This window comes from Desmodus rotundus, chromosome 9, assembly GCF_022682495.2.
Source record: "Desmodus rotundus isolate HL8 chromosome 9, HLdesRot8A.1, whole genome shotgun sequence".
Lineage (NCBI taxonomy): Eukaryota > Metazoa > Chordata > Mammalia > Chiroptera > Phyllostomidae > Desmodus > Desmodus rotundus.
This window is the reverse complement of record NC_071395.1, coordinates 27,439,260-27,509,733: the sequence shown is the minus strand read 5'-3', so window position 1 is coordinate 27,509,733 and position 70,474 is coordinate 27,439,260. Positions and strand designations below refer to the sequence as shown.

The window sequence follows — 70,474 nt, the reverse complement described above, 5'->3', positions numbered from 1 at the left end:
AAATTCACATCCACTCAGAACCCCTCAGAATCTATTTAAAAATAGAGTCTTGCCCTGGCTGGTGTGGCTCAGTGGATTGAGTGCCGGCCTGTGAACTAAAGGGTTGCTAGTTCGATTCCCAGTCTATGGCACATGCCTGGGTTGCGGGCCAGGTCCCCTATCCCCAGTAGGGGGCATGTGAGAGGCAACCACACATTGATGTTTCTGTCCCTCTCTTTCTCTCTCCTTTCCCCTCCCTAAAAATAAATAAATAAGTCTTAAAAATGTTTCTGTCTTTAAAAAATAAATTAAATAAATCAAAATAGAGTCTTTGGAGATGTAGGGTGGGCCCTAAGTCCAATGACCATTGTCTTAATAGAGAAAAGAGAAGATTTGGATACAGAAACATTCAAAGAGGAAGTCAGTATGAAGAAGGAGGCAGAGATTTGAACTGCTACAAACCAAGAAGCTCCAGGAACCACCAGAAGCTGGAAGAAGCAAAGGACTCTTTCCTGGAACCTTCGATGGGGACATTGTCTTGGTGGCACCATGATATAGAACTTCTGGAGAACTCTGAGAATAAATTTAGGTTGTTTTAAGCCAGCACATTTGGGGTAACTTGCCACGGCAGTCCCAGGAAATGAGCACGCACACACTGAAAAGAAATCAGATGAATTTTAACTGAGGAGTCATAAAAAGTTATGAGGTTCCTTGACAACTACAAGAATTTTAAGCCTGATGACACAGCCTAGCTTTTCTGTCTTTCAAAGGTGACCACTGGGGTTATATGTGAGGTGAAACTCTTTTGCAGCTCCATGGAAAAACAAATGGCAATGCAAGTGGATGCTAAGACAGGTAGATGATTTTAAATAAACATTATTACACTGTCAATAAATAATTCATCAATATCTATGTCACAGCACAAGGTCAAAATCTGTGTAATTTTTTCAGTAAATCAAGAACAATAATAAATATTTTATACTGCGCTTGGGTTTAGCAGTAAATTCCCAGGAGTAATTATTTTATTAAATAAAGATAGAATACCTAACGCAGTCGGAATGCTGCTTCCTGATGCTTAGATGCATCAATGAGCAAAACAAAGGCTCTTATTTTCATGGAGCTTCTAGCTCAGTAGGAGATGGCAATAAACCGAATGAGTAAAGTATCTAATGCATTAGACAATAACATGTGTTAGGGGATAAAAAGAAGTGAAACAATCAGGAGAGATCAATAGTCCTCATTCTGAGGAGATGGTGTGGATTATGGTAATCAGTAGGGTAATCAGTGTAGGCAATCTTGGGAAGATAAAATCTGAGCAAATTCAGTGTAGGCATACTTGAGAAGATGAAATATGAGCAAATTCTTGAAAGCAGTGAAGAAATTACTCAAGAGTAGAGAAACATCCGAGCCACTCTGCCTAGTGAGAGCCAAGGTTCTGAGTGGAAGGCACTTGTTTTGGAGGATGAAGAAAGAATCCAGTGTAGCTGCTCTGTAGCACTGGAGAGTAGAGAAGATTTGAAGGACAATGGGAAGGCATATAATACTGGGCTTGTGGGCCATTGTAAAGATTTTGTTTTTATTTTAATAAATGTACAATCTTTGCACCTTAACTTAAAGAGGATGTGACATGATTCAATTTACTCTTGCTTAAATTATTTATAATAGTATATGTGTAACTGTGTGTGTGCATATATTTGGGAAGGGGTGGTGAATAGGTGGTAGAAAAGATTTAAAGAAGTTATTGGATTCTTCTTACATTTTAAAGGTAGATTTCCTGGTGGGTTACATGTGAGTTATAAGAAAGAAAGCAGTTAAGGATGACTTTAAGATTTTTCACCTGAGCAAAAAGATGGATGAAATTACTATCAAATTAGATAAAGATGGCTTTCTATAGATTTTGTGGATGGGAAAAGATTAGCTCAGTTCTACACCTATTGAGTTTGTAATGTTTTTAGGTCATCCAGGTCAAGTTGTCGAATAGACATCTGAAGATGTGAGTGTGGGGTTCTGGAAGGAGGTCTGATCTGTAGATGGGTATTTGGGAAATAATCACAAGTGTTTGTATTTAAGACAATTAGAATGAGTCAACACAACAAGGAGTACAGCTAGAAAAGATGACCAAAGATTGATCCCTGAATCTCCAACTTTAGAAGCTGTGGGAAAAGATGATATGGAATGACCAGTAAAAGTGAGATAGGAGAAAAATCAAGAGAGTGAGATATTCTTGACTCTAAATGAATAAAGTTAATTATACAGGAAAAGTGATTGACTCCGTTAAACACTGTTGAGAAAGAGTGAAGTGCAAGATTCTTAAAGGAGGAAGAGAAGAGTTCACGAAACTCAATAACCAAGCTGTTACTAGGATCACACATATTTTGAAAATTGTAAGGGCTAGCAAAAGAGAAGCTTTGAAGAGAATGACAGCAAGCAAGTAGGTAAAGTCATTGACAAATATAGGATGATGATGCAAGGGTCAGCAGATAATAGCAACAATGAGAAGTAATGTTTTTAGAAACAAAGAAAAAATAGTCTAAAAACAAAATTAGGAAGTGGGTAAAATTTCTTTTTTATTGAATTTATTGAGGTGACATTGGTTAATAAAGTTATATAGGTTTTAGTTGTACAATTCTATAATTCATCAACTGTATATTGTACTGTGTGTTCACCATCCCAAGTCAAGTCTTCTTTTATCACCATTTATGCCCCCTATACTCTATTCTGCCTCTCCCCACCCCCTCTTCCTTCTGGTAATCACCATACTGTGTCTATGAGTTTTTTCTTTTTCTTGCTTAATTGCTTCACCTTTTCCACTCAGCCCCATAACCCTCCCCCGCTTACAACTGTCAGTCTGCTATTTATCTATGAGTCTATTTCTATTTTGTTTCTTAGTATATTTTGTTCATTAGATTTCACATGTGAGTGAAACCACATCGTATTTGCCTCTCTCTGACTGGCTTATTTCACTTAGCAAAATGTTCTTCAGGTCCATTCATACTGTGGCAAAGGGTAAAATTTTCTTCTTTTTAATGGCCGAGCAGAATTCCATTGGTAAATGTCCATAGTTGTTTTGTCCACTCATCTACTGATAGACACTTGGGCTGCATCCAAATTTTGGCAAATGTAAATAATGCTGCAATAAACATAGGGGTGTTTATGTTCTTTCGAAATAGTGTTTTGGGTTCCTTTGGATATATTCCCAGAAGTGGGGTTGCTGGGTCAAAAAGCAGATCCAGTTTTGATTTTTTGAAGTATTTCCATACTGCTTTCCACAGTGGCTGCACCAATGTGCATTCCCACCAACAGTGCATGAAGGTTCCCTTTTCTCCACATCTTCGTCAGCACTCACTGCTTGTTGATTTATTGATGATGGCCATTCTGACAGGTGTGAGGTGATATCTCATTGTAGTTTTAATTTGCATTTCTCTGATGATTGGTGACATTGAGCATCTTTTCACATGTCTATTGACTATCTCTATGTCCTCTTTAGAGAGAAGCGAGCAGAGCTTCTAACCCTCCTCATGGTAAAAAGGTCAAGGGAAAAAAGACAGCTGTCACGGGAGAAGTCTTCTTTAAGGATCAGTATATTTAGAGGAGGTTTTCAGTAGAGAAATAATAACTAACTAATAAAGAGATATTGATTTGCTTACAGCTCTTCAGATATGAATATCTATACTAAGACTGAAAAATTACATAATAAGGATGGTCAAATATATACATATTTATACTATTCGACCTAAGGAAAGAAAGCTTTGCTTAAAATTATAATATTAAAACCAACTATTTTTCTAGATATTGGAAAATTTAGGGAGTATATGACTCAGGTTAGTGATAAAGTATTTCTGGGAGATGGAACTGTACTAATTCATTTTGACTTGGTGGATTTTTGTATTAATATTTTGCTATAAAATGTGTATTTTTATTTGAATAAAGGAAAATTTATACCTCATTCTTCCTTGGTATCTTTTCATTTGATATAACCTCTCAACTAAAGAAAACATTAGGTTTTCAAATAAATGGCTGAGTGAGAATGTTTCATGTGTTTTCAATACCTGGTTACATAATAATTGCAAAGGACAACCAAAATGACCAAGAGGTCAGTAATGAAGGAAACCAGAATATGCCACTTCAAAATATGCTTCTTTGACACAAAAATCATTCCCCTCTGATGCCATTCAGAAAGGAGTGCTCTGCCTGAGAGTAAGGGCTCCTGCAGTTTGGGGAATAACTCAGCACAAGGATCCTAGTGACTGTTCCTTCTGTTATCTCCCCAGAGCCACCAACCTCAGACTCTCTCAAGTGTCTCTAGTCCACTCTGTCCTCCCTTTCCTGGAGCCCAGGGTATATATATGGCCAAAAAAGAGATTTTGTGTTTGGCCCTAAATGGGCTCTCTGTGTCTCCAGCCATCTCTCCCCGATGGACAGAAACCCTGATGCTTTTCATAGCTGGATGTTTTGTGGGTTCCTTTCTGGCCCTGGTACTATAGGCTAGGGAACCCAGCTTGGGGTTTGGACCCCACACTTCTCAGGGGGAACAACCCAGCTGCTGAAATATCCCTCCAGAACTTCAGTTGCCACCCTTGGGAGTCCAGCCAGCCCTCTCATGCATTCTCTGCACTGCCTGCCAGTCTTGTTGTGGTGAAGTGGTTTCTTCTGTCTGTCCGTGGTCAGAAGGCCTCTCTCCAGCTAGTGTTCAGTTGGTTATTCCAGATGATTTCTCTACAATTTACTGGTAATTCCAGATTGGTCCTGGGAGGAGGTTAGTGTAGTTTCCACCAACTCCTATGCCATCTTGGATCTCAAGATTGTATAATTTTCATATTTCATTTATCATCATGTTCCACCTAAACATCTCATAATCTAGAGCATTGAGAGTAAATTCTAGAATGTACTAAATTCTCCATGCTTTGAGTGGTTTCTTCCACCTACTGACTTCTTTTTTTCTTTTCTTTTTTTTGGGGGTAGGGTAAGAAAAGAAATAACTGATGTGGGGACTATATTATGAAATCTGACTGCATGGAAGAACATATTGGTCAATGATACATAGGACAAGGATTTAATTTCCAAAATATATAAAGAGCTTATATGACTCAACATCAGGAAGACAAACAATCCAACTAAAAAATGAACAAAGGACCTGAATAGAAACTTCTCCAAGGAGAACATACAGATGGCCCATAGGCATATGAGAAATGCTCCACATCACTAGCCATCAGAGAGATGCAAATTAAAACCAGAATGACATATCACCTCACCCTTGTTAGAATGGCTGTCGTTAATAAATCAACAAACACAAGTGCTGGCAAGGATGCGGATCCAGAAAAGGGAACTCTAGTGCACTGTTGGTGGGAATGCAGACTAGTGTAGCCGCTGTGGAAAACAGTGCGGAATTTCCTCAAAAAAAATAAAAATGGTACTACCTTTTGGCCAAGAGTTTCCCCTGCTGAGAATATACCCAAAGAATCTGAAACACCAATTCAATGAACCCCCATATTCATAGCAGTGCTATTTAAAATAGCCAAGATTTGGAAACAGCCTAAGTGTCCATCAGTAGATGAGTGGATAAAAACCTGTGTAAAATCTACACAATGGAATACTATGCTGCAGAAAGAAAGAAGGGATTCGTACCTTTTGTGATAGCATAGATGGAACTGGAGTCTATTTTGCTAAGTGAAATAAGCCAGTTGGTGAAAGACAAATACCATATGATCTCACTTATAAGAGGATTCTAATGAACAAAATAAACTAATGAACAAAATAGAACCAGCGGCATCGAATCATAGAACAGACTGACAGCTGTAAGAGGGGAGGGGGAAGGAGGGGAATGACTGAAAGAGGGGAAAGGGATTAGCCAAGGAACATATATGAAGGACCTGTGGACATGGACAGTGGTGTGGGGATTGACTGTGGAAATGGGGGGCAGTGACCCCAAATGACAATTAAGCCCCTTAATTGATCCTGAATTAGTAACGTGAGTATCCCTTCCCTTGAAATTGGTGTCCTAATAGTTTCTTTAGTTCTTTTTGGGGGTCTGCCATAATCATTACCACTGAGTAAACATTATGGGCTGATGGGTGTTCTTGGGTTTTATCACAGGTACTTTATAAAGCTTCTACTTGTATAGCTAAGTTTAAATCCCAGCTCAGGAGTTTTTAAATCTCTTTAAACTACTACCCATGAGATTAAATGAAACATCAACAGCCAAACAACAACAAAGGACTACTTAATATAGCAAATGGTCATGTATCATATATCAACTAAATGAATAGTTTATTGAATGGTTGCTATGTTTATAGAATCTTCTTTGCTTATTAAAAAAAACCTACTTTGAAAAACAGAAAAATAACTCTGCAATTCTCAAACATATTAAATCTCATGATGAATAAGAGAGCTATGTATTAGTTTGGCTTTCTTCAACACAAAGCCTGAGACAAGGGCAGTGGAAATTTATCTGGGAAGTGTTCCCAGGAAGTAATGAGGGAGTAGGGAGTGTGAGACAGGAGGAAAGGAGGAAAGATCAAAATAAGGATTCATTATCGCACTCATCATTGTGAACAACTGAGGATTCCTCAACGACATTTGGAGAAAGATGCAGGTGCCTTCAGAATTATCTTCTGAAAACTTAGGATGCTGAAGCATTTACACAAGAGAACTCCCCTTTTGGTTTAGGGCTTCTGTGTCCACCACAATTTTTAACTGTTGTGTAAGAAAACTGTGAATGATGGGGCTGCAGAGTGGAGGTGAGGGGGTTGCAGTGGTTCTAAGCATTGAGGCTTGACTAAAAGAAGATAATGTAACATTCTGCAACAGATTACACATGCCCTTTTGTTGGAAACCAATATTGTGATGGTGGAAGGAATGAAGTAAATTCCTATTCATTGTCTAAATTTAGCTCAACACCAGTTCATACTAATTCTACCCTTGGTTCTACACTTCTACTCTATTTCCTAATCTTTGAAGTCACAAGAAAAGAACTAGAGACATAGATTTTAGTTTTAGTAGTCTTAATTTATTCTTGCTCTTCTGTTATGACAGGCCTGAGAAAGAAAATACACTTTTTATCTCTCAGGTTTTCAGTGTTTGTATTTCTAAAACAGATTAGATAGTTCCTGGGGTTTCTTTTAGGCTCCGAATTGGTCATGATTCATTTATTTTAAGCATGCAGTCAGCCAGTCTTGCCTTAGCATGTCCCCTTGTCAATCCATGTGTAGAGTTTTGGGCATATGGGCCTACAATGATTTTAGAGGGTTATCATAGATCATTGCCAGTGCCCATATATTCTTTTCTTTTTATAATGTTTGAGGTTCTCACCATTAGATTTGATTCTTTGGGTTAAGGTGTATTTCTAAATGGTTTGTGTAAAATATCAAGTAAATAAAATATATTTAGAGCAATACATATTATATCAGGTAGAAGTTTTAAATCTGATTGTAAAGAAAACATTCTCAATTAGAGGTAAACATTGGATTGAAAATTCATTTACAAGTGGCAAGATTCATGTATTGGCAAGATACTGACCAGAATATAACCATTCATACATTTCATAATGATTTCTATTGCAAAAATTAATGGGGATTCTATATGTTGGAGGGTTTACCATTTAAGTTACTCTCCTGGTTGAAGGAAACAAGCTTTTCTTTGATTGAATAAACATTTCCTGTGTTGCTAAAATAAACCACTGAATTGACATTACTTTGAAGATTCAAGTAGAATATTATTATTTTTTAAAACTTATATCAAATTTTTCTAATCATGTATTTACTTTGTCTAATAGGCTTGCTTCTCATTTTCTAACTTTATTCCCTAGTATGTTGACCAACAGAGGAGAAGTATTTCTTAGCCCAAAAGGTTTAAAGAGAACAGAATAAATTATTTACCTATGTTCTTTGTAAACATTAGGTAAGATGGACAACCAAGTGGAGAAAGAAGAACTATTAAATATTCTCTGCTTCCAAACACCCCACACCATGGCACTAGCAAAAATAGTTCTACCTCTCTTGCAGACAAACCCTTATCCAGTGTATAATGTTAGGGGAAAGCCCCAAAAGTCCAAATTTAGAATTGACTTGAAGAACTGACCCATAACCTTATTTAAATGTATAAGTGCTTGAATATGAGAAACTTATGTACATGGGCAAAGCAGCTGCTCCCAGTGGTGGCCGGCCAGGAAGAATCCACACCCCTCCCAGGACAGAGTTTCTTCTTCAAAAGGGTTAATAGGAAGGGTTAATGCCAATACCAAATGCCAGGTGGTTGTGTAGACCTCTGGGGAAAACAATATATCACTAAATTAGTAGAAAATTTAAAGAATACCATCAGGAAGTTATTACATTTTATGTATTTATTAACTTCTTCCTAAGGTCACGATATTTTGTTTATTGAGTGATATTTCAGTTTTGGGGGTAGTCATCCAACCGTGAGGTTGCAGAGAATTAAACAGTCCCAAAGAGTGCAATAGTCACAGAGAGTTCAACATCTCCCACATGCCTTTGCTGCTGGAGCCATACTGCATCCCAAAAGTGAGTTTCCCTACCCTCCACCCCACATGTGGGGTCCTTCTCTATTGTGCAATAACATTTTGCAAATTTTTTGGACCCTTTCTACCATAATGGTTTGGAGTCTGAGTGCAAAGCAATAATATACTCCACAGATGCCCAGTATAATGAACAAAGAGACAACGATAACATCCAATAGGGCTCCTTTTCAAGGTAGTGATAGACACTGAAAGCAAGTGGCAGAAGATTACTTTCATACTGCTAAATAGCTGAGATTCCATTAGTCATTTGGATCAGAGTAAGGGATGTATTATAATGATTGTAAGGAATATGAGTACAATAGTCAGTATGTGTAAGGGCACAGGCTCCTCCTTGAACAGTAGGAAGCATATATCTTCCATGGGAATTCATCAGCCACATCACTGTTGATGTCCCTGTGTGGTTCGTACATAGCAAACAATTGTCTAAATCCCTGCACAGTAACTTTCTGGGTTGCTCTCTTGCTGCAGGCCAGTGGCAGTGTCGATGCATGTCAAAGCATATTTGCCATTCTGAGACAGTGGCAAGGGCCCAGTACAATGCACCTTCCATCTCATGGCCAGGGCTTTTGCCCTTGCTATTTGTTCTAAATGCCAAGGTAACTGTTTTGTGTTTGAGAGAACAAGAAGTACGCTCATGGTATGTCTACATAATATGGGCACGGGTGAGGTTCATGCCCTTCAGTGTCATGATTCCTCAAAGGGTATATACTCCTTGTGCACAGTGTTTTTATGTAGCCAAGGGGTCAGCTCTTGAGCATCATTGATTTTCTCTATGTGTCAAACCTGGGCCAACTGATATGCCTTCTGAGTCCCTTGAGAGGAACTAACTCTGTGGGCCAGTACATGGTATACTGTGACCTTCAAGACTTTTGACTTTTCCCAGATCTCATTCCACATTTTAGCTTTCCAAAGTGGGTGGTGTCGAACTCCTTAGTTGTTATTTCTCCATTGTCCCGTCCACAAAGTGAGGTCTTTATAGTTAGCTCAACTGTCAGTTGCCAAAGTGACAGGGCTGTGTTTGTACATCAGTACCATCCAAGGAGATTGCAGCTCTGCCCATTGACTGCTTTGCTGACTTCCTCCATCCAGTCATATAGCGATTGTATTTGGTTGTATTATTACTGTGGTCCAAACGGATGGATTGTCCCTAGTGGACCCATCGCTGTACCATGTAGTCATGGGGATTGGTACTTCACCTTCCTTAATATGCAACTCTAACCGTGGGTATGTCCATAGGCCCCTGTCAGTGTTTTCAGGCATATCACTAACTGTATGGCTGGGCCTCAGATGGCACGTAGCTCAGCACTAAGTGGACTGGTCCAAAGAGTATACTGTTGCTGTAAATACACATATGACTTGTGCAGGGTAGCAGACGGGGCCACTCCCGACTGGGGCTTGGCAAATTCCTGGATTCATCTAACAATGGGATATTGCATCTTTCCCTTCCCTGGCAGGGTTTTCATGATAGTCTTTACATGCTATAGACCAAGGTGTACTGCCAAGAGTTGTTTTTCCACAGGACTCTACCTTTGTTCAGTCCTTTTTATAAACAGGACTTAAAACCTCGGTGTACCTTCCTCCCATCTTGCTTTTGCCATAAGCCCCACCCGAAGCCCTCTGGATAGACTTAAACATTTAATTTACAAGTGTTGGTTGCATCCACCACCCCTCATATTTGTATTTGTTTTAAATCAGTGTGCTCTTGTCTCTAATCCTAAATTGTTCTTTTCTTAACTAATTTGTACAAGGGACATAACATCTGCTCTAGTTGGGGAATAAACAGCATTTGCAATTGTTTTACTCTTTCTAGCATAAGATAATCTTGAATCTTATCTAGCAACTTGAATAACTTTTGTCTTACTTGACCAGACACTCCCAAGAATTTGACAGAAGACTCAAGCCCCTGCACCTTGTTGAGATTCACGGTCTCTGCCATCCTTCCAGATGCTCCACTAGACTCTCCGATACCTTATGTAAAATAGCAAGATCATTACCAGTTAGCAGAATATCATCAATATAATGATGTAATCCCACCTCCTCTCTGCCTTTCCATGTAGATATTTCTTTTGCTACTAAGCCATGGCAGATGGTGGAGCTATGCAGGTAGACTTGTGGTAACACCCGAAACATCCAGTGTTTTAATTCCAGCTGAAAATGAACTGATCTTGATTTGTTGGGTCTATAGGAATACCTTAGAAGGCATTAGTAAGGACTAATACAAAATGATATGGTCCTAGGGATTTACTTACTTTACTCAATAACTGGGCAATGTTAGGAACTGCAGCATGGGTTAAGGGAACTACTTTATTAAGCTCTTTAGACTCCACTGACATTCTTCATGATGCATTTGGCTATGGACTGGCCAGACAAGGCTGTTAAAAGAACTATGGGTGGGGAAAATTACATCCACTCTGTATAGCTCTTTAACCATGTGATCCATGCAAGCCCCTCACCTAAGCAATACTGTCATACTGATACTACCCACAGATGTTGCCAGAGCCTTTCAGTAGTAGCTGCCTGTGCCAGGTGAGCTTCCCTTTCCAGCTGAGGTCATCTTCCAAATGGTGATTCCCAGTGGCCAGCACTAGTGCCTCTTCCGAAGAGAACCTCCAAGCACATAAGAGGCCAGACCACAGCAGCCACTCTAGCCTTTATGTCTTTTTTTTTTCTTTTTCTACCTTCAGCCTCTTCCATAACTCTGCTACTCCAACAGGTTTTGGGCCATCCTTGTACAGGGGTCCCTAAGCCTCCAATGTCTGAGCGTTTGGTCATTTTGGGATTTCCCCCAGCAGAGCCTATTTTTCTTCCATTTTACCCCTGGCTTTTGTGAGTTCTTCAGAATCCTGCTCACAGAGGCAATTGTTGGGGGAAAGTCTCAAAAGCCTAAATTCAGGATCAATTCTGAAGAGCTAACACATAGCTTTTTTCAAAATAGGAGAAACTTATATACGTGGGCAAAGCAGCTGCTCCCAGTAGTGGCCGGCCAGGAATAATCCATACCCCTCCTAGGATAGAGTTTGTTTTTTAAAAGGATTAATAGGAAAAGTTAATATCAAGTGGCAGGTAGTTGTGTAGACCTCTGGAGAAAACAATATCTCATTAAATTAATAAACAAGTTAAAAAATAACATCAGGAAGTTATTACATTTTATACATTCATTAACCTCCTTCCTTGGGGCATGCGATTTGTCTTTAGGCAACATCCTGATTTTCTGGGTAGTCAGCCAAGTGTGAGGTTGCAGAGAGGCAAACATTCCCAGAGTTCAACAGTCACAGAGAATTCACCATCTCCCAGATGCCTTGCTTCTGGAGCCATATTGCGTCTCTAACGTGAGTTCCCTTACAGTAAGTAATTGCTGGAAGGTTCTGTAAAAACCCAAAGGGGATATGAGGGATCTAGGGTGTGGTTTTGATGATTTCCCAGTTTACCTAGAACATAGCACTTTTGTGTTGTTTACTCTTCTGTAAAACTATATTAAACATCATAATTTATTTTAGAGTCATAAAATCAGGATGTTGGAGTGGATGATGATCTTTGAAATTACAATCAATTTTAAGCACTTTTATATACTTTTTGAGTGAGGAAGTTGATATGTATGGAAGTTACATCATTTTTTTATGTCACACCATTAGTGGTAGAGCCAAGACTAGAGACAAAGTTTCTGGCTTTTAAGGACTTTGGTAGATTAGACATGAATCAATCATTTTAAAGGGTCAAATCATGAGGAATGCTGTCTCTAGGTTCTTAGTAGTGGTACACTAAGGACAGGGTGACAGGGCTTCTGCCCTGGATCAAGGTGCCTCAGTAGAACTTAGACCAATGAATAATGTTTTCCAGGAAGCATATTTTATCACTAACATTGTCTGAAACTGTGGACACATTATTATTGTTTTTAAGCTATCTAGAGACCAAGCATCCCAATGTGGATGACTCCCAGCGCCCTGTATTTGGGATGCTACAGGTGAACTGTAAACTGTCCAGTAAGTTCCAATACAATATAGCAGCCTGCTGCTGAGTATGAGATGAGATTTGGGCCAGAAGTCCTGTGAAGGTGGGATGGAAATAGGGTCTGAGCATGTACCCTGACCCTGTTCTATACTGATTTACTTTCCCCAGAGACATTCAAGTTCAGTTTTTTGCTTAGGACTTATAAGAATATTCTAATCTGAGACTAAGAATAAATATTTGTTTTTTTACAACCTCATCATCTTACATGTCTTAATACTATGCCAAATGTGTCCTGGGAGTAGAATAGTTATGTTTTTTTTTTTTAACTTGGCTTCTATTGATTTATTTAATATTTGTTATTTTGGATACAAAAACGGAACTGGTCAAGTGATTCAGTTTGGCAGACTACTCAACTATTCTGGCAAACAAATTGTCCCCAGCGTGAATCCATTCTGAAGTTTACAGAGGTTCAACTTATGAACCAATTGAAATGAGAGCCTAGCTGAAAGGACACAGCTGATTGGCAGGTTCAGGATGAGCAGGATAAATAAAAGGCAGCAGTAGAACATTTGCAAAGGTCAATGATATGCCATCCATCTAGAGCCACACCTCAGTGCTTCTCAGAGTGTTTTCACCATGAGTGGCTGCCCGTTTTTAAGAAATGGCCTTAGGTAAGTATTTATCTCTATTCAAAATATAGTTAGGCTCTTAGAAATGCCAAGTATGAACACTTAAGTTTCCAAATTTTAAGAGCATTGAAAACTGTCTCCCTCATTCCCTTGTTTAATAATCTCTTTTTAAATAATTAGCAATAAGAGAATTTTAATCACTCATATTATCAGTTACTGGGTTTTCTCAAGATCTATTTTTTCCCATCACTTATTTAATCTGCAGGCATTCTTTTGAAAAACTATCTTTAGAAGGCAGTGAAGAAGATGAATCACAAACTGGTATAAATAAAGCCAGCAAAGGAGGACTTATCTATGGGAATTATCTTCATGTAAGTGGCGGATTATCTTACAGTATTTAGCTTCCATTGTTGGGTGTTTTGTTGTCTTTTTTTTCTCAGTCACCAAATAGTTTTCAGGACCTAATAATACCTTTTTCATAGAAATTTATGCTTTTCAATTTTTGTTCAAACAATTCAAAAGCCTCATATGAAAATTAATCTCTTCAGTAAAGGCAACAAATGTAGAATCTGGGTGGAAGAATATAAATGATCAAATTAGTGTAGATAACTGGAAAGCATTGTACAACTTGTATAAGTACGACAAGGTCACTAAATCCCAAATGATTCCAGAAAAAAAATTCTCTTTTAAATCTCTTTATAAAGTAGAAATTTTTAAGGCAAATATTTTCTTGACATGATTAATAAATAAAAGAGGGATGATACAAATGAGGTATTGGAGATTATTCTGGGGTAAATTTTAGCCTGTTTGTCTTCCATATTGTTTAAGAAGTGAAATGATTAGAGCTCTTGATGCCTTCATCAATGTAGTTCTCAGGATGAGCTGATAAAGAATGTTAAGATCTTCTTAGAATAGGCTTTCTAAGAGAATAGAGGAATGGAAGTTTCAGAGTCAGCTAAGTAAGTTATCAAGCTTTTATCACACCTTTTCAAGAGATGGAAGAACTATGGCTTCTCAATGAGTATAATAGCATTTGTTATAATAGATCCTACCAAATACAAAATTCTTCAGAAAAAAATAAAAGCCACAAATTCAACTCACTATTTATGAGAAGATTCACTAATTATTTATAAGAAAATAGACGGAGTCTGAGAATTTGAGAATTTGGGTTAGTATTTCAGTACTGTATTCTATTTCATATTAAAGTTGATAAAACCGAGTTTTGCAATTTTAAAAACAGTCACTCATTTTTTTTAGTTTTATTGCAATGCGATTAATATATAACATTGTGCAAGTTTCAGGTATACAACTTGCTGATTTGATACCTTTATGTATTTCAATATGATTATCAGTGCAGCATTGAGCTGACATGTCTACTACGTCACATCATTACCATTGTTTGGGGTGTGGTGACAACATTTAAGACCTGCTCTTTTAGCAACTTTCAAGTATATAATAGTGTTGCTAACTATATATAATCACTATGTTATAAATTGGATCCCCATAACTTCTTTATCTTATAACTGGAAGTTTATACAAAATCAGGTTTTTAATTTTTTTGTTTAAAGTTGGAAAAAATTTTGAAGGCACAGGAGCTTCAAAGTGAAATAAAAGGAAATAAAATCCACGACGAACACCTTTTCATCATAACTCATCAAGGTAAGTGGCACAAAAGTTTGGACAATAACTATTCCACAAGCATTTTGCATCAATAATGAGGAACCTACAATTATTTTAACTGTAAAATGGTGAAAGCCCAAGGAATCTGCTTTGTTAAAACTGCTCAAGACATTTTCCTGTCAGATAAGTTCTCGCAGAACCTCCTACTGGGATTTGAAAGTCTTCTTTATGTTCCTTCACTGCTAATTGGATCAGGTTGAATTTTTAAGCTTTGTCCGAAATCCAAGAAGACATTTATCTTGGAATTGACAAAGAATTTTCAAGCTAGTATGTTATTATTTTTCAACTTGGAACTTTAGAAAACTGCTTTCAAGAAATACATCGCTCAAATTTATTGTGACTTTACATACTCCCATATAAATCTGGCATTTAATAGAAATGGAAATTTTGCCTAAAATGTGTGTTTATCCTCTTTAGACTTAAAACCTCTGGGCACTGTTTTGTTTCTTTTTCATGTTTCAATGACACTTTTCCTTGTTTTAATATTTTTGTCTTTTTCTGCTTTTGAAATGAGCTCTCAATTACAATGTGTCAAATTGCATTAAAAAGTGCCAGCCACTGGCACAGTATAGAGAAGCCCACAAGTAAGGACAGACAGCAGCAGCAGGTGGCAAGAGGGGCAAAGTGATGGAGTCGTGGTTACAAATGTTCACAAGAAGCTAAAACTATCCAACAGGTTGTGCCCTGATGTTAGCACAGGTGATACTCGTCTCTACCTTGGTGGGTGGCCTCAGTATATTTGGGCTCAGATTCTACAGTTTCTTCCAGTAAAGAGTTCCTGATTTGAACTGATCACAGGGTGGCACTGGACCATCAACTAGTTTTTCAAAATGCTGTTGTAGACCTGATAGTTGTACTGAGAGACTTCAGCAGCTCTGCGCTTCAGCAACAGCGTCCACTTGGGGTTTCCTGGCTGGATATGTAGCTGAGCCAAGATCCAAAGGCCATTAAGTGGACGTCAGAGGTTGACACAACACGCCCTATCCTTCCAAAATCCTCTTGGCAATCGTTGTTGTTTTGTGACTTGCTGGAAATAGGGTCAGCGTTTTAACAACATTCCTTAAACTGAAACTGAAGTTCATCCTTATTGGGAATATTCTTCCATGTTGCAAGGAAGACCTAGCTTTCCATTTTGCTGCCATGTACAGAAAGCACATGGAGTAGGATATAGGAGACGTCTATTGTTTTTCACAGCCACCTGCAGGTTATTCAGAGGTTCCATGTTCATGACTGGGCCCAAGGGTTTGAGAGGCAGGGAGACATCAATGCTCTGGTTTGTCGTCAGTGGTGTATGTTTGGCCAGAGGAGTGCTGGGGATGATACCAGAGCCATTCTTGTTAAGCCGACAGCAAAGTCTCATGTGCTGCAGAGCTTTGTTGGGAAATCCATTTCCATATAGATGTGCCCTTGGGGATGAGTAAATGTTTCAGAAATTTCCAAACCTTTAGCCTTTACTGTAGGCAGCCAGACAGCCTTAGGAGCCACATTTCCAACAGGTGCCATGCCTACCCCTGTAGAGAGTTCAAATCGATCATTCAGACCACTGCTGGCCACAGATTGCTCCTTTGCTCCTTATTGATTAAGGAGCAAAGGTTGCAGGCACTGATGACATAATGAAGGATTGTCCCACTGCCAGACTTCCTCCAATGCCCCGGCCAAGGTCACCTCCAAGCAGACTATCCAGTCCTCCTCTCAAGAGATCCACTGCTCCCACCTACATGGGGGATTCTGTGGCACATTGATTGGGGGACTGAGGTCAAGGTCCCCCAGAAGGTCACTTTGGGAAGGAATAATGGTTGGTGGCTGTTCCAGGTTGGTGGCAGTGGTGGTGCTAACATGGTCAGTGGTTTTTAATGTAGGAGTCCATAACTTTGGGAGTTTAGAAAGTCCCTGAACTCTTTGAAGTTGTATGCAGAATTTTGTTAATATATATCTTAAAGAGGTCTGTGACCCCAAAATATTTAGATCCTTAACCCTAACGCTAACCCCAACACTGTGATAAGTACTAAGGGAAATAGATGAGTAAGACAACATTTTAGATTTGACTGTTCATGTATGCTTATCCTCCCATAATATGCTAAGTTCCCAGAACCCAAACTTTGTCAAATACATTAGGTTAATAAATATTGAATTTTCAGCTTATACATAAAGTTGGACGTCACTTTTGCTTCTCTACATACCTCCATCTTCCAATGGGAAGGTAGAATTAGATCATGTGCTATATCCTGAAAGACTTAAATAATATATTTGTTGAGAGAAATCAGTGTAATAATAACAACTATAAAGCATATAAATAATACACATGACATATTAAAACATTCAATAAAAGGGAGCTATTGTAAGTTTATCACTGATATTTGGTTATAGCATAAAAAGGGCTATATTGATATTTATTAATTTTTAAATTACATTTTTATTTCTTTCAATGTATTATATTAGCCATGTCTTTTATATAATTATGGTCAAAGGGACTCCCAGAATTTTCCAACTGACAATGGTTTTCTCATTGCAGCTTATGAACTCTGGTTTAAGCAAATCCTCTGGGAATTAGATTCTGTTCGTGAGATCTTTCAGAATGGTCTTGTAAGTTATTGTCATAACATTGATTTCATACTCTTTTTAGAGAATGTAGAAAATATTATTAATGAAAAAAAATTAACACCAAATGATGAAATTATTAGTGAAAAAAGGCTTTTCAGTGGGCAAGAGCGTAGTCATATTTTCCCAGTGCCATCTCTACCCTGAGCTCCACATTGCATTCAGGTTCTTTCCTTTTTTTTAAATTTAAAAATTTTTTTAATCCCCACCCGAGGATATATTTACTGTTTTTTAAAATTTAATTGTTGTTCAAGTACAGTTGTCTCCATTTTACCCCCACCACTCTCCCCTGACCCCAGCCAACCCCACTCCCCACCCCTGATCCCACCCCCACTTGGTTTTGTCCATGTGTCCTATATAGTTGTTCCTGAAAACCCTTCCCCCTTCCCCCTCCCCCCATTATCCCCACCTACCTCTCCTCTGGCCATTGTCAGTTTGTTCTTAATTTTCATGTTTCTGGTTATATTTTGCTTGCTGGTTTCTTTTGTTGATTAGGTTCCACTTATAGGTGAGAGCTAAGTATATAAGGCCAGGCAGTTAGGTTCCTTTCAAATTTCAGTTTCAAGCCCCTTGTTTAGAAACCCCCCTTTTTCTTTTCCCTGAAGAATAGTTGTTTTAGATGATGGTAGATTGCAGAATAGCTAATATACAGCCTTTAATTACTAAGTACCAGAATTGTATTTCTAATGAATATTTGTTAGGGGAAGAGAGGAACAATAATGGGGAAAGCAAACAGGAAGAGAAGGAGGAGGTAGGAAAAGAGTAGCAAGAGGAAGAAAAAGAGAGAAGAGCTGAGGAGGAGGGGAGGGCAATGAAGAAAAAGGCAAGGAGGACCAGAGTGGGAGAACAGCGGAGGTTTGGGTGATGGCAGAAATCTGAACTGCACTTGCCGCCTCCCACCCTGCTTCCTGCTCCCATAGCCCCCCAGACACAGGGCATGGCCTCAGGTGCTCTACCAGGAAGCCCCTGCCCAGGAGGGGTTGGGACAGGGAGAACAGCCAGACAATGCTCTTCTTTACATGTTAATACAGTTCCCTTTTATGTCAATGGCAACTAGGCCCTCTGGAAAGAGCAGATTTACCCAGGTGTTGCTTAATCCTCACCTTACCTTTCCATGTCACCTTGATCTTTGTTCCTCCATGCAAATTTACAGGAAAATTGGTTTAAAATTAGTGGGTTTTGCGTTCCGGAATTTGCTCCTAACTTGCTTCCATGTAATTTCCTATTTTTAAAGAAAGAAAAATGATTCTAATTTTGCAGACATCCCCTGCACACAATCCGGTTACCATTAATTCAACATATACATAGGAGGGGGGATCCAAAAAACCCAGAATTTATTTATAAAAAAGTGTGCATGCATTCTTACATGTTTAAATTCAGTCACCTTCCAAGTGCTCTCCATTTGATGCAAGACACCCACTGAGATTTTTTTTTCACTGCTCAAGACAATTTTGGAACTGAGCAATTTTGATGCCTTTTAGTGCTTCTGCTGTTTTGTTTCACCTCTTCCAAGACAGCAAAACGTTTCCCTTTGAGGACTTTTTTTTTTAATCTAGAAAAACAAAAACCAGCTGCTTTGGGTGAGATCAGGTGAGTAGGGAGGGTAGGGCACCGGGGTCATGGCATTTTTTGATCAAAAACCGCTGAACACTCAGCACCATGTGGGCAGGTGCGCTCAATAAATCACCCATCATAAAACGGGCAAATGCTTTGAAAGAGTCTTCAAAAAACATTCACTGAAGCCGAACGCAGCCTCTCACATCAATTCCAGCTGGCACACTGACACAGATGGGTTCCTAGAACACTCACCTAGCAGGGGAAGCCTACACTGCAAAGGGCCAGCCCTCCAGAGGATAATTCCTGTTATTTTGGAGTCACCCCTCCTACTTATGGCAAATTTTCATTCCGACGTTCCTTTTTGAAATAAGATAAAATTAATAGGAATGTACTGTTTGTAGACTATTTTTTATCTTCTAAAATCTAGCATGGATTACTCAGTGTTTTATTTCTTACCCATCAGGTCAGGGACGAGAGGAATATGCTTAAGGTTGTTACACGAATGCATCGAGTGGTGGTGATCCTTAAACTGCTGGTACAGCAGTTTTCTGTTCTGGAGACGATGACGGCCTTGGACTTCAATGACTTCAGGTGTGCCCCTGCGGCTTTGTGATAATACAGTGGGGCTGACCTTCTCAGTGTCATGGGGTCAAAAGAGAACTTGTGTGTTGTGTGACAAGAGGAGTCTGTTCTACTGATACTTGTCACTATGAGTACCGGGAGTCCTAATCACAAACCATTTGAGGAGTTATTAAAACATTTCATCATTTAATTTTACATAAAAATATAATATGATCAATTAATTTCAATTTATCTTTGTGCCATGATTTTACCCAAAAAGAATTCGAGGCCACTTATCAAAATGGCTAAAATGGCTTATATATCTCATCTAACTAAATTTCTAAAAAATTAAAAACTAAAAATAGAAGAGAAACTGGAGTGATATGTAACGAAGGATTTCAGTGAAATTGTCAGAATAAGCTATGGATTGATTTATAAAGTTCAGCTCTACATTTTTAGGCAGCCGAAGTTTTATCAGAAAAAGCTTTTGTATATACCAAACTTGAAAGTAGATTTTCCTAGGACATTAGGTGCATTTCACAGTGTAATATGCAGTCCAACATGTTTGACAATCAAAGGAAATGTAATAGAATTCCTTTGTGGTTGATTTTAAAAATTATAGTCTTGGTACCAATTAGATGAAGGATGCTAATAAAGAGGTGGCTGTATAGGGTAGGAGTAGTAGCATTTTGATCGCCTCTTTTGCCCTCTGGAACATCCCCTTCATTTCACTTGTCTCATTGGTGATCATAATAGTTGTAGGTAGTGACATCATTAATAATATTTAGAAGTGTAAGATTTAGGAGGGATTGAATATTTATAAATTGTAAATAATCTTTTTAGTACTATTGAAAAAAATATTGTTCCATGTCCACCCATCTTTAAGAAAAAACTTAGTATACATACATAACATTTTACAAACTATATAAACATTTCAACTTTAAATTGATTGATAGATATCAACAAGGATGTTAGAGTAGCTCATTTCCTTTATTTCAGCAACGTCCAAACCATAGGTCCAACTCTAGTTGTGTGTCTGTGTTCTTGATGGTGTCTAGGGAAGTGAAACTGAGAGCCTCTCACGATAGATAAATCATTACAGTGATTTACAATGTCAACACATTTTTTTTCTTTCTCTTCTCTTCCCCTATTTATCTAAAAGAGAGTACTTATCTCCAGCGTCTGGCTTTCAGAGTTTGCAATTCAGACTATTAGAAAACAAGATAGGTGTCCTTCAGAGTTCAAGAGTACCTTACAACAGAAGACATTATCGTGATAACTTCAAAGGAGAAGATAATGAACTGCTCCTTCAGTCGGAGCAGGAGAAAACACTTCTGCAACTAGTGGAGGTACGTGCTCAAATACTATTTCTAAGGTCTAACTTAATACATTTTTCTTGTTTCATTTTTTAAAATTATATTTTATTGATTATGCTACTACAGTTGTCCTAATTTTCCCCTCTTTGCCCCCCTCTACCCAGCACCCCCACTCCCTCCAGCAATCCCCACACTATGTTCATGTCCATGGGCCACGTGTATAAGTTCACTGGCTACTCCATTTCCTATACTTTAACTTACATCTTTTTAATTTAGCTTCCACCAGATAAGAATTGTATAACTCCTATCAAAGTTTGGTCACAGTAATTGTAATAAGAACAGAAAGAATTTATACAAAGACTTAATTGTGTAAATTTAACTAATTAAAGTAATTAAAATATTAAGAACTCTCTTGAGAATTTTAGAAATATCAACATAATTGGTTATATGTTAATATCTAATCTTTTAAACATCCCTACTAAGCAATTTTAATTAGCTGATTTTTAAACTAAATGTAGTTCATTATCTAATGAGCTTTAATTTCTTCAAAATACCATGGATAGGGTAGGGGAAAGTGGTGGTGGGAAAATGGAGTTAACCGTATTCAAACATCGATAAAAAAAAGTTAAAAAAATATTGTGCAATCTAATAGTCCCACAAGTTGTGTATTTTTGTGAATTAAAGTATATTACTAAGAGTATATACTCTTCAGAATTTTTTCTTTCATATTTTAATCCACCATGGGCCTATAGTAGTTTTGAGAATTTTTAAATTTGTTTATTCATAAATAAATTATTAAATAAGTATTGTATTGTCTTAATTTACAGAGACTTTTTCTTTGCAGATGAAAGTTTTATTTTAGTGAATTATGGAGTTGGGTTAATATATATAATGCCATATATCAGCTTATAAAGATAGGGTTGAAAAGAATCAGAAAGCTGATTTCAAACCAAAAATAAGTTAAATGAGAATCCACAGAGATGTATGAATTAGGTTTTCTTTAGATTAGATTAAAAAGTCTTGCAGAGCATTAAAATAATTGAGTAGTTAGTGGGTTTCAAAATTGTTGATTATACCATGCTCCTGCATTTATTACATGTTATATTTCCTTCCAAACCTAAGACATAAAGTATTTTTAGAATAAACCAGAGACTTCATCAAAACAACATATACATATGTTCATAGGTATATAGAACAAAATTGTAATGTGTGATAATATATTATAATAAAGAGTAAACATCTGTGATATGTTTTCCTTAAAGATTAAGAGATGAAATATAATAGATTTCTATTTTTTAAATGAAGAAATTGAAGGGAAAGAAAGTATTTATACACAAAAAAACCTTATTGCATATATTTCTCAAATCCATGAAAATTTTCTGTTTCAAATTCATAAATGCTAGTTATAATATATCTTATGTATTTAAAATATTCACTTAAAAATAATGTTTACTTAAGGCATGGCTGGAAAGAACACCAGGTTTAGAGCCACAAGGATTTAACTTCTGGGGAAAGTTGGAAACAAATATTGTTAAAGGCCTGGAAGAAGAATTCACAATGATTCAGGTATTTATGATGCCATACATAAATATAAGTTTACTACAAAAGTACTGGGAATTTTTAAAAATAATTGGGTGGAGGGATGGGGAGAAAATGCAGACAACTGTAATTGAATAACAATAAAAATTTTAAAAAATAATTATCTACTTATTTCTTAAACTTTCACTTTTCTTGTGTTCTTTTTCTCTCATAAATGCATCTGCTTAGAATATATTACATGGTTAATTTAATTTTATTTACGTACAATAAAAATTAAATTAATTTTATTGTGGGCAAGATTTTATCTTTAATAAATAGATGAGATTAATAGACCTTTTTCATTTCTATTGAAAATTTCAGATTATGACCAATTCTATATAGAAGTTGGCTCACAAAAGAACTGTCAACCAACTCTATGGAATTATAGAATTTTCCCTTAGCTCTATATTCTGGGTTTTTCCTAGTGGTTCTCAGACAATGTCGTTTCTCACTTAAGAAAATACTATTGATTCATCATGTCCTTCAAATCACAGGCTTCCTCCTTTCTTCATGACCGAATATGTTGAAGCGTTGTTTTAATTCTATGTCTTGAGAGGCTGTTTCAGGTAGTACTTAATGCAAGGACTTTGAAGTCACACTGCACAGGTTCAAGTTTCACCTCCATTTCTTAATCGTGTGACATTGAATGTCTTCTGCAACTTCTCTTTGCTTCGTTTTCATCATTGATAAAATAGAAAATAAGAGTATCTTCTTCACAGGGTTATTATGAGTATTAGATTAATATTTGTAAAGTGTTTTAGAACAGTAGTTAGCATAATTTTCTTTCTTTCTCATCTAATCTTCAACATGATCCAGTCTGTCTCCTTGCCCTATGATTCACAAATGACCTCCATGTACATAAATCCAATAGATGTTTTTTATCTTCACTTTTCTTGAGCAAACAGTGACATTCAATACTAATGACTACTTAATCTTTCTTAAGCACTGACCCTTCCCCACCTTGGATTTGGTACACAGTATTCTGTCTTCATCTAATTCTCTGGTCCCTATTTCTCTGCCTCCTTTACTGGCTCATTTTTATCAGTCAGACGGATAAATGGAGGGATTTCCCAAGGTACATTAGCTTACAGATTTGTATCCTTTCTCTGAGCTATTTCACTAGATGAACTCAGTTATACCCACTGCTTCAATATCTACTTATACACCAATGATTCCTAAACACTTACCTATAGCATAGATATCTCCTTACATTTCAGATCATATATTTAACATCTTAATTTATATTGCTCTTGGTCCTCTCAAAAACACACTAATTAAAAAAAAACTTCAAAAAATTTGCTTCCATCCACTCTAATATCAACTTGGTCTTCTCCAAGTTTTTCTCCTATAAACTGAAGTCAGTTTATGAAGTCAGACACATACAATTGGTCCTTGGCAACTTCTTCTTTCCCAAGCACTTCTTCAAGTTATCACGACATGCTATTGACTTAACCTACTCAATAGCTCTCAAGTATCTCCATTTAATCTACCACCACCCATCAAGTGCAGATTTTCAATGTTTTCCACCTGGACTAACGTCATAGTCTTTCAACTATTTTACAAGGTTCCCCAGTATGGCTCCATTTCAATTTACTCCCCATACTGCGGTTTGAGTGATCTTTTCAAAATGCAGTTCTACTCACATTTTTCCTTTGATTGAAACTCTTTGATATCTTCTCATTTTTTTCAGCATAACCATAAAAATCTTTAACATAATCTTCAAGGCATTTCATGATCTCATGTGCACCAATCATACTAAAGTTTCTTTAAGCTAAACTTAGTTATTTTGAATTTACCACCGTATCCTTTTCTATCTTATTTCCTGGGCTTGGAATAGTCTTCCCCTGATAATTCCTTTTCATTCTTCAAGTCTTGGCTCAAGGAAAACTTCTTCAGGAAGGTCTTTCTTGACCTCTTTACTGCTATAATTTTTCATGGCACTATTCTGCTCCTATATACCATTGTGTGTTTATGGTCACAACTTAATGCTCAGGTTGTTATTTGTTCCATGTCTTATTCCCACAAGGTAATATATTGCATAATATCAGGGGACTCAATTTTTGCTCATAATTTTATTGATCACCTGAGCATAACATTTGCTTAAAAATGAATATTTAATTGGCAACAGTATGCATACAAGTTTTTACCAAACAGTTTGGTTTTTCTGAGGAATTGAAGATAATTGGGCCAACTGATTTTTGCTCCAACTTAACTGAGTTGTAAGTAGAACATGTGCTATAGGCAGAAAGGAATTTTCTTAAGTCAATCAATAGATGTAAAATGAATAAAATATTAGGGTGAAATAATAGCTGCGAAATTATATTTACAGAATTTAATACTGAACATAGAGTCTCAGTTGTGTTTCTAATTTTCCTGACTAGGAATTCTTAACTTTTCCTAAGTGGAATTACCTTACTTACTGTGTTAAATAATTTCTGCCAAAAAGTAGATCATTACTGATCACTTGTATCCAGTTATGTCCTCTTGAATCCATGAAAAGAATATTTGAGATTAACAGATCACTTAGACTAAAATAGAAGGATAGAACTAGTGGCTGTGGAGAAGATTCCTTCTCATAAGCCATAATTTCCAAGTTCTAATATTAGATGAAATGGTAAATATTCCAAGTACAACCTTTCTGCATCTGGCAAATCTACTTCTCACATGCAATGTTTTCTAAAATTAGAATCTACTCTTTCTCATGAAAATACTAATGCAGTATTTTCCCCCAAGACTAAAAAAGAGTCAGAGGAAAAAGAGGAGCAAATAGCTGAATTTCAGAAACAAAAAGATGTGTTACTCTCCTTATTTGATGAGAAACGCCACGAGCATCTCCTTAGTAAAGGTAGGTATTTTATTCTAAGGGTTGTTTCCGACACTTTACTACTGTGACATTAAAAGATTAAACCCCACTTGGTATTTGGAAAATTGGTATTTCACTTAGAGAAACAAGACTTGGTTAATATTATCTACTATATTTACAGGTTTAAGTGCCCAGTTTATCACAAAGACATTGGGAGAAACTTTCATAATATGTCAGATGTGAGGGATACCAAGATACACTGAAAATGTTTTTTCACGTAGTTCATAGCCTAACAGGGGCAGGAGTAAGACAATCATGTCATTGGAAATACTACAGTAGCATTAAGAGAGGGAAGGAATAACCCATTGGAGGGGCGAGGGTGGCTTGGCCAATTAAATGTTTCTCAAGCTGACCAAGAAAAACACATATTTAGACTTCTGGCATAATTAATTTGAGCTATTAGTTTTTGAAACTAATTGACCATTATAATCAAAATACTTTTATTATTTAACTCCTTTCTTTGTTCTGTTTGAAACTCTTGTGTTCATTTTTATTTGTAACTTTTATTCTAAAGTACCTATAAATCTTTTGGGAAAAGATAGAATAGAAGTAAAAATTAATTTTTATAGTGCAAGTATAAGACATAGCAATATATGAAATTAGTGTGAAATTCTGTAAGCTTAGAGGTAGTCAGCCTTGGTTTTCTATAGAATTTCATTAAAGAATAGCAAGATCTTGTTTTCTTACAAATAGAGCAACACAAATTTTACATAATGATTATGCTCCTTGAAATCAAGTGATTTTAAGTAATTCAAGTAATTTTAAGTAAATTATTAAAAACTACTTTCACATGGAAACTTGGAATAAGTCTTGTTTAACTTTTTAAAAAGCCAGCATACTATTTTACTTGAAAAATACATTTTATCATGGAATTTAAGTAGTTTCTATATATATGGCTTTCATAACGTATTAAAGGTTTTGAGAATTTAGGGTATATATATGTTTATACATTTAACTTGCCCTTTAAATTCTAATATTAAAACAATGATTTATATGATAGTCTTCCAAATTCAAGCTAAGGGATAAAAATTTTAACCTAAAAGCTACATTGTTTTCTAAATGCATACAACAATGATGTAAGGTGATGATGACAAATTAATACGACTGCCCTGAATGACCTATTAAGTTACAACTTGCTGTGTGTCTTGCAGGTGAAAGACGATTGTCGTACAGAGCACTGCAGGGGGCCTTGATGATATATTTTTACAGGTAAAAGCAAATTGGAAGAGAAGCAGAAGTTAAAACTGAGGATTGGATATAGACAATGTATCAAGTATAAGGCCTATAAATTGCAATCGTAGTTCTAATAAGTTATTTAGTTTTGGAGGAAAGTTAGGAAATCATTCATTGTGAGGTTAAGTGAGGTTTTCTCTCTCGTAATTAGTAAGGGTATAACTTTATCTCTGTAGTTGGTTTAAAAAAACCCATACGAATTAATCAAATATTCTTTTAGGAAAAAGGACTCATGGACGTGGACAACAGCGTGGTGATTGCTGGGGGGAGGGGGGATAAGAGGACTATACGGTAATGGGGAAAATACAACAAAGATTAAACAAAAAAGTTCTACTATTACATGATATTGTGTTCAAAAAGACCACCATGCTATCTGCCTCAGAAATGGTCATGGAATGCATTCCGTCTTTAAACAATGCTGTGGAGTTATCCCTGTTTTATAAAGGAGAAAAAGAATGGGTAAAGTGAAAACACCTTAGAAACAGCCATTCTACTTACTCAGCAACTTCAAGTCCAATTGCCTTCACCGTTTAATGCACTTGAGGCGTCCTTTGAAAGTCCACGTACTCTTTCATACACAGGAAGAGCTCGTCTTCATGCTTCATTAATTAGGTGAATCAGAACAATGGGTAGCACACTCGCAGAAACCCTTGTATTTACTGGATGTTTTACTAATTTGTATTTATTTGATTTGTAATCCTCTCAAATAATTGTTCAGAATGACAATATAAACCAAACATTTTTACTCTTTTCCTAAACTCTTACTAAATGTATGCCACTCAAGTGTATGTATCCAAAGCAGAAAATGTACTGAAGGATTAGATATATACTACACATTTATATATTTTGGAGGAAATAAAAAGCAGTCTTTGTTTTTGAGTTTTAATATCTTTGTTTGGAAAAAGTTTTTGACTATACTAGCTGGAAAATCTGAGCTAGTATATATGTCTGCCTATTAATGAGGATCAGTGTTAGGTGTGACTCTGGCCGGTTACTTCATTTATGTTACACGGAATAGTCCAGACTGTTCACACAAATGCTCTCAGGTGAGGGGTAGTGTTGCCATTTTTGAGATGAAGAAATGAAGACTGATTGGGTAATTCAGTGATGCCACAACTTCTAAGAGCAAAGTTGACATTTGTTTTCAGGGCCAGTAGATTTCAAGAGTCATGCTCTTCCCAACACACTAGATTTGCTTGAATAAATTTCTTCTTCTTGTTTCTCCTTTAGGGAGGAACCTAGATTCCAGGTCCCCTTCCAGTTGCTGACTTCTCTCATGGACATAGACACACTCTTGACTAAATGGAGATGTAAGTCCTCTCCCTCATCCCTGCCCCCATCATTCGTCTCCCTCCATCTTGTTCCTTTACCCGTTTTCTCCACCTGCCCTCCTTCCTGCTGACTCTTTTCTTCCATCTTTTTAGTGTGAGTTGTTAAAAAAACAACTTGACAATTATTCTTTCCTAGGGTCCACTTATCCAATATACAGAAAGGCACAGTGCCTGGAGCCCGCAGTAACTTTGGGGGTCCATAAAATATTTTATTTGATAATCAGAAGGAAAAAAATAAATTTTAGGTCCAAATGTTTCACTATATAATAGTAACTTATTCATCTTTATGCCAATATAATTTAAAAATATAATTTTAATATTTTTTAATGGAGGAAGAGACCCGTAAAGAAAAATGACCATAGCTCATTAAAATCGTACTATGGCCCTGCTCTCCCCTACTGTGTTCACAGACTAAATGTAAATATGGCTGGAGACAAACAGGATTCTGAACCAAGTGGGGTGCCAGGCAACCTGCTGGTCTCATCTAGCTCTCACAGGTGAACCTTCCATATGGCTAAGCGATAAGGCATGAGCCGTTTTCTCAGAAGCAATAATCATTATTGACCATTTGTTTTTAGAACATTGTGGAACAAACAGCAGAAAAGTATCCACGGACTTAATTTGTGTGTTTTCCTAGATAACCATGTATGCCTGGTGCACAGGATGCTGGGCAGCAAAGCTGGCACTGGTGGGTCCTCAGGCTACCACTACCTGCGTTCCACTGTAAGGTAAAGGCAAAAACTTCTTTGATTTTTTGACAGAAAGTTTTGCAAGTGATAGAACAGGATTTGAATCCAAATTTGACTTCACAGGCCAATGCTCTTCTGCTATAAAACTGCAACAGTTACAATAATGGACTAACAAACACAAAAGCAATTTTTAGTGTTAAAAGCACTCTGATGAACATTTAATGTGAATCTTAAGATGGCATTTCCATTTTTTAATCTATTTATGTCAGTTACTTGGCAGCTACTTTGCAGGTGGCAAATATTATCCAAAGAACAACTAAAAACTCTAGATGCTTTAAATTCATTATTTTGAATACTGTCCTTTAAAGGTCAGAAACAGGACAATAATGAGACTAGGTTTTACTCTGAACCCACCTGGTCAAGATCAATGAAACACCTAGTAGGGTTTTATGGGCATGAACTTTGGATACAGAATAAAAATGGAGCAACCTTAGTGCTAATAACACTTAATGTAATACATGTGATATACACATGTAATACACAATATTGAATGCTAATTATTTATGGCAAAATATTATCTGAGAAATGTTTTGATGAAAAGTTTTAAATACTTCATTTCAACAAATCTAAAACATCTGTATGTGTTTTTTCCAGTGACAGGTACAAGGTATTTGTAGATTTATTTAATCTGTCAACATACCTGGTTCCCCGACACTGGATACCGAAGATGAACCCAGGTGTTCACAAATTCCTTTACACGGCTAAATACTGTGACAGCTCTTACTTCAGCAGTGAAGAATCAGATTAAAATTGCCTGCAACAGTCTATGAGGAACACAGATTTCTGCGTTTTTTTCTGTGAATTTTCATGAACACAGGGTCCTAATGTAATATATGTGTATGCATAGTTCAGCTCTGTGGCCCTCTGATTCAACCTCAGAAATAATTTCACTTCATTTATTGTGATAAGACTAAGCACTTTTGTGATGGCACAAGACTAAGATAAGAAATTAAATCAGCTACAATCTAACAACATACAAAGGGTATTTTCCTATTAAAAATCTGATGTCCCCTGATGTTTACCTTCATGTAACCATTTAATGTAATCATTCTTATTGTTTCATATTTTATAAGTTTGCAAACTTCAACTATTTCAAATATTGTATGCAGTAAAATGTGTCATTCTATACAAACTTATTCAATAAAAAAGATTTTGAAGTAATAAAAATTAGTCTTCCTGCAATACAGTGTTTTGAAAACATTCCTTGTATTTGTTAGGACTCTTGGTGATCAATGAAATCTATGTGAAGCTTGCCCAAAGGGGGTTTACTAGACAATTACTCCAGGAGCTTAAAGAACTGAGAGAGCCCGGGAGCTCCAAGTCCATGGGGATGGACCCAGTTCCTAGAGTGCTGTATTCCTGGAACAATTCGTGGATCCTCTGTGTCTCATCTCTTCTGTGTAGGTGTTGGCTTTAGTCTTCCTTGATGTAGACCCACTCCTCCTCCCTCAGTGGGGTCTCAATTTTAGCACCTTTGAACTCCCAGAAGGGCAAAGGAACCCTCCTCAGCTCCGATGCTTGTGGTCTGGGAGGGACAGTCTACTCTAATTCACAGTAGGATTGAGGCAGGAATGAGAGTTCCTTCAAGTGGAGAATGTTCTTTCCAGAAGAAAGGGGAGGTAAAGAGACTAAACAATGACCCAGTTCATTTCTAATAACCATTACACTTGAAGTTTAGATTGGATATGAGTTTTAGTCTTCTTTTTCTGGCTTGGCCTGGATATTGGCAACACTTAATTTTTTGCTATGAGAAGAGTACAAAATATCATTATCAATGGAATCTAAAACTTACATCAACGTTGACCTAGGTAATTTTATACATAGAAAAGTAGCAAATTCTTGTTGGAATCGAACTATTCTTTAGTCTCAACTACACATTTTTTGCTTATGAAGATCATATTGTTTAGGCTGTCTCTAAATTACATTTAATTATTTTTGCTTACGTGGCTTTGTGCATGTGTGTGCGTACGCATGTACACAGCACCTCGTGGTAGTTAGGCTGCAAAAAGAGATGAGTAGCAGGGTGGCCAAATCAGCACATCCTGGCACTGTCATTTAGTAACTGTCTACTTTGGTGCAAACACCAGTTTAAGCCCCAGTTTCCTATCTATTTATAATGGGGATAAAAGTACTTATATTCTTTGCTTTTCTCCTCAGGTAATGAAAAATATATTAATAGCTGTTCTGTCGCCAAGATGCTTTGGAATCTTGGAATAAATGCTATTTTGTCAAGGTTCATTCCTTTAACAACTAAATCATTTGATTTAATTTTTATCTATATTTCTTGGTGTTACCAAGTTATATAGTTGTAAGGATTTTTTTTTGAAGGACATATCAGTAATTCTTCATGTACATGTTAAAAAAATTTGCAATGCCAGTTTCTACCCTTGCCATTGTTCAAACTTGCTTCCAGCACTGACAACCCACTTTAAATAACAACTCTTACATGGATCACAAAGTCACCGTGAAGTTGCCTACTTTAGAATTCACCTTGAGGTGCTTGGGAAGTCACCTCCAGTAACGTCTTGATGGTTTTCATTTTGAAGGCTAACTACTATGTGTAGGTTTCGTTGCTTTTGTCTTAGCCTCAGTGGGTGAACTGCAAGCAGTTTGTGATGGCTGGAGCACAGGTATGCCTACATAGAACTGCAGAGGTTGAGCTGAGAAGAGGCTCTCATTTGCAAGAGTTGGCGTGTTATCTTTTAGGCATCAGGGAGTCTCTGGTTTAAACGGGGGAATAACATGGTAACATGGTCTTTAAGAAATATAAATCCAAGGAACACACAGTAGGTGGATTATAGTGACATCAATCAGAATCATTGGGGGGGCTTATTAAAACAAAGGGTTTCACAAATCCTCAGGTGTTTTCTGGCCTGGGGACTAGACTTTTGAGAACCATTGAATTAAGGAACATGGCTTTTATTGGGTACACTCAACCCACTGAATCACACCAGCCAGGGCTGGGTAGACTACTCAACAGGGGAGATGAGATACTAAAGAACATGCACCAAAAAAAGGAACAGTAGAAATGGAGAGCAGGCAGATGACTAGGTGATTGGTTACTAAGGAATAATTGGCCTGATTCAATATCTAAGAAGATTTCCCTCAATTTTACCAATTGGGTAATTACTTAATGTTGATGCTGTTAACCAGTAAAGAGACTCTAGGAGGCGTAGCAGTCTTTTCTTTTCTTTTCTTTTTTTTTTTTTTGAGATATTGAGGTTAAGTTGTCTGTGGAGAAAACCAAAGATGAAGTCCATGGATTTGGAACTGAGCAAACTCTTGGGTGAATGTAAAGCACATTTACACTGTGTTTACAAATGTAAGCCACACACTTCTGGAAATAGTCTTCCTAACATGAAGTCAAATAAAAGCTGTTTTATTATACATGTCATCAAATTCAGAGCAGTTGTGAGGTATTAATCATTTTGTAATTTTAAAAAAATTTTAGCATTTAAAAAAGAGTATCAGAAAAGCATTTGTATTATACAGAAATCAGTAAATGAACACGAACTTAGTTCCATTTGACACAATTAAATAATTAGAATATTAATCCATTATAGTATCAGTGCTTATCTTCCTGGGACATTTCTAAACCCAAGTCAACACATATTATTTTGAGATTGGTTCTGGTTGGTGTAAGAAAAAGAAACGTAGTGTTTTGTTTTTGATTTTCATTTCTAATAAAGGGGATAGGTACAGACCAAAAGGGAAACAAAAAATAGGATGTCCTCAATTTTTTGTAGTGGTTGCTTCTACATGTAAAATTTCACTTTTGTAATATATTTTACATTAGAAAGCAACCTGGAGGGATTGAGCAGGGGAGAGAGAGAGAGATCGAGGGCTCACGGCCATGGACAACCGTGTGGTGATTGCCAGCGAGAGTGTGGGTGGGGGAGGTGGGGGAGGGTTTGGGGGGATAAATGGGGATGGAAGGAGACTTGACTTGGGGTGGTGAACACACAATATGTGTACAGATGATGTGTTGTGGAATTCTGCACCTTAAATCTGTAATTTTGTTAATTGGTGTCACCTCAAAAATTCAATAAAAAGGCAAAAAAAGTAGCAACCATGAATTTTAGAGAAGAAATACTTACATATGTAGTCTTTGATTAGATTTTCTCATATAACATTTAATACTGTTGTACAATCAAAAGATCAACTCATACGCTATGAGGTTGTTCCCCAGCCACACATGATGACTTAGGCAAGAGAGAGAACATGGGCATAAAGAACTAAGAACCAGGCGAAAGCCAAATGGATGCACAACAAAGTAGTTAGAGTGGGAGTCTGAGAAACATATGCAGGAAACTGGGAAAATGGAGAGCCTGAGAAACTCACATTCTGGCTGATACCCCAGATTAATGACATTAGACTTTGAGAGGCATATTACCTACAAATAATGGGAAAAAGAAAAAGGTGAGAACTTGATGTTTGTGGCTTGGATAGAACAAAATATGTAGTTGTAGACTAGAAATGAAAAATAGACAATGAGACTTCTTAGCCAGGGAAGTCAAACAACTGGGAAAACTCAGGAATATCACGGTAAAGAGTAAGAGAAAGAGAGTGGGGAAATATGGAAAAACATATTGTCCTTCAATATGGGGAGATCAAAGTAAGAACTGAAATCTAGTGGGATCCTCTTGACAATGAAAATTTCCAGATAATTAATTTGTCTCTCAGGCAATGCTACTTGAGTTTTTCTTATACACAGTTGCCATATAATTTATTGTCATTTAATTTCAACCTTGTAAAAATGTGGTTTTTGTCCTTTCGTTTCTTACTGCATGATCTCTCTGCAGTTCAAGGGATAAGCACTATTTGTTGAGGTAAAGTTATTGGTATTTCAAAATCCTTATAAAATTTAATCTCAGAGGGCCGAGAGTGTAACTGTGAGAGGCACACACAATTTTAGGTTGGCTATTCTTGTATATAGGAGTAAGCTAAGGTAGTGGTTATATTCCACAAAGGAAAAGACATTCTTATCACCTCTTTAATCCTACCTGAAATATGACATTAAGAATAAACAAATAAAAACAAACAAAACAGCAATCAAAAAACCCCAGATAACAGACTCCTCAAAATAAAGAGACCTAAGATATCTCCTAATTTGAGACTCAGTCCAGAGTAGGAAACTGTTTCTCAGGCCACAGTGCTAGTGTTCTTCCAAATGACTATGGTTGTCCATGTCTCTATATAAGAAGGGAACATTCTAGAACTTAGTTTAAATGCTACTAGGCCCTAGAAACGTTTGTGGGTAGTTGCTAAAACCTAAAGGTAGGTAATGCTGAGAATAAAGTACCAGCTACATTTCATTATGAACCTTCATTTTTGTGGTTGTTTCTTGATTCAATCAATATATCATACAAATACGGCAGAAACAGAATCTGCAATACCTAAGAGAAAAAAAAAAGAAATTATTAGAATGATTCTATTTCCTCTTTACTTGCCTTGTACATAAACAAAACAAAACAAAACAATTTTCATTTGGTTTCAGAAAAAGTTAGCATCTACTAAGGAAATAAATTAACAGTTATAGCTCTCAATATAAACATGGCAACCTAAAAAGCAGATATTAGAGGAGATGACTAATATTTTTGTTTCAAGAAACTACAATATAACCCAAAATGACTTATTAACTGAGGTGATAAAATTTATAGAACTATTTTTATCAATTGGTTAAAGTGAAAAATTATTACTATAAAAGTGATTTGAGTACATTGGAAGAAGCATACTATGGACTGGACAAGCTTGTAATTTTAATATATTCAGAGTATCTTCTTTGACACTTAGCTTAAAGTTTTCAACATCACTTAATGACTCACCGCAAATATTCCCTCCCATTTTGACATGGGCATAGCCATCCACTCCCCATGAACTTCCCCATGAGTTCCGCACAATCCAATACGGAGGACTTCCTACAAAACAAAACATGCTAACATACCTGAAAAACTCGTGTTGGTGTGAATGCATGTTAATTTAAATGTTATTTCTTGCTCAGTATAGTAACTTTGAGAAAAACGATTAAAACTGTAACAGACTGCTAACTTAGGCTAGCTAAGTAAACCTGAGCTGTGCTTATGTCAACACTCCAATTAATGGAAAAATATGCTTGAATTCATTTCACTTAATGCAGGGCCTGCATAAAATGAAAACACACACATATTTCCAGGGAATTAGAAAAAGGAAAATAAAAATAATTGTTAGATATATGTGATAAAATAATAAGCACTTCTGTTTCCCCAGCAATTATCCTAAACACTCCAGAGGGAAAATGTACATTATTTAAATCAATAATTATCATCATTCAAACAAATTATCTACCAAAATTGGTAGGTAGAAACACCGCGGGGTCATTTGTCTCCAGAAGTCTTTTGAAAAGTTGTAAAGGTCCTAGAAGGTCTTAGACATAAGAAGACCACATTTTAACCTTTTAAAGGATGGCAATCATTTGTCAATCACCGTAAGCTAGAAAGCAACCAGTCATTTCTTCCCAGCACTCACCTGTTCTGTCAAACCCAGTTATGATCACTGCATGATTGGCTTCACCGCTAGAGCAATGATGCTGTATAATCCCTCCCAGATAATCTTGCCAGCTCACTGCATCTATGATCCCTATCAAAGGACCAAAGGTAAGAAGCGCTTTTGCCATTTTGTCTTCTTGGCCACTACCAAAAGAGAAAATATTTGTTTAGGGAGTTGAGTCTTTAAGGTAAGAATATTTTATAAAAATATCTCTTTAATCTTTGCATGTATACAAGTAGGTTTGGTTGCAATTACAGAAGACTTAAACAATGGAGGCTAAACTAAGTCTGTGATATTGACCATCTAGGGTTATCAGGAACCCAGGCTCCTTTTATGTTATTTTTCTGCCATGTGAGGTGTCCATTCCCAAGGTCAATTAATGGTCCAAGATGGCTGCAGGGGATCCAGACATTTAGCACATATTTCACACAGCAGGAAGTAGAAGGAAGAGGTGCTATATCCCTGTTGAGACTTCCCAGGAGAAACACACACATTCTGCATATATCTGCATGGACCTCACTGGCTAGAACTCAGTCATATGGCAAAGTCTAGCTTCAAGGAAGATGGTGAAGGAAGTTTTGCAACTAGCTGGCTGGCCAAGTATCCAGCTATAATACAAAGATTCTTTTAATAAGGAAAGGGGAAAGAGGAGATGCATGGGAGTATCTCTGCCACACCATGTGAAAATCAAGAGAATGAGCCACTTATGTTAGTGAATGTCAAATACAGAAATTATAGTGAAAGATTATCCCAAAGTGGCAAGTATATTACATGATAGAAGAAATGTTAAGACACCAGAGAACTAGTACTAGATTGTGAAGACTGCAAAGACACAGTTATTGCTTCCACACTCCACACACGGACAAATCTTATGTTCACAACATTCAGCCTTCACTGATCTTGGAAGTGTGTGAGTAAACCATTATTTACATTTTTAAAGGTCAGCTTTGGATGGAGAGGGTGCTATAACCAAGTTACTGGTATTTCTGGCCATGAAGATAGTATTTGGTAGATTATTGCTGCAGCGAGACATGGGTAGATAAGTGGTTTGAAAGAGTCTATAACCTTTCATCGTGTCCAACTGGACATCAGTTCCTATCAAGGGAATATTTTCTCCACAGGTGAGGGGGAAAAATGAATGATTAACAGCAGAAATGACTGAAATAGAAACTACTCATTCATTCTACACATTTATTCATTACCTTTTAACTTGAAGATCTGTTTTTGGGGAATCTATGTCCACCATTTCTAATTATTGCTACTGTAATAGTAATTGGTATTCATTAACATTACCCTGAAACAGGCAAAATTATATAATTTCTTAAAAGGCATCATGGTGGGGTATAGGCTTTGAAGTTCTACATACTGGGGTTCAAATTCCAGCTGTACTGTGGAGTCATTCCACCTACTTTGTAGAATCAATATAAGGATAAAATTATAGGTGTAAATTTTGTAGCATGCCTAACACATTTCCCTTTAAGTTAACAAAAAACATTGTTTCCTTCCCTCATTTCTATCTTATCTAATAAACGAATTTTGCTCGGCATAGGCTTTAGTGTATAATATATATTTTATTATACTCAATTTAAAAAACATTTTCTAATCTATAATAGTCCACTGTTTTGTCCTCTTTAAAAATTATTATATCTAGCATGCCATACATATTTTCATTTGTTTTGTTTCTTACCCAACTCTGTCACTAAAATATAGTCCTAAGGAAGGGTTTTTGTCTGTTTGTTCACTGCCGAATCCCTATAACCTGAAACAGTGTTCAGTATTTGAATGAATAAATGAATAAATCAAAGGAAGGTCTTCTTGTATACTCTATCACAGTTAGCTTAGCATTGCATCATCAGAGAGTTTAAAGTCCAGTGTAAATACAGAGATTTTTTAAAGGACCTCCTTCTTTTTAATCAAAGGGGTGGATAAACCCTGTTTTAGGCCCAATGTCAGTGACCTTTGCAGATTCTCACTCTCTCCAACTCAGACTAATGCCTCTTAGTCTTTTGTTTCTTTCTAACTTTCTCAGTTACTACCATGACAAGGGATTCTCTGAATCTTTCTCTAGTGACTTTTTGAAAATTGTGCCTTCTTGTACACATACTTCACTTATACTCTCAAGGAACTGAGAGCTCACACAGGCACACTTTCTCATTTCAGAAAGTGTATTGCCTTTATCAAAGTTGATGCTGACTATACTCAGTAACCTGGCACAGGTTACTACAGATCCAGTGTGGCCTGCTGTCTGTGGAATGGAAGCTTTCTGGTGTATGGTTCCTACACTCACCCTGAGTGCCCTTGTTGGGGACAGGGGCTGTGTTCACAATCTGCCAGTCCTCTGACACACTTATGCTTATTGAGAGGGGTTTCAATTTGTTCAAGGGTCCAATTTCGCCCATGATTCCCTTCACATTCCATGAGTAGACACCATCTGGATGCGGAGTTTCTGTTTATATTCAGTACCAGTAACTTAGAGGGCAGCCAGTCACCTCATCCAAATTTAATTTAATTTCTCTGTGTTTTCTGATCAAAAAAACTGCACAAAGGTCCCTTCTTATTTAAAAACAAACAAAACAATAAAACCAGGTTTGGGTTGAGTCTTTCTCTGTTCTTATCATTTCTGATCATCTGTTTTGTACTACTTGGAATGGTTACAATGGTCTCTCCCCGGCTTTGAGATTTTTATATAATTTGAAAGCATTTTTAAGTTGTTGTTTTCCGCTGAACATGTCCAGAGTCAACTTGCCCTTTAAGCTCTGACACAAATTGTCTTCCTCAGCTTTTTCTTATCTATGTCTCACTCCCCTTGTGCCAATATAGGGTGTGCTACAGAATCTATTTCCAGTAATACATTCCTCCTTGTTTCTAATGTGGAAGTTTCAGTTTATGCTTTTCTTAGAGTTGATGGCTTGAAATGCAAGGAACATAGAGGGTGTTCAAGAAATGATTCCTGGTAAGTAGACTGCTTAATATTAGCTGGAGCATCTACACAAAGCTATTTTCCATTGATTCCATGGGAGCATTAATATATATTAATCATAATTATGACACCTAGAATTGGTAAAAGGAAGGTGGTAAATATAAATTATACCTTTAACTGGATTTCATGTGTTGATTTAAGCTTCATATTTTTATTATAATAACACAAAGATACCCAAGTAGATCATATTTAAGGAACAACATCCCTAGCACTCCACGGTGATTGACAATTAGTCTCTCTAGTAGAAGGTAGGTTTGAAAACAATTACAGAGAGAACCAAGATGGCGGCGTAGGTAGACACACTGCGCCTCCTCGCACAACCAGAACTGACAGAAAATCGAATGGCAAGGAAGTCCAACACCAAGGAAATAAAAAATAAACATTCATCCAGACTGGTAGGAGGGGCGGAAACGGGCAGCCAGGGCAGAGAGGACTCGAGTTGCCGTGGTGGGACAGAGACTGGCGGAGTGTGGGACAAGCGGGACAGGCAGTGTGACCACTGGCAGACCCTGCAACCCCACATTCGCGCACAGATAAACCAAGAGGGCCGGACTCAGAGTGGCGGAGAAAGGGGCAGGCAGAGCAGCGGGTAGCACCCCGTGGCCCCACATTCGCTCACAGATTAACCGGACAAACGGCGGGGAGTGAAGCAGACCACGCAACCCAGGCAAACCTCTGATTGAAAACACTCGTGGGGGTTGGGGCAGCAGCAGGAGAGACTCCCAGCCTCACAGGAGAGGTCGTTGGAGAGACCCACAGGGGCCTAGGGTGTGCACAAGCCCACCCACTCGGGAACCAGCACCAGAGGGGCCCAGTTTGATTGTGGGTAGCCGAGTGAAAGATTGAAATCTGGTGGAGTGGAGTGGGCGCCATTGCTCCCTCTGGGCCCCTCCCCCACGTACAGCATCACAGTGCAGCGACCAGCGTTACCCCGCCCCAGGAACACCTAAGGCTCCGCCCCTTAAAGTAACAGACGCACCAAGACAAAAAAAAAAAAAAAAAAAGAAAAAAATGGCCCAAATGACAGAACACTTCAAAGCTCCAGAAAAAATACAACTAAGTGAGGAAGAGATAGCCAACCTATCAGATGCACAGTTCAAAACACTGGTTATCAAGACGCTCACAGAATTGGTTGAATTTGTTCGAAAAGTAGATGAAAAAATGAAGCCTATACTAAGAGAAACAAAGGAAAATGTACAGGGAAGCAATAGTGATGCGAAGGAAACTGGAACTCAAATCAACAGTGTGGACCAGAAGGAAGAAAGAAACATCCAACCAGAAAAGAATGAAGAAACAAGAATTCAGGAAAATGAGGAAAGGCTTAGGAACCTCCAGGACATCTTGAAACATTCCAACATCCGAATTATAGGGGTGCCAGAAGGAGAAGAGGAAGAACAAAAAATTGAAAACTTATTTGAACAAATAATGAAGGAGAACTTCCCTCATCTAGCAAAGGAAATAGACTTCCAGGAAGTCCAGGAAGCTCAGAGAGTCCCAAAGAAGCTGGACCCAAGGAGGAACACACCAAGGCACATCATAATTACATTACCCAAGATTAAAGATAAGGAGAGAATCTTAGAAGCAGCAAGAGAAAAGGAGACAGTTACCTACAAAGGACTTCCCATAAGACTGTCAGCTGATTTCTCAAAAGAGACCTTACAGGCAAGAAGGGGCTGGCAAGAAGTATTCCAAGTCATGAAAGGCAAGGACCTACATCCAAGATTGCTCTATCCAGCAAAGCTATCATTTAGAATGGAAGGGAAGATAAAGTGCTTCTCAGATAAGGTCAAGTTAAAGGAGTTCATCATCACCAAGCCATTATTATATGAAATGTTAAAGGGACTTATCTAAGAAAAAGAAGATAAAAAATAGGAACAGTAAAAATGACAGCAAACTCACAGTTATTAACGACCACACCTAAAACAAAAACAAGAGCAAACTAGGCAAACAACTAGAACAGGAACAGAACCATAGAGATGGAGATCACATGGAGGGTTGTCAATAGGGGAGTGGGAGGGGGAGGGGGGGAAAGGTACAGAGAATAAGTAGCATAGATGATAGGTGGAAAATAGACAGGGGGAGGGTAAGAATAGTGTAGGAAATGTAGAAGCCAAAGAACTTATAAGTATGACCCATGGACATGAACTATAGGGGGGGAATGTGGGAGGGAGGGGGTGGTCAGGATGGAATGGAGTGAGGGGGGGGGAATGGGACAATTGTAATAGCATAATCAATAAATATATTTAAAAAAAGAGACAAAAAAAGAAAACAATTACAAATATACCGTGAAGCCTTCAACCAAGCTATTTTTTCTGAATAGTGAATAGATCATAAATTAAGAAATAGGAAGAAAATCACAGCAGCATAAGGCATTTACCTGAAGTCATGTGCAGAATAACCTTTGATTGAAATTCCAGACTGTGAATCGGGAAAGTAATGGCACAGGCCATTCTGTGCTTTAAATGGGTATTCTGAATCTCTCACCAGTTTTACTTGTGTCTAAAAAAAAATAATAATCACTCAGACAACTGTATTTGAACATTAATAAAACAATTCAAAAAAAAATTTAAAAAATCAACCAAAGTGTTCTTTGTCATGCAGTTGTTTTAAAAGTCAAGCAGAAGTTTCTGCAATGTGTCAAAATAAAATTCAACTTGGCCACACTTTCATCATGCAGGTATTCTTTGGGTAATTAAAGATCTTAAATTCAATCTTTAGGTGTTCGTTATGGACATTCTAGAAATTAGAGTCATAATCTTTCTTTCTCTCTTATTCTTGTTTTTTCTGTATCCTCTTTCCTTGGAACCTCCATCAATCTAAAAATAAAGTTTTGTCATGTTTCTTCAGAGATTATAATTGGTCAACCCAGTTTCCTTCAGGGCTTCTGGTTCTATACGAGCAGGTCTGTGAGACTCACTCAGCACAGTGGTTTATGCACAGGCAATGGTTGGGTCGAGCGTTTTTTCTATCCTCTTCCCTCTGTGCCTTTCATCTGATATATGTCATTTATTTTATAGGTATATGTATGCACGCCTCCTTTTTTGAATGTTGGGCTTACGAAAAAGAGAGGAAACAATTCATTGTTGCCCATAATATAGAGCAGTTTTTGGCATTCAGTGACTCAAATACAGCAAATGATTAAGGGAAGGATATTTGAGTTTGGGGAACTCTAACTTGAAAACCTTTTAGAAAATGTGATAGCACCCTCATTGGCTGCTTGCACACAGCTGATGTTGGTTCTAGGACAATGTCAGAAAGTATCCCAAGAACACTAAGGGACCCTGGGTATAGTAGGTAAAGATGTCCAATAGGTAGTGGAGGATTTAAGGTGTTGTAATTCTGGCTCAGACACTGATTTTGCAATATAATCTCACATCTTCATCTATATAAAGAGTAACTAAATTAGCTGACCTATAATGTCCCTTTTAACCTTAATATTTAGAAATTTTGTGGAAATGGTTAATCATATGCTCTCTTCTTTCTGGGTCATTATCTGACATGTATCTACAAAATAAAAAGCATTTAGCTTTTAAGAAATGTTCAGAAATAAACATAAATAATTTTGGGTAAACAGATCTCAGGTAAAATTTCCACCTTTTGATCTTGATGGCTGACTTACCTAGAAGCAATTCATTTTAAAATCTGATTAATACAAGCTTTGGTCCTCTAAATTTCAAAACTTAAAAACATTATAAGTAAACAAGAGCAAACCGTTTGAATTATGAACACACATTAAATAAGCAAAAGAGGAAACAGAGTTTAAAAGGCTGAGAAATGAGTCACCTTATTCAGCCAGTTCAAAGCTCTGACAGTGGACCCTCCATTGCAGCCGTAATTATTAGAGGAACAATCGATGACCTGCTGGACACTCAGGTTCTCCAAAGGCTTCCCTTTTATTGCATACGCCGATTCCACTGCTCCCACCACGCTGAAGGCCCAGCACCCTCCACACTGTTTTAAAATAGAAACAAAAATAGTATTTCTTATCAAACACTGTTCAAATCAGGTTTACCATCATTTTTCAATATCACAAGTTTTCAAATCCAGTGAGTTGAGTCCGGAGGCCTACAAGAATATAAATGCCCATCGTTTTGGTTTCCAAATTGAAAAAAATGAACCCAAAAATCTCTTTTAAGTATCAAAATCCAACAATTAGTTAAAGGTAAATTGGCATAGCACTAATACAAAGTAGATAATGCAAGATAAAAGCAAATTTTAGAGGCTGAGAAAACAGACCGATGGTACTTTTGAAGACCAATCAGTTCATTAAACAGGTGATGTCTATTTCTGAGAAGTACACCGATTCCACCCCTTTTCCAATCCCTGGTTTCCCCTGACTCTATACTTCTGTCATCTACCATCTCCCCCCAGGGGAGGTGATAAGGTGAGGTGAGGATGTATATCGTATATGTTTACTCATTATTTGATGGACACAGGAGCTGAATGAGTGACTTTTTCAGCTATCAAATGCTGGCGTGTGCATATTTATGAATGCACATTAAATGTCCTAATGATAGGAACCCATATTAGTCATTCCTCATTCAAATGGTGGCTGGCAATCTTCCTGATTCTGGATCTACTAGCTTGCTTTTATTGGACAAACTAGAACAAAAGAGTAAAAGGATGGGTCCTGAAAGAAAGGGAGGATATGGAGCAAATGGAATCAAGGATCATGCACAAGAAAGAACCACAGAAAAGGCGGGGTTGAGAGTGGGATTCAGAACTGGGTATAACTGACCTCATCACAAGTCCATGTGCTGCAGAATTAGGCAAAGAAAGAAAGAACAACTTGTTGTCTTCATGGAGTGAAGTTTTGAGCAACTTTACGGATTGAAGTGGCCTTTTATGTCTAAATCTCCGGTGTCTACAGCATAGTAAAATATTTACTAAGGGACTAGGCGCTGAGAATCTTCACCCATTGAGAAATGTGAATACAGGCTGCTGAGACCATATCTACGGCCAGCTTTAGTTAAGCTCCCCTGGGCTTCCCTAGGATGGCAGTGCCTGTTCAAAAACATCTCTCCAGGAGAGTCCTTTAATTAAAGGTTCCTAATTAAAAGTTCCCCTTTAATACAATGTAGACATTCCTGGGAGGATTAGATTTCGGACTATTTCACACTTGATGATGAATCCAATAACAAAGCGCATGATTTGGTGCTAAAGTATGATTCACAGCAATAAATATAGAACCTGGGAAATAACAAGGATCACCCTAAATCAATGGTGACTAAGAAACTGTAGGGTCCAGAATACTTGCCATACTGTCAGACGGGTACTAGATCTATCAGGAAGATCACTCGTAAGTTATAGAAATGTCTAATCACTATGATGTACACCTGAAAGTAACATAATATTGTATGTCAGCTATAATTGAAAAAAAAAATTTAAAGGGGAGGCTGAACGATCCGTTGCAGTATCCACTGCAGATCAGTTGGGACCACAGCCACACGGTTAGGGGATTGACTGGTCAGCTGACATTTCCTGTGCTGCAACTTTTACTACCCCCTATCTTTTTTTAAGTGTGTCACTAAGTGTGACACATTTTTAAATGTGCTCTACCCTCATTTTCCCCATAATCCCTTTCATTTTTTCTGCACGGTATTGCATGGTGGTGACTTTTAGGAATGTCAGTGCATGTCACGTTATAGCAAAAATGACCACGTTTCTAAGGGTCATAGATAGAAAGCCTACGATCCTTTACCAGCAGGGTTTTCTGTTGGAGCTCAAGGGGGGAGGCCTGAGAACCCAGGTTACACTGTCGCTCAGTGTATCTGGTGTCCTGTTACTTTTTCAGTGCCATTCCCCTTTTAGTAGTTAAATTTACTTTCTCCAGCCTTCCATCTGCTATTCTAAAGAGTCTTTGGTAACTGTCACACAGCTGCTGGGAAGCACCTCTGAGCCAGTGTGCTGGTGGCAATGGCAATTAATGAGAGAACACATCAAAGATGGTTTATCTCAGAATAAAACTCGGGCTTTGATGTCTGCCTCCCATTCCACCAGAGTCCAGTCTTACTGCCATGTTTTGAATGATTGGGGTGTGATTTTCCCTAGAGAAATGATGGCTTCCCTTTCAAATTTGATTGAACTTGACCTCAAAGGTGACTGCCCATGCTAAGATGACTTAAAAAAAAAAACACCTAAAACTTACCGCCCGCTGGTTTCTCACTAGTGTTACAACATGCTTGTCTCTCCAGTCAAATCTTAAAGGCAAAGACACATTGGAGATGGGCTCTGGCACTTCTGCTGTGTATTTGGGGAATGTGAAAGGCTTGCTTCTTAAGTAAATGGCTGAGTAGAAAAATGAAATGAAAAGACAAAAATATTAGATTATAGGAAGGACCTCTGAAGGTTCTTTTCGGAGGAACTTTTCAGACCGAAGCAGTAGCTTTCAAGTAGAGCATGCCACTTGTGATTTTTCTATGTGCTTTTCCATAACATGAAATGCAGTCCAATGAAAGCTATAAAAGATAAGAATTCTTACAATGGAGATGGAACTGCCATATAAAATGACTTGTTTGAAAGAACCAGGACAATAATGAAAATGAGTATCAAATTAGTATCATTTGTTTTATCAGAACCCATGGAACCGTGGGTAACTTGAACAGAAACAGCACTAAAAATTACGGAAGGCATGAGGCGTTCGCTCTCCCTTGCAGCCACATGAAAATGTCTTGTATCCGTGACATTTGGTTCTTACACAATAATTAGAAGAGTAGCCATGCATTGATATTCTGTCAGCACCTAGTACATGCTCAATACTTAGTTTTTAATAAATTGTTAACTCTTACTCAATTTTCTAGGTTCACAATTCAGCAATTCCTTAAAAGTTAAGGAAACAAGTTAAAATCAAGGAACCAATCAACTAGTAGCACCACTACATTATACCTTTAAACTCTTCAGGAAACAAATGCGAAAACTGATTTATTCCATAGACGGCAGAGGAATTTTCACTAGGAAATAGAGAATTCAAATGTCGATGTCTATTAAGACTTTCCTAAAAGGAAAAAAAAAGGTAATTTATATCACTTATGTTAACATTCCAAAGCAATTTGTGTATAACTAACTTGGAGATGTTCTTCAGGTGTGAAAGTCAAAGCTGGATTTATTTCCAGCAGATCACAATGAAAGATTTGTATAAGAAAATGAGATCATATTTGTAAATGTTTTGTATTAGAACTACTACCTGATTTCAGGTATATTTTTGAGGCTAGGGAAGGTATGTCTAATCCATTTGTAACTGGTCTTCACTAAGCCCCCTGAGAGCACTAGATGTATGGTTTTTAAATAGTGAAAAAAACAAATTGCAAATAAGCCTTTAAACAATTGATTTGGTGAAAAATAATTATCTTTATGTATTTTTTGTTTTCGTTTGTTGTTAACTACATGTTTTAATTGAATAAGTTACAATAAAACATTCCAAATTCTTGTCTGGAAGGGGATCCAGGGCCAAAGAACTTGAAATTATCTTATGATTATAAAACTAGGAAAAACATATCGTTTTGACATTAATAGTTCATTCTAAAGCTCTCAAATCAGCCTAATTTGTACTTAGCCAACAGGTCTGTCCCAGAGTTTTAATGCTGGGGCAAAATCTAACCGTAATTACGAAGCCATTTAGAAATAGACTGAATAAGAAATGAAATGCTTCCCTTTCTCTAAATCAGTCTCCACCAAGGCACCGACTTGGTGAACTTTTAAGGCGGTGCACAAGTCTAAGGAGCCCAGTACACAAGGATCATAAACTGGCAAGATCCTTCCAGCTTGCTCAATCAATGCAGGGTCTTTATAAAATTCTTATTCCAGAAGGAGTTTACCAGCGCCCTCCTTTGGAAGAAAAAAAATGCAGGTTTCTTCCGCCTATTTCTGACCCCTGTAACTGTGAAGTGGGACAGCTTTGGAAGCACTGAGAGCCGCCAAGAGGAGCTCCTAATCTCCTAATCAAGAACACTTCGGACACATCGGTTGATTACTTGGGGCGCGTCACAGAAATCCACAGCGGCAAAACTTTCATGGAAAACCAAATATCTGAGTTAGCAAAGGCGCGGGAGAGAGCGAGACACAGCCACGTGGGGGAGGCAGGGAGAAGTCCGGGGGTGTTATCCCAGCTCCGAAACCCCAGCGCATCACAGAGCTGAGGGTATGGGGACTCCCGGGAGTCGCGGGGCTCGGCGGCCCCTCTCCCCCAGCCCAGACTTCGGACAGGACGGGGCGACAGGGAAGCACACGGGGAGGCGCTCGCTGGGTACCCGGAAGGCGGCCGCCTGCCGCTCGCGGCTCCGCGGTCCAGCCGGGGTGAAGGTGGCCCCGGGCCCGGCTCCGGTGCCCGCGCCGCAGCAGCAGCAGCAGCAGCAGCAAAGGAGCCAGAGCCGCCCGAGCGCGCGGAGTTCCATGCCGGCACCGAAGCTGCAGACCACCCGCGTGGGCTTCCTTTAGGCCGTTCTGATCCTCCTCCGGCCGGGGCCTGCGGGGGGCGAAAGCAGCGGAGCGCGGTGTGCGGTCCTACAGCCTGTCACTCCAAGTCCCTATTGCTCTGGGCCTGGGGATCCACTTATCTGCAGGCTGTTGAGATTCTCGCTGCCGTTTTGGGGGAAGAAACACCAGGCACATGACCACGGGCTTTCCGGTTTCATCGATCACTTAGAGAAAAGTTTTCTTTATACAGGAACATGAACATACAAACTATTGCGTGGCCTGCCCTTTCAGAATTAAGTCCTTATTTGTCTTCCTTTTATCTCAAATGAGAAGATTCAGGCAGCAGCTGAATTTAACTTGACCTTAATCCTGTTGTTGCTTCTGCCATGGCCCCTCCCGTTCAGAAACTAACTCTGAAATGACGTTTGCGAATTTACACAGAGACATTAATTTAGCAGGTAGTTCTTTAGCAATACGTTAGAAACATATACGTTGTGGAAATGGTGCACAATTTCTTGATGTATTATATTCGGGTCATTTGGAAACTCATAGGCTGTTTCTCCGGTTGCACAGGACGACAGAGATAGCACCTACTTCTCAAACTTGTGATAAAATTTAAATAAAGTAATCCACGTGAAACACTTTGTATGATGCCTGGCACATTTTCCATGCTCAGTGTTAGCTAGTTATTTAATTTTTAAGTCCCCCCCCCACCATTTTATTGTTACACTGCTTTCCATCTGCTCAGCTTAGTTCATAATATCACATTTTCATGCTTTCTTCTTGTTTATTTTTATGAACATTTTCATTTCATAGTACTCCAATCCTAGAGAATGGACCTTAGAAGGGACAAAAGTAATGTTTAGATAAGTTAACATCCTAATATGGCAGCGTCTGAAGTTAAGGCGTTTCTGGTGGAAGGGGACAAAGTCCCCTTTGGAGATACTGGGGGATCCAAAGTCCACTAGCACAGGTCCTAGATGATTCTTGGAACTGTTCAGCTTTCTCAAATTTAAAGTGCACAGGACACCTAATACTATTATAAAATAGGATTGAGTGTCAACTGTAATTAAAATATAAAAATTTAAAGGAAGGAAATAACTTAAAAATAAGTGCACAGGAAATGCAAATTCTGATCCAGTAGTTCTGCTTTTCTAACAATCTCCGGGGCTGTTGCTGCCTCTGGTAACACAGGCCACACGTGGGGTAGCAAGCGATGGACCCCTGCCACTGTTTCTCCAGCTTTCCTCCCACGGCAGGAACTGGGAAGAGGGCTGCAGTAACTACCTACCCCAGAGAAAATTCCGTATGCCTTTCTGGTCATTCCATCTCTGCTTATTTCCTGGAAAAGAGAGTAGTCAGTACTCAATATTCCTGGGCCTCAGGACCAGCTACATAATTTGCATACCCAGTGTAAAATGAAAATGGGGGCCCCTTCTTCATGTGTTGTTAACAATTTCAAGACAGGAACAGTCGGGCATTAAACCAAGAAGCAGAGAGTCCTGTGTGACTGCACAGGCTACGTTCCCACAAAGGCAGCTCTACCAGGCCTTTCTATAATAACCTTTACCATACGGTGCTTCTGAAAGTCTTCAAAATTGATGTCATGACCCTCGGAAGCTTTTTGGAACCACCATCTGATTTATGTCTTCAGTTTTTATCTGGGTACAGTGAGTCATGCTATTCTCTGATGCAAAGTTGGTAGTAAAAATAAAATACATCTGTTCTGGGAATTAAGAGTAACGATTTGGAAGTTTTTTCACAGGCATGTTTGATGAGATATATTGCTCTTGGAGTATATGGTGACAAAGATTTCATTTAGACAGTACGTTCAACAATCAATATTGATGTCAACCTTGGTAGTACTCCTCTTGCACCTAGCCATTATTTGTAAATCACTCAACCTAATACTTACTTTTTTTAAACAGAGGTTTGCATTCAGATCACATCTACTGTTTATCGACAACCTACTGAGTCAGAAAATTTAATAATAGGCAGTTGTTCCTACCCTAGCATAAGTGGTAGTATAAAAAATTATAATAAACTTAATTCCTAAACACCCATCAGCAAGTATTTATTGAGCACCTATTAAGTGCCAGGTATTGTTCTATGTAATGAGGATCCATCGGTGCATAAATGACTAAAGGGACGAGACTTACACCCTCATGGGACTGACATTCAGTGAGAAAGGATGCACAGAAAAACTAGGGAAAACGGTTATGGGGCAGTAAAATGGTATAGGGAGAATCGGGAGTGTGAAGGACTGGGGGTGCAATTTTAAGGAAGGTGTTCAGGATAGACCTCCCTGAGAAGGAGACATTTGAGCAAAGGCTTGAAGGAGGTGAGAGGGAAATAGTCTGCTATTTGAGAACAGAAACTAAGAAGGGATAGTCAGTACAAAGGCCTAGAGGTGAACATATCCCTGCCACGTTCCAGAAATATAAAAGTCAACGTGGAAGAAGTGGAGAGAAAGAGGGAGAGAGTAGAAGATGAACTAAGTAGGAAGCATACAGATTATATAGGTCTTTGGAGGTTAAGGGGGGATCAAAATTAATTATTAAATAGTTTTTTAAGGTTTGAAAGGTTTTTATGTTGAAAGTGGAGGTCACGAGTATCTGCGAATTTTCAGAATAAACACTATAAATTACATCTATGTGGGAAGTGTAATTTTTCATTAAATTTGCAAAATACCACATTCCTGTGTTAATTCTGTATTAATTATCTGTTGCTGCATAGCAAATAACCCCTAAACTTAGTAGCTTCAAAATACTAACATTTGTCATCTCACACAGTTTTGGTGGAGCAGGTTGGGAACAACCTAGCCGGATGGTTCTGGCTCAGGCTCTGTCAGGAGGTTGCAGACACGCTGTTAAAACAGCTGTAGTCATCTGGAGGCATCACAGGGTTTGATTTCAAGCTCACATGGCTGTGGGCAGAAGCCCTTGGTTCTTCTCAGGCTTCTGGACAAAGGCCTCAGATCCTTACCGCCTGGGTTCCCCAGAGACCTGCTGTGGCTTCACAATGGTCTTGCCCCAGAGTGAGAGATTAGAGGGACTGAGAGAATGGGCAAGGGGATGACTAAGAAGGAAGCAGCTGTGTCCTCTACAGCTTGATCTTGAAATGACCTATCATCCCTTCTGCTCTTGGTTGCACAGACCTAGCCTGGTACAATGTGGGAGGTGGGGATTACCCAGGCTGTGAATAACAGGAAGTGAGGTTTCTTGCATGCCATCTGGGAAGCCAGCCACCACAGACCCATCTTTGGCTTGAGCTGCCCAGTAAAACACATGGTCTCTTTTTTTTTGTATAAAAATAATCTGGCCCTTCATCCACTTTCACAAATGCTTCTAACCTCTATGATATTAAAATCAATATTTGTTTTTGTTTCTACCTTGTCATGAGTCTTCTGGATTTTCTTCAGTTTTGAATCATCCTACTTCATTTTAAATGGCTTTGCTATGCAGTTATTTTGTTGTTTTGTAAAATTTTTTACTTAATAAATACCTGTGTATTTATTATGATTTATCAAGCACTGTATTGAGCACTTTATAAATATTACCTTTATTTAATTCTTATAACAAATCATTGCAGTACATAGTATTATCATTTTCATTGTATAGATGGGGAAGCTGAGACACAGAAAAGTTAAGATATTCAGGCAGGGTTATACATTTAGTAACTTGTGGAACTAGTATTTGAATAAGTAGAGCCTGGCACTAATCTATGCTCTTTCTCTCTCCAGTTCTCCATGATCATTTTTATGTGTTTCATGAAATTCTGTGCCTTCTTAAGACATGCATTTTTAATTCATTATCAATGAGCACTATAATTGCATGAGATATTATAAACTTCAAATAATCAGCCAATGATTGTAAAATAATTTGTGCGATTTTTTGGTCAAATACTTTGAAACAAACCAAAGATGCTGGTGTTGAGGTGGGGGAAATGTTTGAATGGATATTAATTTTATGAGATTAGTTCCTTAATGCTTGTTTTTGTGATGTGAGGAATTCTTCATCCAGCACCACTTCCTGACTGCAGGCTTTCGAAGTAATAAATGCATTGATAAGAAAGGATCTTGTCCATTACCTCTAATCCTCACAGCAATCCTGCAAGGTAGCAATTATCCGCCCATTCCAAGTGAGGAAACTGACTTGTATAGTGATTTAGGAATTAATTCAAGATCCTAAGCAGCAAGTGGCCTTGGCAAGATGTAAAGTGAGCTGTCAGACTTCAGAGCCCATGCATGCTTTCCAACCAGGTCAGCCTGCCCTCGGTTCCTCCAAGGCATAGCTGTGGTTGCTTTTTATAATTATCCTATTTTGTGTTGGCTTTTCTTTATTAATCATACCACTTGTAGCCGGGGACCGCTCTGTAGCCCACCATTCACTTTCCATTTTCTAATGTAACTTATGGGAAAGCATGACACCTGGTAATATACTTGAGTCATTGTATTACCTCTGAATTGAAGAGGATTTTTTCCTTTTTAATTTCTCTCCCTACGTTATGGCAAGGGATCTTATACCTCCAGGCAATTAATTAGCTACTTTCTGGATTAAACGATTTAATTATCTTTGGTCTTGGAGTTTATACTGAAAACTTTACTAACGCCCTCCCCTCTGGTTATGGTTGTTGATCGCATTCACAGAGTCGTTGCAATTGTTCGTAACCTCTTGTACTGGCAACATTTCATAGAGACTACATAAATCCTGACATAAAGTTGTGTTACATACATTTCTAGGTCCGAGGCTTTCAAATTTCCTTTCTGGCCAAAGAGAAGAAATGCTGTCTGAACAGCCATCGCTAATGGGCAGGATTTGTCAGGCTTTCTCATTCCATTTTCTCAGCTGGAGGGGAAAGGCTGTGACAGAGGCTGCCAAAAATGCAGGAGAACAAAGGAGAATGTGGTACTCCACTGACCTACTTGTTAGGAGGGAGGAAAATACCTTTACACTTGAAACCTATGTAACCTTGTCAACCAATATTGCCCCAATACATTTAATAAAATTTAAAAAATAAAAACTTTCAGGAAAGCCATAATATATACCTTCTTCCTCCAAACAGTTAATGGAACAAAATGTCCTGAGAAACACCTGAAGCTAGGAGTGGTTTCTATGGAAACCTCAATCCATTTCTGTTCTGCTGACATTTGAATAAATGTGAACAGAGGAACACTTTAGCTCTGCCGCCTTGCGTGCACTGTGGAGACAGAGCTAATGGGTTTATCTTAGAAGAATTATTAACTACTCGTAGCAAAATAGAGTCAGTTGTCTCTTCATAGACAAAGACTATTCCGTAGTCCTAAGGCACTTCAGAAAAATCTGTCATCAGTAGATAAAAACAACACATTTTGCATGGTGATATTTTGCAGGAGCTTAAAATGCTCCTTCTCTCTTATATAATAATTTTAAACAGTGGAAATTTTTATGATCTAAGAAAATAATCCTGGTTCCCTTTATTCTGAGTATGCCATTAATCCAAATGTACATGCTATTTCTAATAGCTCTCCATTCCCTTTTAGTTAGATGGAGCCTGCAAGAATTATATACCTCTTGACCTCTATTGCCTATGCAAAAATCACCTTATCCCAAAGATCAAATGTAAAATGCAAGAACAAAGGAAGTCTCACTGGGAGTGGAAACACATAGAGAAAAACCAGTCTTTAGGTGCAATTTGTATAAATGAGGACGACTCATCTTGACTGCAAATCTAGCCTTACATTGAACACTTCTAGAAAACTCTTATCACTCAGGCAGCAAAAGGAAAAGGTAGCTGCTTGCTGCCAAACCAGAGGCAATTCGCTGTAGAATGATTTCATTTCATTGCTTTGAATGATTGTTTGGTTTATATGATTATCAATTAATCATCATTTAAAGAAATTGATAAGCTTTGGTTTTTAGAGCAGTTTTAGGTTTGGAGCAAAACTGAGCAAAAAGTCCAGACACACCCACACACCCTCCCCCACTATCAACATCCTTCACCAGGGTGCTGCAGTCATCACTATTGATGGCCTACACTGACGCATCATTTCCCAGAGTCCATAGTGCACACTGGGTAGTGAATATGCCATTTGTTTTGCAAATGTATAATGACATGTATTCACCGTTACAGAATCACACAAAATAGCTCCCCTTCCCTTAATATTCGTCATATTCTAATCTTTCATCCTACCCTGACCCCTGCCAACTACCAATCTTTTACTCTTTCCATAGTTTTGCCTTTTCCAGTATGTCATATAATTGAAATCATACAGTATGTGGCCTTTTCAAATTAGTTTCTTTCACTTAGTAATATGCATTTAAGTTTCCTCCATGTCTTTTCATGCTTTGATAGTTTATTTCTTTTTAGTGCTGAATAATAATCCATTAACTGGGTGTACCACGGTTTATTTATCCATACAAAGAAGGACATCTCGACTGCTTTGCAGTTTTGGCAATTCTGAATAAAGCTGGTCTAAACACCCTTGTACAGGTTTTGTGTAAACATATGTTTTCAATTCCATTTGAGTAAATACCAAGGAGCTCAGCTGCTGCATCATATGGTAAAAATATATTTAGTGTTGTAGGCAATTGTCAAATGGTCTTTCAAAGCAATGTACCATTTTGCAACACTACCACGAAGGAATGAGGGTTTCTGTGGCGCCACACCCTTGACAGACTTTGGTGATGTGCGTGCTTCGGATGTTAGCCATTCTAGCAGATGCGTGGCAGCATCTCGTTTTAATTTGCAGTTCATTTTTCATACGCTTACTTGCCACCTGTAAATCTTCTCTGATGAAGTGTCTGTTAATGTCTTTGGCCCACTTCTAAAATCCAGTTGTTAATTTTCTTATTGTTAAGTTTTAGTTCTTTTACATTTTGAAAAACAGTTCTTTATCGGATGTGTCTTTTGCAAACATTTTCTTCTAATGTGTGTCTTGACTTCACATTCTCTTGATATTATCCTTCACAGAGCAGGACTTTTCAGTTTTAATGAAGTGAAGCCTATGATTTATTTTTCCATAAATTGAGCCTTTGGTGTTGAATCTAAAAAGCTATCACCATACACAATGTCATTAAAGATTTCCCCTATATAGCTTTCAGGATTTTATAGTTTCATGTTTTACATTTAGGATTAAGATCTATCTTGAGTTAATTTTTGTGAAGGTATACAGTTTCATTTTTTCTTGCATATGAATGTCCAGTTTGTGAAGCACCATTTGTTGAAGACTTTCTTTCTCCCTTTAACTGCTTCTGCTGCTTTGTCAAAGACCAGCTGTTTGTATCCACGCGAGTCCATTTCTGGGGCTTCTATTCTGTTCCAGGAACCTACTGCCTAGACTTTCACTAGTGACACACCGTCCTGACTACTGCAGCTTTACACTGTCTTGAAGTCAGGCAGTGTCTGCTCTCTGACTCTGTTCTTTTCCTTCAATGGTTAGGTGGCTCTTCTGAGTCGTTTGCCTCTATGTGTAAACTTCAGAATCAGTCTGTCAACATCCACAAAAAACTTGCCAGGATTTTTGTTGGTATTGTGATAAAATTCACAGATAAAATTGGTAAGAACTGACAATACTGAATCTTTCTATCCATGGACATGAGGTATCCTTTTATTTAGTTACTTCTTCTTTGATATATTTCATGAGAATTTGGTAGTTCTCCTTTATAGATTTTGTACATATTTGGTTAGACTTATTCCTATTTAAATGGAAAGTCCTACGTATATGGGACTGTGTTTTCAATTTCAAATCCCACTTGTTTAATGCTAGTACATAGGAAATAGATTGACTTTTGTGTGTTAACTTTATATCCTGCAACCTTGCTATGACCACTTACTAGTTCCAGAAGTATTTGGTTGATTATTTCAGATTTTCTACATAAATGAATTTGCCATCTTTGAACAAAGGCAGTTTATTCCTTCACTCTAAGTCTATATAGCTTGTATTTTTTTCTTGTCTTATTGCTTTAGCTAGAATTTCCAGTATAATTTTGAAAAAGAGTGGCAAGAGGAGACATCCTTGCTTTTTTCTGATGATTACCGTTTTTGAACCACTTTGTGTACCACAAAGTCTTTAAGGTAATTCTTGGAATAAAACCCAAAGTGTTTTACAACAGTAAGTGCAATACAGTGGCTAAAACACAATCTTAGTTTTGGATTAACATGAGTTTTTATTCTTGTTTCTTATTGACTATGGGGCCTTAAAATTATATTTACTCTTCTTGAGCCTCAATTTTATTATATATAATTCGGAAATAATTTCTAGTTCTAATGTTATGAGGATTGGAGATAATAGATAGAGTGCTTAAGTCATAGAAGTTGACTTGTGATCGTAGCTACAATTGCTCAGCTATAAAGGTTCCCTTTGGGCAAGATTCAGAACCAAAATTTGTAGCCTTTACTCCCTTCATTGTTAAGTCCTTGGACAAAAATAACTGTATATTGGAAGAGTGTAGTCTTTCCCTGTCTTTTCTGCATCTTGGCGATCTTATCTACTGATGTTAAATCTGCATTAGTAGTCATATAGCACAAGAGCTAGCTGTCACTATCAGCGAAATAAGGCGATTTCCTAAGATTCTGCTTAGATTTTATAAATACAGTCATCATTTATTCTTAGATATTCTCACTGACCCAAAAAACACAGAACATTTTTGTATAAATTTATATTGTATTTCTGTGCTTAGAGATATTTAAGAAAATAGAGTTCTTTTTTAAACATTTTTTTATTGTTGTTCAAGTACAGCTTTCTGCCTCAAAAAGATAGAGTTCTTGAAGTTTGTGAGAGAGAGTAGAAAGAACATGAATGGCAGAGCTGGAAGTGTGATTTCTGCAAGGCCTTTGGGGAGAGAAGGTGTGGTATGAAAGTGAATCGCTAGCTTTCTGTTATCTGTTACAGCACCTGCTTTGTCATTGCCTAATGATGAGCAGAGATAAGGTCACTAACCTTGATTCTTAGTATTGGTTGAGAAATAGCTAAGTAAAGTGAAACAAACCCTAACCAAACACAGATCCTTCTACCATGGGGGTTGTTGAAACTTAACCTATGCAGTTAAGAAGTGACTATGACATTATTAAACAAAGCAGGCCAAAGATAAAGGTGGATCTGAACCCAAAACTTTTTAGAACTGCTAGGATAATGGACTATAGAAGCTAGTAGAGCATATACGAGTCCTAGAGCCTAGTCTCTTCCACCCGGATGTGAGAAATGTCCTAAGGAGATGAAGAACCTCTACATAGGTTCAGCGAGCACCTGGAGAGCCAGAGGTGAACGTGGTATCCGACTACTCTCATACTTCTAGTATCTTATGCTGCCATTTGAGTAAATATGCCCTTCCACTGTAAAAACAGTAAGTGACTCTTTTTTGTGACTTGAAACCTAGCCACTACTGATCTGCCTGAAGTCATCCAATACAGCTATAAACCTTAAAAAAGCCCCCTATTATTACAACATTTTTAACAGATCATTTCATACTCGCAAGCAATAAAGTTTAGAAAATGGTTACTCTGTTGAGAAAATGGATAGTTATAGGTTGCTGTAAGATATTTAAACTCTTTATTCATTCATGTCACAACTGAATGATAGTGAATATATAATCATTAAACAAAACAGTATTAGCAGTAAGATAAATAATTCATAAATAAGTTAACATTCTCTGGACTCCCATTTTCATTTCAGGCATTGTACTGTGTAATTTTCGTGTATATTTTCTAATGACATTTTCACAAATTCCTTGACCGTCCTAATAAACTTCTCCCGAAACACATGAGTGCTAGAAAGCGAGGAGTGAGAATAGCTTGGTGGAAGGGTTTGGGCTGTGGAGTCCAACAGCCGGACTGAGACTGGAAGTCCCCTGTAGCCGTTGTGACGTCCCAGAATGTCCCCCAGCTGTGTTTTTGTTCCCACATCTGAAAAATAATATATTAAAAAAACAAACGTGTTTGAAAAATCAAACGACATGACATACGTAAAATATTTATAGTACTTTACTCTCAGCGAATTAATGTTAACTGATATCCACAGTCATCTTATGCCTCCATGAAAACTTTGCATCACTAGGAGTGGGTAGGTGGTTCCAATTGTTACAGATCATTTATGAATTCTAATTTAAAGTAGAGGATTTCACTTGCATTAATGAACACAAAACAAAAAGCATTTGCAGCTTTCAGTAACTGTGTGTTACTTCACTGCTGACCACGTGAGGGCAGCATGGTGCCTTTTAAGAGAGAGAGGGAGAGGAAAAAAAAATCCAGTACTAAAGCTTTAGAAATCATAGATCCATAAAACCAGAAGACTCCATAATGATTCTTTAATCCAAACTTTCATTTTACAATGGAAGAAATTGAGGTCCAAAGAGGCTAATCTGCAAGTCCTGTCACGCAGCTGATGTCTGCTGATGGTGGAGCAAATTGCAGTTTACAGCGTTAACAGTAACAGTAATTGCATTATCAGGGCACCCAGGTACTCAAGAGACCTTTTATTATGCACTAATATTTTGTGTGACAGTATTTTAGAGGAAATCGAACATTTCTCATAATGAATTAGCCACAGGAATGTGCCTTCCTGAAGAAATTGAAAAATAAAATGAATCTCATTTCTGGGAGACTTAGGAATATACTTGAAGGCAAAAGATTGAATTGTATGACTTCTCAAGGTTGTCATTAATATTTTGCTCACAACCATGTGTTTTGCCAGTTGCCCTGAAACCGCAGCTCTCACTCCTAGAAGCAGGAGCTAGCAAAGGCAGAGAACACTCCTGTTTTCCTAGTAAATGTCCTTGTGTGTGTTTTCTTAAATGTTTTTCTCAGCATCTTCTTCCCTGGTGACATTGTCACACAAACATATACAGCTAGAAACATGCAAAACACAACGCACACTCACCAGTGTCAGTACCGCAGTGGGAGTACTCGGGTGGGGAAAGATGCTTTAATTTTGCTCTGATACTATGCATTGTACATACACCCTTTCCAAACCTTGTGGATAAGCATCAGATAATGTGAGTCAAGATAAGCTTGCTATACAACTTCACTCCTCCCATTTCTCTCTACCTGCCTAGCATCTTGTAAATCTTTACAGCTTTTCCTTCTTTTCTGCCAAAATTACTGCTCATCTGCATTACTCCAGCCTCAAAAATTGGACACTGTGATAGTTAATATTATGTTTTAACTTGACTGGGCCATGGGGTCTCAGCTATTTGGTTTGTGAGGTTGCTGTTGGATGAGATTAGCATTTAAATCAGAAGACTGCATAAATCCTGTCTCCCCATAACGTGGGTGGGCCACAGCTGACCTGTCACAAGCTAACTGGAAAGACTAGAAGAAAATGGCTAACCCTCCCAAGTAAGGGGGAATTCCTCTTGCCTTCAAAATAGGATGTTGGCTTTTTTCCAGCCTTCAGACTTGAACCAAAAGGTGGACTCTGGGTCCTGAGCCTGTCAGCCTTCATTTGGTACCGAATTACCTCACCAGCTTTCCTGGTTCTCAGGCCTTTGGGCTTCGAGCTACGGACTATCGTTTGTCTCCGCCTGGCTAACTCACCCTGCAGATTTTGGGACTTGCCAGCCTCCATAATCACATGAGTCAATTGCTTAGAATAAGTGTCTCTCTCTATATATTTCTGCACATGTGCACACACCCCCTATTTCACCCTATTGGCTCTGCTTCCTCCGCAGAACCCTGACTAATGCAGACACTTTGGCCCTTTCATATGTTTTCAATTGAAACCAGTGTCATCTGTATAATAATTTACTAATTAGGAGTCTTCATCAATTAAAAAAATAATCGATTAAATTTTAAAGCCTTAAAGCCTCAAACCCCTAAAGTCTTAAGCCCCTACCTTACCCCAGGCATTTCCCTTAAGTCCTCAGTGGTCCTCATGGAGTTTGGCATTTAGCGGGCATTTAACAAAAAAAGTTGATTAAATGTATTTCTGAATTCTATTCTATTAGTTATCCTGTGAAATAATTTTTGTCTCTCTCAGAGATCTAATGTTTTTCCTTCCATTTATGTGTGAGCATATTAAGGTTATTAGGTTAGTGCTTATTTGTCTGTTGCTAAGATACCTCTTTGCTAGTAACCAGATATGCATATTATAGTTTAGAATGAAAGATACAGCAGATTTCTAGTATGATTAACATAAAATACAGAGGTTTAATATAACAGTGTTGGTTGTCAGTTAATATTGGATCATTAGATTTTTGTTCAATTTAATTTATTAAAGGCTATAATGGCACTTTTATAGTTTAGACTCCTACATTTTACAGGTAGGAAAAATGAGAGGCATAAGATTGGCTTGTTCGGCCAAGCCTATGTAGTTTGTGAACGAGAAAGTGACTATTAGAAATCAGGGTCTCACATGCCCATTTCTTGCTTCTCTTTGTCGGCCTGCATGTGCAACCCTGTGGAAACCACCATCATCTGTGTCAAAACTCCCTCGGTGACCTGTCCCTGTCCACCACACTGAGCCCACAAGGTACCACATCACCCCCCTTGCTCACTGGGCATTAGAGTCCTACGCTTTCTCCCTTGTGTCTCTTGGACACTACAAATCTCCAGATGGCTGGAGAGCCACATTGCTTCTCTCTTTCTCCCTTTAGATTTCAGTTCAAATATCTTCCCTGACCTTTGTAATTCCAACAGCACACATATTGGGAGTAATTTTCAATTTCATTTCTCTGTTTATTTTCTTCATGTAACAGTAAACTACCCAAAGGTGTGTGTGTGTATGTGTGTGGATTTTAGATTTGTCCTTTCTTGTCTGTATCCCTGGATGATAATATTTGTAAACTATGACCTTTATGACAGAAGCCTGCCTAGACTGTTGGGTTGTGCTTTGTAGAGTACACAGTGCCCAGTGTGTGCTAGATGATCCTTGACTAGTTTCTGAGATGAGTGGCGCTGATTCAGCAGCAACAACAAAATAGTGCGAAGACGCGGTTCATGGGAATGCGACTTCTATATCAGACGTTCGTCCGAAAATATAGTTCAAGCTTAAATAATGAAGTCAAACTTCAAATGTTTAAGTGCTGTCTAAATAAGAAATTGTATTATTTAATTTTATTTGTTAAATTTGTATGGAATTTCTAAACTTTCAATTGGAGAGATTATAGGTATGTGATTGGGAATAATTTTAAATAAAGTATATGCATTCTTTAATAAAGATAATTTCATGACATTGTCTCAAATATTTAGTATCAGTTGAGTAAGATTATCTGAAAGCTCATACTGCCATCATTTGAATGAGGTTACCAAGAGATCAAAAACAGAGAGATAGATTTTGTGAGAAGTAACTTTAAATCTTAACAGCAGAGGCAAGGATAAAAGCATAAACTGTCTTATTCGTCATTTTTTATGACTTGTCTGGTATTTAGAAAGCTTAGCAGCTTAATATTTGGTCTTTTGTTTTAAATAAGAATAAAATATATATAATCTAATCATAGTTTTCTTTGTATTATCAAGTACTAAATTCATAATTATTTTCATTGATTTGCAACTTTCATATTTGGAGAGTAAACATACCTGATGAGAAGTTTGACCATTAATTTAAAGGGAGAACACAGAGTCTGAAATCATGACTGTCAGGTGAGAACCTGGACATGGGGAATAACCTGCTGGAGTTGAGTAAGAATGAAGGATGTGATCTGAGTGAATATCTGAAACAGAGGCCAGAGCTAAACCCAGAAGAAGAGCTGTTATTTGGGAAATCACTGCAGAAGCACTAAACCAAATGAAGGTGGACAGGGTGCGCTATGTAACTGAGCCAGGGAAGCAGCCCCTGCAGTGCCTAAGAGATGCCCAGATAGGTATGGGGCTGCTCTGAGGCTGGGTATGCGCCTGAGTCTTCCTATTCTAAGTGGTTTAAATTGCTACATCCTGATTTCTTTTGTAATTGTGATTTTGTTAGAGTTGCATTTGCAGTTTATCACCAGATACTAGTTTTATTATCCAGCCCTTTACTTACATTACCGGGGCAGACTGTACTATGGGTCTCTAATTCTCCCTCACTCCCCGGCTGTGCTGTTGCTTCTCTGTGAGTGGAGCTTATTTTCTTACCCCATCGACTTTGGGTTTGGCCAAGTGACACCAGCTTCTGCTAATGAAATATTTACTGGGCAGAAATGAGAATTCGCCTGTTCCAAATTGATGCCTTAATGGCAAGTTTCAGCTGATACCCTTAGACCCTTGAGCACACGAGGAGCATGACTCAGGCTGCTATTTCTTCTTCAGCCTGGATCCTGCAACGGAGACACACCCTACACCAAAGCCTGTGATCCAGTCTGGCTCGGAAGAGACAAAGCAAGTCCCGCCGAGATCAGCCAAATAGCTGATCACTCACCAACATGCAAATGAATGAAAAAACGATTGTTTTTGTAAGCCATGGGAATTCGGTGGATGTTACACAGCGTGCTTACAGCATTAACCCACGTAATTCACCCACTGACAAAGTACCTTTAACAATGTAGTGAATTTACTAATGAGAAGATAAAATGATTAATTGGAAAATGCTGAAAGGAATTGAAAATTATATCCAATGTCCTTGACAAAAATGATACCGTTGCTACTTATTTAAAGAGGCCTGCTAGACCTCTTTAGGATGACTCCAGTGATTTACCTCCCACAATGTCTGAAAACAGTGCAGATTGGATAGGGCCACTCTGGCCTTTGAGTGGCTGTATCTCTTTCTTCAAGCTGGAAAGCAATCCTGGGGCAAGGCTCTATTTTATGCAAGAACCAGCAGGAAGCGTGCACTGGGGCACTTACCGTGCACCATGATTTTCCAGACTGGGTTTCCCAGGGAGCTCTTTACAGGAACACAGTGTCATCAGTTTGGCTAAACCACGCATCCCACATACACAGTAATGCATGGAACTGCTGATTCCTTTAATGTGGAAAGTCTGTGTTTATTACTCTGTACTGTAATTGAATGCTCCTATATTATTTGCACCTCACTTTTCTTTCATTTTTAAAAGTATTTTTTATTTTCAATTACAGTTGGCAAGCACTGTTATACTAGTTCCAGTTGTATCACATATGATTAGATGTTTATATAATTTACAAAGTGATCATCCTGAAAAGCCTGGAACCCATCTGACACCATACGTAGTTATCACGATATTATGGACTATATGCCCCCTACTGTCCTTTACATCCCTGTGACTGTTTTTATAACTGACGATTCGCACATCCGAATCCTTTCCCCTTTTACACCCACTCTCCCAACTCTCCTTTCATCTGGCAACCATCAGACTGATCTCTGTACCTATGAGTTTGTTTCTGTTTTGTTTGTTTGTTTATTTTGCTTTTCCAATTTCACATATAAGTGAAATCGTATGGCATTTGTTTTCCTCTGTCTGACTTATTTCACTTAGCATAATAGTTTCTAGGTCCACCCACATTGTTGCAAATGGCAAGATCTCATTCTTTTTTATGGCCGAGTACTATGCCATTGCATGTATGTACCACGTCTTTTTCCATTTGCCTATTGGACCCAGCAACTCCACTTTGGGTCTTTATCTGAAGAAACCCCAAACATAGATTTGAAAAGACATATGCATCTCTCTGTTCACTGCAGCATTATTTACACTAGGCAAGATACGGAAGCAACCTACTCTTCTTTCTTCAACTGTGCCTATTGCAAACAAGCAAAAAAAATGTAGCAATGTTCTCGTCTCTGAAACTACGTGTGCTATACACGAAAGCTAATGTCTGGTGCATTTGTTTATGTTTTAAGCCATTAACATATTTATTCACATGTATAGATGCTTTGGAAAAAACATTTATTATTTAATTTTAAACACTGTGAAGGTAGAGAGTGTTGCTTTTCAAAAAGTTATCCACAGGCATATTAGAAAATTTTGTGAAAAGTGAGTATGCTGAAATTGTTGCTAACTGCCTCTGGTTCACACTGTACTTTGCTTCTACAGACCTGGCCAAAGACTCCATTTGAAAGAATCCCACCTTTGTTCCAGCTGTTAATCATTTCTTTAGAAGAATTGAACATTACTATTTATAACAAGGGGTAAATGTCGTGATGTTTGGAAGCAAAGCTCCAGTTAATACATGAACAAAAAATGCAATCCAATTTGAAGGACAAATGATTCTATTGCTCTGAATATTAAAAAAATCCAGAGTTTCTGAGATATTTTTATGTGATTGGATTAACACATATTATCATCATACAAACCCATAACTGATGGCTTTATTTTTTTTAAAGTAGCAAAACTGATTCAAACCTAAAAATTTTTAGTAACACTGGAAGACACCATTAAATTACCTAAGCATATTTTAGAAGACAGTTCTAGGCATAAATACTTTTAAAATCCACTCCAGCTGAAATGCTGCAATATTGGTTTGAGGCTTTTCAAAGTTATAAATGATAGGGCTTACATGGCTATGTCAATTAAAGAGGCTGGGAAGATAATGGAACTAATTTTATTTTAAAATAATTTGTATGATATATAATAATTCTTGGGAAAAAGCAACTTTCATCTCAAATGTGTCATTTCCTAGATGTTATGTACAATTATATATTTTTTCAAGTTATGTACAATTATATTTTTTCAACTCTCAAATTATAGGCCATACCTTTGAAAAATCTAAGTGATATTAATGTATCTTTTTCAAAAAGGAACAAACTTCTGTCAATTATGGAGAACTGTTTATTTTCTGCAGTAATTGTAACTACTTTGAAGTGCCACTTCTATTCTCTGTACCATGGAATTCTACGATACGTAGAAGCACCTATGCAAGAGCCCCCTCCACAGAGAAGACAATGGTAACATAATTGTCAGTTTCATTGTTATTGAAACTTTTCCCTCCAGTATTTCTCAATCTTTAATGAAGGCAATAAAATCATATTACAACATTATAGTAAGATTTAGTTTCTCTTAAATTGAAGCAACAAATAATGTTACAAAATTCACACTGGAAATTACTGAGTAAGTAGTGATGACTTCTTTCTTCTGTAAATTACATCAGAGACAATGATCATTTTGAACAATCTCACTAAACTAAATATCTGGCAGCTCAGTCTCTTAACCCAATGATTATTGGAAATTTCCAAAGGAAACTTAAAATTGATTTTAAAAGCACACTATATGTTTAAAATCACCCCACAGAAGACAAAGGAACCAGTATTCTCATTTAGGGTTAGAATAGAATGGGCGGATATAAGGGATCTCATTGGCACTTCTAATCCTACTTGGTTCCCATATGGGCAGATGCTGAGTAGAGGGCCTATCATGGCACCCACCCAGGTAGTGGTGGGATGAATTTGTCTCAAACACTCCAACAGCCAAGCCACCTGTAGAGAATGTGGGGTGTCTAGCTCTGGACAGCGAAGTAGAGGCTGAGACTGCAGGCAGAAGTGGCTTGCTGGAGCTAAGCACTAGCATATCTCTAGTCAGTCAGCTGCTGATCCAGTCACAGATGCTATTGGGACACCCATGCACGTGCACCTCGAGAAATATCAGGCTGGCCGCTGTCTAGCCGAGACTGGCAAGGACCTCAGGGACACTGTACAGATCTAAGAATCTACTCCCCATGCTCTCTCAAGGTCCCATGAGTGTCCTAGCATTCATCGTGTCACACGCCAAACACTGCCTTAGAGAGGAATGTGAAGGCTGAGTTTTTCCTGCCATCTTGCTCGGAAGCTTGTGAAGAACACTGGGTCAGTTGTTAAGTTTAGTTGGAGTAAGTCTGTGACCACGCTACAGAGGGAAAAGCAAGTGATGTATACGCTCCATATTTGTGTTTCCTGTTATTTATTCAACTTTGTTTTCTCAGACTTTTCTTTGACTTTCTTTATATTTGTGATGATATAGAAATCCAACATTGATTGACACTTTTTCCTGTACCCTAAAATTGGTGGCCTGTTTCCACAGCTGAAACCTAACAGCACATTTTATTTATTCATTTATTTATGTTTTGTTTAAAGATTTTATTTATTTATTTTTAGAGAGAGATTGAGAGGAAAAGAGGGAGACAGAGAGGGACAAAAACATCAACATGAAAGAGAAACATCGATTGATTGCCTCTTGTACACCCCTAACCAGGAACTGGGCTAGCAACGTGGACACGTACCCTACCAGAACTGAACTGCAGACCATTCGGTTTACTGGAGGACGCCCGACCACCTGCACCACACAACTCAGGGCACACTTCCCACATTTTAAAGAGAACTATCAACAATTGTAGCCATACATGTGCAGAATCAGCCCATGACATTAAGGACTCCTGTCTCTCAAAGAAGCCTGAAGAGGTGAGGAAAAATTCATCAGCTTTCTTGACAGTACCGGGTCAGTGGTGAAAACTGAGTCCCTCCTTTCCCAGCTAAGTAAGTCACACCAGTTCCACTCTGGGTGCTTGTTGACAGCAGCAATGGTTAATAGGTAGGATCTAAATGATGGAGGGCTGGTCTGTGAGGAGGGGAAATGGGGGAAGCCTGGCAGTTGGATGCGTGCTTAGGCAACACTCTCACCTCTCTGTTCAATGCCCACCTGAGCAGGGGAAAGGCAATCCGGGAGAGAAGAGGCAGGCCACAGAGAAGTAGAAATGAAACTGGGGTGCCAGCCAGGTTGGCATGGCGAGAATGTGTGTTTCTCATTGGTCAAATGGGTACCTCCAGAGGGGGTTGAGGAGAGCTGTCTTTCTAGTATGCCCACTCCATAAGGGAATCTTAGTAACAATGGGCTAACGATGAACCAGCAGGGGCTGGAGCTGGAAGGTACTGGAAACAGGAAACTAAACCAGACCCAAGTTCCTCATTTCAGGACCTCTGCACTAGGAGGCTCTGAAGCACCTTCCAAGGACCTCACACGGGTGTGCAAGAAGGGGCCAGCACCAGGGTGTCTGCCTCACAGAGGCACCAACAGCCAGTCGGCATTAGCTGGAGGAGCAGTAACAACTCTAAACGGGAAGACTGCCACTGGCCCCTGTCAAAACGACATCTGCCTGACCCTCCAACATCCATCCTCCTGATCATGGTGACCCGAGCTCGAAAGTTACAAGGGCACAGGAGACGCAGTGAGAGTTGGCCATTTCACAAGCACAGCCACAGATGGCAAAAGGGAAAGCATTGAACTAGATATGAGACTGGATTATAAACTTAGACTGGAATGAATTGCAATAAGAAAAAAATATTCAGAAAATCACAAAATCTGCCTGAGGTGACATTCAGGGATGGGAAGGGGAATTCAAATGAATATGGCTGAAAGTAGTGATTGGAAAAAAAATAAAGTCATTTGTGTTTATAGCCTCAATAACCTGCTTTGACAATGAATGAACAATTATGACTTTAGATCAAAGTAATAGAGACTATGTTATAAGGAAAACAGAAAGAAAACTAAGATTTGTTGACGGCACATTAGCAGGTAAATAGTTTTATATTAATTATTAATATTAATAATTAATATAAATATTAATTATCTTATTTACTCTTACAATGAGTTGCCTATAGTTCTTCTCATTTAAACAATGAAACTGAAGCTGAGGGAAGTTAAATTACTTACCCAGACAGACACAGAAAATGAATGATGGATTGGGATTAAATTTAGGTAAATAGGACGTCAAACCAGCACTTACTCTACTGCTCTCCACTGCCATCAATGGAAGTGCGTGGTTAGACAAACTTCACGTTAAAAATTCCTCAGTGTCTTTCTTTTTTTGCCTGTCTAATCTAGCATGAAAATCATTCATTGAGGTACAATATACTTTAATTGGACTCGTCAAATGTATAGGATGATTCATTGCCAGTTCAAATACTAATTCCCTATTAGAAGTGTGCAGTCTTGCCTTTATTGTAAATTTCCATTGTTTGGGTGGTGTCCTCGGGTGCCATGGAGATGACAGTCTCAGACAGATGTTAACACGTCATTGTAAACACTGCCTGTTCTTGCTCTTTGCTGAAAATAAGTAGTTCTGTTAGCATTTCTTGGCACATTGCCATCTGGATTGGACTCAAACCTTCTCTCTTGACACATTTTCACTTCAAATGACTAGTTTTCTTTTCTCTTGGCTTCTGGTTCCTATTTCTGAGGTTTCAATTTCCATTTTGAAGAGTGAATGGTGGAGAAGGAAGAAGCAAGATGAAGAACCGGGCAGAAAAGAGGGTCGTTTAAATTATTTTCATGCTGGGGATTTTAGTAGAACAACTCCGAAGGCAAGCGATGACTGAGTGATTTACTCAGGTTTCCTGTCTTAAAAATTCCAAGATCCTAAAATCGCAGATTAATATTTCTGGTACTCAACTTTCCCTTAGCTTCCCTGAATTAGACAGTTTCTCAATTTGAGAACTTCTATTTGACTCTGTGCTCAGTATTTAATTAGATCTTTCTAGTACCTTCATGTTGGCCTACATTTACTTAAAGTTATACAGGTTTTTCATTGGAGCTAGGACTGAATTAATACCAAATACTTCTTTTCCATCCTCTATTGTAATATCTTCCCCTTTGGAACCAATCAGGGACATTTCTTTGATAATACAGATATTCAGTAGTTTCTTATCTTAAGATCTCATATACTGTTAGCCTTAACATTTATATATATGTAGAGCTTATTTTTTCCAATTGCATAATTAGAAAACATAATATGCATAATTATGCAATTAGAAAAAATCTATGGCAAATATCTATGGTAATTTAAATTACCTGGGAATTATTCTAACCAGCAAATAGCTAGTTTCATAGCAGTAGGCAAAGCATTTGTCTCTCATCAACACACAGAAAGTTATCTCTAAGTAGAAGAGGAAAAAATTTATTAAAAAAAACAAAGACCTATACAGACTTTCTTGATATTATATTCTAAATTGAAAGGTTTAATTAACTCAACTCTCTAGACAGTAAAAAAGTAGATAAAGTCTCTAATTATAGCTGGAAATTTTAAGATACAAGCTTTGATGATGTATTTTCAGAATTGCATATAAGTCTTACATTTTGACCTCTGCTTTCACAACTGCACTCACGGTTGGCTAACGAGGCCAGATGAGTGGCCTTATTGAGGGAGATGACCAGCTTAATCTTATCCATCCTTGTTAGGTTTTTGAGGCTATACTTTTTATAAGCATCAATACTGTTATTTTTGTTTTCTACTCTATGTTTTACAAGGCATAAGAGCAGATGCTTTATTGTAGTCGATAAGCAAGAAAAACATTCAGATAATAGCATAAACCCCTCTTTATTGTCAAAGATGGTGGTGTTCTGGAATTAAGTTGTTGGTCAGAGGACCATCCAAAATGAGATATCCCAAAATATTTAAATTGTCAGATGCCATATAAATGCCCAAATTTGGCAAATGGAAGGTGTTAGGGTTACCAATGAACAACGTTTACAAGTATAGTTTGCGTAAAAGTTAAACTTAAAAATATGTGAGTCTAAGTTTTACATTTGCATTTCATGACAGTAAGTCTAGGTTTGCTGTGTGTCCAGAGGAAAAAAGTTATAAAGACCCCCTCTGGATTATCTTGAATGTCCCTGTTACCAACTTAAAAGCCATTAGTGGTAGAAGGTGAAGTTTAGAAGGTCGGAGGCCATTGTCAACATTGGATCATATGTATAAAAGGGGAATGAAAAGCATCAGTTGATTGATGCAGATAATTAGTTATTTAAAAGCTGTTTGAGAGCATCTATTCTAAATTCACTTCACCAGCTAAATAACCATGTGATTATATTATCTTTAGCACCTGTTTACTCTTTTAAAGTAAAAGGACAGAAGCAATTGCCTGGATTCACTTTTAAAAAATGATGATAGATACAAAGGTGTGTGAGTATTCCTATGAGCCTTCTCTTCAAAGCACTATATCCATCCTACTAAGTGGTTATTTGAACAGCTCGGTGGATAAAAGCTCTTTTGACTATATTTTTCTTCATAGCTGCATGAGAACGTCTGCACGTCCATCTCCCCTTTTCTTTCATTGACACTAACTCAGTTTGACAGTTTCTACCCAAGAGAAATATATATCACCTTGTGAACTAGAGTTGGCCAGACATTTAAATGCTCTTCCAGCTCTGAACTTACAAGGCCATTTTTAACTTTTATTTTGTTTGTAGACTTCTGTTCAAGGTAAGTTTCCACATAGTAACTGTCTTTTTTCTACATGGAGTTCACTTCTATTTGTGAGACAGGCAATCTAATATATTCTTCTCTATTACATTGCAAAACATTTTAGAAGCTCCAGAAAGTAATTTTGCCTTCTCCCCCCTTCAATATTCCTCCATTTGTGAACTTATGACAAACCAGATGTCAATCACAGCCATGAAATTCAGATAATATTTGATAAATAAATATAAATTGTGCACATAAAACTAGGTGCAGTTTTATATATAAGGTAGAATAAGCCTGCACGTTTAAGCCTTCAAACAGTTCTGTCTTAAATCAGTCTAAATCAAGGGATCCCATTTTCCCAAGATTTTTCTTGATACATTTAAAATTGCCCCAGAATGGAATCCATTGTTCTTTGGTACCATTATGGTATGAAACCTAGAATTTTGATTATGTATATATTACTTCATTCAACTTGCTGGAGGAAATCACACTTAGAACAGACAATTTACATTCTTATTTTGTATTTCTGTCCCCGATTGCATCATGACATTCTGTGATTTTCCAATTTCAGCAACTACTTGTAGCCTGATGAAACTATCTTTGGTCATTTTGTTTTTTTAGTGCTTACCATTTGAATCTTTGTTGAGTGAACTGATTTGCTAAAGCAATACAGGCTTTGGTATAACATCAGCTTCCGGTCTAAGCAATTGTTTCTATGCAAAGCCCTTGAATTCATTATTTAAAAATACTTCTTTGTACTTTAATATGCAAGACACTGTTTGAGGATACGTGGTTCCTGCGGCTAAAGAATTTACCTTCCAGTGGGAAATGAAAGGCATGTATACAGCACCACAGCCTACTTAGTCAGCATCACCAGGAGGTAAAGAAAAAGCGTTGGAGGAAGGAGAGACTTTGGTAGGTCTCTCCTAATTTAAGAGAATGTGACTTTCTTGAAAAATAGTTCGGAATCTGATATGCAGAAATGAGATGGAAGACGGAAGTGGGCAGGACACCACAGACATTCCAATGGCTTGACTTTTCTCCTGGAATAAAAGTCAAGCTCTTTCCTTCAGCATGCAAAGCCCACATCAGTAATTTTCCACTTTGGCTGAACTTCAGAATCTAAATCCTGACCTTTATTCGCAAAGATTCTGATTGAGTTCATCCGAAGGTAATCTTAATTTAGAGCCAGAGTTGGGACTTACTGAAGGGAGTGAGCCGGCCCCTGCCTCCCTTGCAGACCTCATTCCCTACCATGCTTCTTCTTGTTCACTTAGCTCTCGCTTCCTGTGAGCCCCACCTTGGTTTCTCTTCCCCAGGAACCTCATTCCTTCTGAGGGTAACCCGTTGTTACCTCTGCCTGCGCTGCTATTTCTGTGACGATACAGCAGCTAACATAGACTGAGTGCTCACAGTGTTCCAAGCACTCTGTAGTACGTGCACTGGGAAATGCAAAAACTCACTTAACCCTCCCAACAAACTCACAAGGTGTCTCAGGTTTACCGTGGAAGAGCCTGAGGCACAAGGGTGTCATGGACATGCCTGTGTGTGGCAGGCAGCACGGGGATCTGAGCCACTGTAGTCCATCCTCAGAGTCCTGATGCTGAACACTGTGGAGCCACCTCTTTTTTATTTCCTTCATGTCATTTCACCCTTTATCCAAATGTCACCTTGTCTGAGAAGCTTTGCTGGACCAGCCTATCTGAAATATCTCCCACCTCACTCTAACTACTCCTAGGCCCTTCCCTTGCTACTACAATTTTATTTATATGTTGTATGTTAAGCCTTTCCTCTACTAAAATGCAAACTCTGCAAATCTGACTGTATCTGTTTGTTGATCACTGAATCTCTCGCACCAGAAAAATGGAACATGGGCTTTCAACAAATGCTAGTCAGAGGAAAGAAAGAATTTCTTGGGTAGTAGGTGTTCAAAGGAGGAATGAATTTGTTCCAGGCATTTTTCTTGTCTGGTGTATGTCTGTCATAATGAC

General features: G+C 38.0%; 2 protein-coding genes across 2 annotated transcripts; one reads left to right on the top strand and one right to left on the bottom strand.

Annotated features, from left to right (window-relative positions):
- The first annotated feature begins 12,988 nt into the window (after positions 1-12,988).
- TDO2 (tryptophan 2,3-dioxygenase) lies at positions 12,989-29,722 on the top strand. Its single transcript, XM_024569252.4, has 12 exons — positions 12,989-13,131; positions 13,355-13,460; positions 14,658-14,748; positions 17,282-17,352; positions 19,388-19,515; positions 20,648-20,834; positions 22,260-22,367; positions 25,113-25,224; positions 26,394-26,451; positions 27,706-27,785; positions 28,444-28,534; positions 29,150-29,722. Exons 1-12 carry the CDS (start codon positions 13,097-13,099, stop codon positions 29,301-29,303), a joined length of 1,221 nt encoding a protein of 406 aa, XP_024425020.1. The 5' UTR covers positions 12,989-13,096; the 3' UTR covers positions 29,304-29,722.
- A 2,196-nt stretch (positions 29,723-31,918) lies between these two features.
- CTSO (cathepsin O) lies at positions 31,919-46,761 on the bottom strand. Its single transcript, XM_053912017.2, has 8 exons — positions 46,307-46,761; positions 44,946-45,054; positions 44,209-44,348; positions 41,844-42,011; positions 40,438-40,559; positions 35,060-35,223; positions 34,381-34,473; positions 31,919-33,951 (listed from the first exon to the last, which is right to left on the bottom strand). Exons 1-8 carry the CDS (start codon positions 46,448-46,450, stop codon positions 33,917-33,919), a joined length of 975 nt encoding a protein of 324 aa, XP_053767992.1. The 5' UTR covers positions 46,451-46,761; the 3' UTR covers positions 31,919-33,916.
- Between the last annotated feature and the right edge of the window lie 23,713 nt (positions 46,762-70,474).

Coding starts and splice junctions, on each gene's coding strand:
- TDO2 (XM_024569252.4), top strand. CDS start 13,097: ATGAGTGGCTGCCCGTTTTTAAGAAATGGCCTTAG. Junction 13,461..14,657: donor TCTATGGGAATTATCTTCAT/GTAAGTGGCGGA, acceptor TTTTGTTTAAAG/TTGGAAAAAATTTTGAAGGC. Junction 20,835..22,259: donor CACTTCTGCAACTAGTGGAG/GTACGTGCTCAA, acceptor TGTTTACTTAAG/GCATGGCTGGAAAGAACACC.
- CTSO (XM_053912017.2), bottom strand. CDS start 46,450: ATGGAACTCCGCGCGCTCGGGCGGCTCTGGCTCCTTTGCTGCTGCTGC. Junction 44,349..44,945: donor GTTTCCTGAAGAGTTTAAAG/GTATAATGTAGT, acceptor TTTTCTACTCAG/CCATTTACTTAAGAAGCAAG. Junction 35,224..40,437: donor TATTCTGCACATGACTTCAG/GTAAATGCCTTA, acceptor CTCTTTTGGTAG/TGGCCAAGAAGACAAAATGG.